This window comes from Bombyx mori, chromosome 3 (assembly GCF_030269925.1).
Source record: "Bombyx mori chromosome 3, ASM3026992v2".
Taxonomy (NCBI): Eukaryota; Metazoa; Arthropoda; class Insecta; order Lepidoptera; family Bombycidae; genus Bombyx; species Bombyx mori.
Genome location: NC_085109.1, coordinates 9,720,762 through 9,781,709, shown reverse-complemented (window position 1 = coordinate 9,781,709; position 60,948 = coordinate 9,720,762). Strand labels below are relative to the sequence as shown.

The following is a 60,948-nucleotide window of genomic DNA, read 5'->3' as shown; positions in this document are numbered from 1 at the left end:
ATATATACCTGAAATTTCACTCTAAATATACGTAATTGTATCGTGGTGTTAACAAACAATGTGTTTCTACCTACTCCGAAACGAACAGTAGCTTTCTTCAGACCGGGAACTTATTCCGATTTGAGCAACCGACGCGCGTGGACGTGCTCATTGTTTTGTCGGAAGTGACTACCGGTGATAATAGATCATTGTTCGTGGCACATCTGTGGCCCAAGTGTTTCTCGGAATTTGTACCTGCGCCTAATTGCAAGGCATTGCCGCCCGGGAACTGTGCAGTGGTTCTATTCACTCTAATTCTATTCTACTTATTCTATTCACTAAAATTTCTAAAATTCCTAGAATCGCTTCGGCCAATTTAGTGTTACCGACGCAGGGGCCTCGCCGCAAGGCGAGCGCGTGTTTAAGTCCCGGGGCCGCCCCCCCCGGGCGAAAATCACGTAAAGATGGAGGAAAAACTTTTCATCGACTTCATTCGGGAAAAATATCCGTCAATCGCGCCCGAATTCGAAGCCTATAGGGCCTCATTTGGTAATTATTCTACCCCCGCATCTCTCGCCGCCGTCGCCAAACATGCCTCGCAGGCATGCCTCGCGTGCCCCGCCGCCGGTCCGTGTTCAAGCGCACGTACGCACGCCGCCGCCGTAGCGTCTAACGCCCCCGTCCCCGCTACCCCCGCGCCCGCGTCAATCACGTCAGTTTCGTCCGTCGCGACCTCAATAGCGTCTAGTTCAGGCTCCGATACCGAATCGGAGATGGACTTCGAGTCCGCAACTAGCCCTCAACCCGGAACCTCGGATGGGTTCCAAACTGTAACGCGCGGTAAAAAGCGTACTCGCGTCGTGGAGTCCCGGAGCTCCATGACGAAGCAAACCAAGTCCGCGACCGCCTCCCGACCGCAGGTAGTCGTAACGCCGGAGTCGGATTCCGCCCGCCGCGTAATCCCACCGCCGCGCCCAAAAACCGCGCCCGCGCCTAAAACAATTGTCCCGCCCCCGCTGATACTCCAGGAGAAGTCAGCGTGGAATCGCGTATCCCAGGCCCTTCAGGCCAACAAAATTAATTATACCCATGCGCGTAACGTCGCGCATGGGATTCAGATTAAGGTCGCAACGCCGGGCGACCATAGGGCCCTCTCTTCTTACCTCCGAAAGGAGAACATAGGTTATCACACCTATGCTCTTCAGGAGGACCGCGAACTCCGCGTAGTGATACGTGGAGTCCCCAAGGAACTCGACATAGACTACGTAAAGGAGGATTTGATCGGTCAGTCCCTCCCAATAATTAGTGTGCACCGGATGCACAGCGGACGCGGCAGACAGCCGTACAATATGATTCTCGTCGCGCTAGAATCAACCCCGGAGGCAAAGAAAAGAATCTCATGTCTCAAAACGATATGCGGCCTCTCCGGGGTCACCATCGAAGCCCCCCATAAACGTGGTACTCCCGGGCAGTGCCACAGGTGCCAGCTCTATGGCCACTCAGCGCGTAATTGCCACGCGCGCCCCCGCTGCGTGAAATGCCTCGGCGATCACGCAACCACAGAATGTTCGCGTGTTAGGGAAACCGCGACGGAACCCCCAAGCTGTGTCCTATGCCTTAAGCAAGGGCACCCGGCAAACTACCGCGGATGTCCTAGGGCTCCGCGTAAACGCCTGAACCACCCAGCCCCCCGAACCGTCGACCCAAAGACTTCGGCGCCTTCAGTGCCGAAACCAGCCTTCGTACCGGCTGCGGTTCCCACCGTCTCGGCGTGGAAAAAACCGCTGCCGTATACGAAGGAGGGAACACAAAACGTACCCCAGCTCCCGCCTGCGACACGTCACGCGCCTCAGCCCCTGCTCGCACCTCGCCCCGCGCCCGCGTACCGCCCCCCGCAACCCTCAGTCGTCAACGACTTCGCGCTCGTGCGCGACTTCGTCACCGCGGTAAACTTTGACCGTCTGCGATCGTTCGCAGATGCTATCCGTAGGTCGGTAACCCCCGAACAGCGGCTCGCGGCCGCTTTCGATCACATGGACGTCTACGAGTCCGTGTCTCGCACGTTATAAAAATTCTTTACCGGTAATCAATGGCGCAAAAAGGTAGAGAAAAACCGTATTCCCTTACGTTAGCATTCTACAATGCTAACGGACTCGCGCGGCAACGCGATCAAATTTTCGAATTCCTCCGCGATAATCTTGTAGATATTTTGTTAGTGCAGGAGACCTGTCTGAAGCCCTCGCGTCGTGACCCGAAAGTCGCGAATTACGTCATGGTTAGGAATGACAGACTCACCGCCTCCAAAGGCGGGACTGCCATTTACTATAGGCGGGCTCTGCACGTTGTTCCTCTCGATACTCCCTCGCTCTTACATATCGAGGCGTCAGTGTGCCGTATCTCGCTGACGGGACACCAGCCGATCGTCATCGCATCCGTTTATCTCCCCCCGGACAAGCCCCTCCTGAGCAGTGACATCGAGTCACTGTTTGGCATGGGAGACTCCGTCATCCTGGCAGGCGATTTAAATTGCCACCACACTAGGTGGAACTGCCATCGTACGAACGTTAACGGTAGGCGTCTCGACGCGTTTATAGACGACCTCACTTTTGAAGTAGTCGGTCCCCCAACTCCAACATGTTATCCGTATAACATCGCGCTCCGTCCGAGCACTATAGACCTGGCATTGCTTAGGAACGTAACTCTGCGCTTACGTTCCATCGAAGCACTGTCAGAGCTCGACTCAGACCACCGACCTGTCCTTATGCAGCTCGGTCGCCCTCACAACCCAGCCACTGTTACGAGGACCATGGTGGATTGGAATAAGCTGGGCACGTGCCTAGCCGAAGCCGCTCCGCCAATCCTCCCTTACGGCCCGGATTCGAATCTATCCCCCGAGGACACCGTCGAATCCATAAACATCATTACCGATCACATCTCTTCCGCGATCATTAGATCTTCAAAAGAAGTCGATGTGGAGGACAGCTTCCACCGCATCAGACTGTCCTCCGAACTTAGGAATCTCTTAAGAGTTAGGAACGCGGCAATCCGGGCCTACGATCGTCTTCCCACGCATTCAAACCGGATTCGGATGCGTCGTCTACAACGCGAAGTCCACTCCCGCCTAAGTGACGCGCGTAACGATAATTGGCATAGTTATTTAGAACAACTCGCGCCCTCCCACCAAGCATACTGGCGACTAGCTAGGACTCTCAAATCCGAAACTACCGCTACTATGCCTCCCCTCGTACGCCCTTCAGGCCAACCACCGGCATTCGATGACGATGACAAGGCTGAGCTGCTGGCCGATGCACTGCAAGAGCAGTGCACCACCAGCACTCAACACGCGGACCCCGAACACACCGAGTTAGTCGACAGGGAGGTCGAGCGCAGAGCTTCCCTGCCGCCCTCGGACGCGTTACCCCCCATTACCACTGACGAAGTTAGAGACGCGATCCACAACCTCCAACCTAGGAAGGCACCCGGCTCCGACGGCATCCGCAACCGCGCGCTAAAACTCTTGCCAGTCCAACTGATAGCAATGTTGGCTACAATTTTAAATGCCGCTATGACGCACTGCATCTTTCCCGCGGTGTGGAAAGAAGCGGACGTTATCGGTATACATAAGCCGGGCAAACCGACAAACGAAACTTCTAGTTACCGTCCGATTAGTCTCCTCCCGACGATAGGAAAAATTTACGAACGGCTCCTTAGGAAACGCCTCTGGGATTTTGTTACCGCGAACAAAATTCTCATAGACGAACAGTTCGGATTCCGCTCTAAACACTCGTGCGTACAACAAGTGCACCGCCTCACGGAGCACATCCTGATAGGACTAAATAGGCGTAAACAAATCCCGACCGGCGCCCTCTTCTTCGACATCGCGAAGGCGTTCGACAAAGTCTGGCACAACGGTTTAATTTACAAACTGTACAACATGGGAGTGCCAGACAGACTCGTGCTCATCATACGAGACTTCTTGTCGAACCGTTCGTTTCGATATCGAGTAGAGGGAACTCGTTCTCGTCCCCGTCAACTGACTGCCGGAGTCCCGCAAGGCTCCGCGCTCTCCCCGTTATTATTTAGTTTGTATATCAATGATATACCCCGGTCTCCGGAGACCCATCTAGCGCTCTTCGCCGATGACACGGCTATCTACTACTCGTGTAGGAAGATGTCGCTGCTTCATCGGCGACTCCAGATCGCAGTAGCCACCATGGGACAGTGGTTCCGGAAGTGGCGCATCGACATCAACCCCACGAAAAGCACAGCGGTGCTCTTCAAAAGGGGTCGCCCTCCGAATACCACTTCGAGCATCCCACTCCCTAATAGGCGCGCAAACACCTCCGCCGTTAGCCCCGTCACTCTCTTTGGCCAGCCCATACCGTGGGCCTCGCAGGTCAAATACCTAGGCGTCACCCTCGACAGAGGGATGACATTCCGTCCCCATATTAAAACGGTACGCGACCGTGCCGCCTTCATATTAGGACGTCTCTACCCTATGCTTTGCAAGCGAAGCAAACTGTCCCTCCGTAATAAGGTAACTCTCTACAAAACTTGCATACGCCCCGTTATGACGTATGCAAGCGTAGTGTTCGCTCACGCAGCCCGCACCAACTTGAAGCCCCTTCAGGTTATTCAATCCCGATTCTGCAGGATAGCCGTCGGAGCACCATGGTTCCTGAGGAACGTGGATCTCCACGATGACCTGGAGCTTGACTCTGTCAGTAAGTATCTACAGTCGGCATCGCTGCGCCATTTTGAGAAGGCGGCACGACATGAGAACCCTCTCATCGTAGCCGCTGGAAATTACATACCCGACCCAGTAGACCGAATGGTAAACCGTCGACGTCGCCCAAAGCACGTCATTACGGATCCTCCTGATCCATTAACGGTGCTCTTAGGCACCACAAGCACCGGTCACCGTCCTCGTCGAACCCGTCGCTTGCGACGAAGGGCTCGACGAGCGAACTAACCCATAGACACAGCCCACTGAGTTTCTCGCCGGATCTTCTCAGTGGGTCGCGTTTCCGATCCGGTGGTAGATTCTGCGAAGCACTGCTCTTGCTAGGGTCAGTGTTAGCAACTCTCCGGTTGAGCCCCGCGAGCTCACCTACAAACGTTAGGGTGAAGCTGAAATAGCCTCTCAAGGCTATCAGCATAGGTAGGGAAAAAAAAAAAAAAAAAAAAAACCGGGAACAATGTTTATTACACGACCAACTCCGCCATATTTGAAACAATGTGTTTTTGGATATTTTAGAATTTTTATTGTATTCGACTTTTATGTGACCGCCTTTAGACTCGCCGACTTTCTTTCAAAAACTTTTGGTTACCTAGACGTGGTAAAGTTAACAGTTAACCTAAATAAAAAAATAAATGCAGATGTTTGGTTTAATTATGTTGCTCACCCACACTAATTGTTTAGTGAGAGAAATTTTATGTACGAATATAGTGGATTGGATTAACAAAAAAAAATATTTTTTAATTTCAATCGCTCTATGAATAGAAATTATCAGATTTGCAATACAAATTTTCCTTTCCTTTATTCGACGAATAAGTAATGTTCGTTTTTGTAATTTTTTATGCTCATAACGATGTGTGTATTTAGATATTTTTTGTTTGTTTCTCGCTAACCATCTTTCTCGCTAAACATACCAAATGTTTGTTTCTCGCTAACCATCTTTCTCGCTAAACATACCAAATGTTTGTTTCTCGCTAACCATCTTTCTCGCTGAAATTCATACCTAATGCTTATATTTTTATCGAACATTTTTACAGGCTAATCAACAGATCAAGTAATAAGCATACATGCAATCAGAATAAATCCCAGACGAGGATAACGCGAAAATATAGAAGAAAAATAAGCAAAGCGAATTTTCGAATATAATAAATTCCTTATTGGGCGGCGGCAGGAACACAAAATGAGTACAAGAAGCCACTTAAAAAGATTGGCACTCAGCGGACCGGCATAATCTATGCAAATTACATCAAATTAGGAGTCGTCAACACGCTGCCTCTCCACGTGAAATTCGGAAGGCAAACCTCCCTTTATTATTAATATTTATTCCGTTTCTTCCATACGAAACAGGGGAAAAAATTAAAGCTAAATTGATCATCGATCGTTTGATAGAATAAACAGCGACGTGTTTTAAAATTAGGCGTTTCGAAGCGTTGCGTTGGTTTCCGCACATTTCTATGTTTAATGTACGCTGTAGAGAAAACTGAAATGAATAATTGAATTGATGAATTGAATAATTTTCAATGCAGTACATTTATAAAATAGTCGTCGTGGCCTAAAGGATAAGACGTCCGGTGCCTTCGTATTGAGCGATGCATCGGTGTTCGAATCCCAGGCGGGTACCAATTTTTTTGATGAAATACGTACTCAATAAAAATCAAACCCGCAAAATTATAATTTTATGTAATTTTTGGTGGTAGGACTTCTTGTGAGTCCGCGCGTGTAGGTACCAGCCTATTTCTGCCGTGAAGCAGTAATGCGTTTCGGTTTGAAGGGTGGGGCAGCCGTTGTAACTATACTTGTGACCTTAGAACTCAATGAACTCATATCTCAACACAGCTCTCACAGCCGTATCGCAGCACAGATCATATGCTTCTTTTAATAACTAAGCATTGCCATCAAAGGAATCTGAAAATACGAGCACTCGAAAAAGGTCAAAATGACCACGAATGTACCTTCATACATTCCTACAGCAAATATAGTCTAATCCAACCCGCGCCGCCCCCTTTGTAAGCCAACATTATCTCGTGTTATTTTTCGATATTACCCCATTTTACGGGGGTCCGGTGCGCGTAAATCAAATTTATAGCCTTTTTATACAGGCATTAAAATTTTATCAGCGAAATTTCTTTCTGGTCCATTGTCCAGTTGAGTTCTGTCACCCTTTTGACTTTTGAGTCGGGTAGGATTTATTTGACGCGCTTTGTGGAATAACTTGTTATTGTGTAGTCTTTTTCATATTTCGAAATAAAACGCGTTAATGGCCGTACTATACTTGGTGCTTACTATGAGTATAGGTACTTGGTTTCTCGGCGGATCTTCTCAGCGGGTTGCGATCACGATCCGGAAGTAGATTCCGAAGCAACTACCCTTGAGTTGTTAGGTCTCCTTTGGAGGCACCCGGGTAGCTGTTAGCAAATCCCAACCCTCCTGGCTTGAGCCCTTGCTCGCCCACATGTCCAGGTAAAACTGGAAAGACCTCCGGGCCACCAATAATCTTTTAAAAAAAAAAAAAAAACTTGGTGCAATTGGTCTGCATATTATTGACTTTGAATCCCAATATTGTGGGTGGAGTTATTGACTCCACAAGGCGTCGTGACCTAAAGAATAAGACAGTTTCTGTGTAATCTTTTCGAGTGATGTGACTTAACCCACTGAGCTTCTCGTTGGATCTTCTTAGTGGGTTGCGATTCCGTTCCGGTGGTAGATTCTGCGAAGCACTGCTCTTGCTAGGGCAAGTGAAAAAACACGTGCAAGTCGGGAAATTATATGAAGAACATCTTGCGTCATATTATGGTAAAATCGTATTATGAGTACACGAAGCTTTTCTATTATGCCATAGGACTGAAATTTTAAATAGGTTCCAGGTAATATTGTTGTCTGTTAGGTAGGTCGGTGTCGGTGTTTGAGAGTGGTCTCCATTTAGATTTTACCGATCGCTTGGCGTGGACGAGCCGCGCTCGAGGCGTGCACACGGGGTGTCGAGTCTTCCGCAGCGCTGAACGGGTCCTTGTGTTCAAAATGAAGATATCGTAACTGAAAAACTATTAGGATTAATATATCGTTTTTTTTAACTTCGCCTCTTAATGTTTTCTTAACTTTATGGACCTTTATGAAATAATGTTGCGAACAATCAACACGACAAACTCAGACGGTTTATCTTCCTTGTATTCTCATATTGGATCTCCTTTTTTCTAGTTTAAAATTCAAATTTAGTTTATCTTTCGGATTGCTTACAATCTCTGGATCTGCGAAGGGGTTTCAGTTATCCCTGTGTTTTGTAAGGTATATTGCATAAGGTGGTTGTCCTGAGGAATTGTTTGAGATAGTTTCAGAGCAGAGTTTCGTCTATATTAGCTAAATATAACGTGCTCAAACTCCTTCTATTTCTAGAGATGTTTCTGGAGCGATATGACATGAACTTCTTCGAATGAGGTTTTAAAAAGAGTCCTAATGGGTAAGCATAAGTCCGGCTGTGTCTTTGGCATTGCATATATATATTTTTTGGGATTGAAAGATTGGATTGAAGGATTACAGGTGGCCCAGCGGCCTTTCTAGTTTCACCAGGACAGGTGGGCGAGCAAAAGCACAGCCATGAGGGGTGAGATTTGCTAAAAGCTGCCTGAGCGCCTCCGAAGGAGACCTAACAACTCAAGAGCAACTGCTTTGCGAATGAATCTACTACCGGATCGGAATCGCGACCCGCTGAGAAGATCCGGCGAGAAACTCAGCTAGCTGATGGATGAGTTAGATACATCTCGAACTCTTCTTCGATTTCGACGAGTACGGAAGCATATCTCCCGAAGCATCGGTGAACCATCAGTTGATCCACGTTGATTTGTCTTCTAATCAAAAACTATATTTCACCTATTTTATGTTCATAATAATCTTTACTATGTACGAGATTCCTCTGAAACACTTGCGTGTTACGCCGTTTTCATTCACGAACGTATTGCCAGCTGAATCGGCTGAAACAATAAAAGCAGACGGCCGATCTTATCGATATGTGATGTCGCGTCCGGGCCCGCGGCGAAACCGGACTTTAAGCCGCGAGCCCTGCATTGCGACACGGTTTTTTCCGTTTTAAAAAAAGCTTTTTTTTAATCGGTTTAAAAATAATGGTTTTCTAGTGTTATGTTGATACTATGGATACTAAATATGCACGTTTTGATTTAAGGATTGTTGAATTGTGAAGGGAGATCTCATAATTTTGTAATGTGGGTACTTGCGTTAAAATATCGATAATGCTTATCGAACAAAATTGAGTTTAAGTCTTCTTATCATAATTAGATACTAGGCTGATGTAAATAAGATGATTTAGTTTGAATAAAAGACAAAAAATTATAAATTATATTTAGGCTTAAAATCGATTTTTTTATATAAGTTCAGGGATATGCGCATTCATTGAAATAATATATTCGTTAGCAAACAAACATTTTAAATTCAAAATACATCCATTGAGGCGAGTCGGCTCGTCTGGCCACAGGTTTTTAATATGACCGAACAGGCTAGCCATACGTTATACGGTATTAAGCTACCGACCAAACGCATACAGCGAAAAGGCCTTTATAATGCGAACGATCTGGAAAATGAATTCATACTAAAAACGTATGGATTCAATAGAATAAATGTTGACTTGTTTTTTTTTTTTCAAACATTAATTTTAAGTATTAAGAGAGCCGTAATATTAAAGTTCGTTAGCATTCTCTTTAATTCATAATAAATTATTTGACTTTATTTAGTACTATTAACTTGTGACTTTTATTGCTTAGATGGGTGGACGAGCTCACAGCCCACCTGGTGTTGAGTGGTTACTGGAGCCCATAGACATCTACGACGTAAATGCGCCACCCACCTGGAGATATCAGTTCTAAGCCGGCTTAGAACGGCTGCCCGTCCTTCAAACCAAAACGCATTACTGCTTCGCGGCAGAAATAGGCAGGGTGGTGGTACCTACCCGTGTGGATTCACAAGACTGACAAGACTGAAGACATTGCTGAATTAACGCTGGAGCGATTGATAAGAGATAATATCCGATGGCGCACATTTTTGTAAATACAAAAGAGACCCTGAAATGAAATTCAATAACATTTTTTTTATTTGGTAGAAATAACAGCATACAGCCCACCTGATTGTCACTGGTTAGCGTTACTCATGGAGGTCAGCAAAGTCAGGGCACAGCCAGGTCGCTGCCTACTGCTGATTACTCTCCGCAGGCCTCGTTTGAAGTAGTTTTTGAGGACTTTGGTCTTCCTCTTCTCTCTTTTCTTCTCTGGAGGCGCCGGAGTCCGACATAACCCGGTCTGTTACCCCTCTCGACCGGGAATCCATAAACGGAATGCCCAGCGTTAAAAACAAAAAGAAAAGAGTCTCGTTTGAAGAAAGAAAACCGTTAATTTTTGTAGATATCTATATATTAATACGTGAAGCAAAAACTTTGTATCCCTTTTTACGAAAATTGCGCGGACGGAGGAGTATGAAATTTTCCACACTTATAGAGAATATAGAGAAGAAGTGCACAATGCTAATATTTTTTTTAAATAATGCATAAACAATACATTTAATCAATAAAGAAAACATTATACTACATGCCATGTATTTGACGCACACACGCATGCCTACTATTTATAGTCAAACTTTTGTTCTTGACGTCTGTTGTCAAATTGAGAATAGATTAAATATTGTTTGTCTTTGTTAATACGTTTTTATAGTGTAGTCTTGGCGAAATTTGTGATTATAGAAGTATAAAATACAATCTTAATAGTGCACAAACTTACAATTCCAATTAATTATAGTCGAATTTCGACTACTGCGGGACCTCTAGTTGTACTAAAATCACATAAAATGAAATCTTACTTAGTTCTTGAAAAACAAGCCAAAATCGGATAGCTCGAATGATTGTCACAATAAGCATAATGATTCGACTATTCAGTTACATATTGTGCTTGGGTCACACAAATAGCTTTAGGTATGTAACGGTACCCGTTTTTATTACCATATTAAGATTTGTAGGGTGGGATATTCGTTATGGAACTTAAGGGCAAACATTTTCGCATGGTCCTGCGCCTACAAAAAGTTTTCACTGAAACACAGTTGATAGAACTTTTTTTTTTGTTTATTATAATGACTTCGGTGAACACAGAGCTTTGATTGCAACAAATTTTTTTTCAAGCTGTATTATTACAAAAAAAGGGCAATTTTATATAATTCTACATATATATACCTAGTGTTGGGGTGTTCGGTATCACCTACTAGGGTGGGTGACGTGTTTGAGTAGGCGGCTGACCGCGGCCCGGCTGCAATCAGCTAACCGAATCAACGGTGGAGCAAACACAATTGATAGCCTTCAACGGATCCTTCACGTGGAAAGTACCAAATTTCTGCCGTGCGAACCGGCTCCGATCAGTTCTCTTCCGACCGATTTATTATTTAATAAGTACCTTCTTCAAAAATGGTCACCCTGGAACATCTAAAGTATAAAAGTCAAAATCTGAGCTCTGAGATAAAGAAATATTCTAACTAAATTCAAATAGTTTTACTAATGCTACAGGTTTTTTTAAGCTCTAGATGAGCAAGCGAGCTCGTCGTCCCCCTTCTCTTAAACTAGCTTTTGCCCGCGACTCCAGCCGCGTGAAATAGTTACTTTGGCATAACACTAAATTTCACCCCCACTTCATTTACGTAGAAAGTGAAAATATTTATGAATTATAGCATGATATGGAGCTATTTAAACCCCTATATTGAAACATTATTTAATGGTGCTCCACTTGTATTGGTCTTACCGGGATGTTATTATATAGCCTATAGCCTTACTCAATAAATGGGCTATATAACACTGAAAGAATTTTTCAAATCGGACCAGTAGTTTCTGAGATTAGCGCGTTCAAACAAACAAACTCTTCAGCTTTATAATATTAAGTTTAAATTACAAGGGCCCGATCTAAGTGATGAAGAAGTCCTCTCTAAGTAAGAAGTAAGAGAACTCTAAATGAATTCCGCCATCTATATTGAGACATAAGCAGGATCTTTCTTTCAGGTCTTATCAGGTCTTCATAGTATAGTTTGTAATGGCTTTCTTTCCACTGAAATTCATGGAAGTTTGGGAACATTATTGGCTTACAGTTGTCCTATTGCTGTTTTGCCTAATCTTATCTAGAGTACGGATGGGACTGCATGTTTTGAGTACACGTGAGCTATTACCACTGCTTCGATCATTAAGCATAACCCCTTACACAAAGGAAATTTATGTACATATACTATTAAATTTGTTTAATAAATATTTGGGGGCCCGTGACGGGCCAGTACTACCAACTTCTTGGCCCAGTGATCTCGTCACTTTTCAAGGTAAAGCTAAATCACAGGGCTTAAATGTTCCACTAAGCAGAATCAAAGCGAAAACTTGCCTCAAAAAGATATGCCCTGGAACTGCTTCCTTTTAAGGCTTAAAGGACGCGCGCTGCACTTGTGGTACCTCTCAGTAAAATGAATCTAATTATTAAAATAACCGACTTCATTGCTCAAATTGATGGGTGTTCTTGGTTTCAGCATTTCTTTACCGAATGCTTTATCAACGACTTAAATTAATAAGAAATATATTGTGGAGATTGATTTACTGTAATTCATGTGTAATGATAGACACCTACCCTAAACTGTTTTAGTGACAAATGAAGTAGCATATACCTATTTATCAGACGCTTGCTACTACTAAAAATACTAAGATCATACATTATTGAGAAATTCGGTTGTACTATCAATAAATTTAAGTATGTACAATAGTCTCGCAATTGTTAATACAAACTATCCTATTTTACGTTTTTACTGATAGCTACAGCAAAACTGGGTTTTAACTAGTCTATAAAAATGCCATTTCGAATTTAAGTCTCCATTAGAAGTTGTATAGGTACTCAACACATGACTCGATCAAACTACAACAAAAACAACTCTTCGATGTTACGACGTAACGTGAAATAAACATTAACATGTGCAATGCACGTTTACTTGTAACCTGTTCGCTGCATTTTATGAGTATCAGAGAATGATCATACCGAATCCTGTAGACCGAATGGTAAATAGTCGACGTCGCCCAAAACACGTCATTACGGATCCTCCCGGTCCATTAAAGTAACGTAACGTCTCCGAATTAATCCAAAGACACAGCCCACTGAGCTTCTCGCCGGGTTTTCTCAGTGGGTCGCGTTTCCGATCCTGTGGTAGATTCTGCGAAGCATTGTTCTTGCTAGGGCCAGTGTTCGCAACACTCCGGTTTAAGCCCCGTGAGCTCACCTACACGTTAGGCTATCAGCATAGGTAGGAAAAAAAGGGAATGACGGAGCAGTCTCATAAGACGAACTTTCCGGAACGATGACTGATTTTGATTTTTCGTCGTCACGAATAATCAGCCAGTGCAGTGCAGTGGATGTACCAGCAGCCTAATGTCAAAGTTAAAAAGTCCCTACAAAAATACATCTACCCGATAAAGTTGGGTACATACATATACATATTTGTTGGTAACATAATTGGACGATTTATTTTACGATTGGTTTGACTTAGGGCGTTTTTTGTCTATATTGTGATTAAATATTCAGTTTTTATTAGGAACGGTATGAGGTATAACAAAAATTCAAAAGTAATGTTCGGATAAATTCTTTTATATCGATAATTCGTATTTACATTATGATTACGATGACTATTTTCAATAATAATTACTGTACATTCTGGTCATAAATAATCATTATTTACATTAAGCTTAATGTCTTTACTACAACGTTTTAAATTTATCAGTCATTTTTAATGATAATGATATTAAATTCCAAATTTAATATTCTCTGTACACAATATACAAAACTACATATACACAGTTATACAATGAAAGCCTGAATACGGTAGCAATAAAACTAATAAAATTAACAAGAATTACACAATTTAAACATTTATTAGCACTCGAATCTATTTCAGCTGAAATTCTCATTTAAATTCTAACAATAAATATTTGCTATGTCTATGTTATGACTAAGTATTTACAAGCTCATGGTTGTATCACATTTCAACGTACCCGCTCTGCGAAGCCGGTAACTATACTATGTTTAGCACTAACACTGAAACTGTCAATATGGCCGCCACACAGATTTGTGACTAGGTATTGTTCCGTTAGCGATTTTGGTTGACGTTGGACTGGTGGAAAGTACTCTGGTAGTACGCTGTGAAGTTGATTTCAGTTCATTGCGTGTTCGTGGCCTATCTGAAACTGTTGAATCCGCTGCCTGAACCCTTTTCATTTCTTGAAGCTCTAAATTCGCTGGCCTAGTTGGATGGAAAGCGGACTTTACAACTTCGATAGGTTCTTCGTCCGATTCATCAGTGATCGTTGCGTCGTGTATCGAATTCGCTTCCGATTTCGAATCTGTTTTCGATCGATCAGGACTAGCGTTCGCCATACTTCTCGGACTACCGCTCTGTCTACTACTTGTCGGTGATAGTCGTGCACTAGACGTGTCCATTGAAGAAACATTGTTTTGAAATTGTCGTAACGCTTCATAAGGAGTTAAACCGCTCTTTAGAGACAGTTCAGGGGGTAAACTTTTTAGTGCTAGTTCCGCCGGGTGCGGTGGGAAAGGTAGAAGACCGTTCGGTGGTAAGAATGCACCGGGTGGAGGTATTAGGCCACCAGGTGGTAAATTCGTAACAGCCGGAGGAAAGGGGAATAAATCAGCACCAGGTATCGTCACAGGTGGCGTAGTAAGCGGCGCGGCTCCACCTGTTAACAAAGAAAGAAAATAGTTTTATTTAGACGCACAAAAAATGCTAAATTTTTGACTGAGCTACTTAACTAGCGTCACCCAACAGTAGTCTGATTTGTCGATCTGAAGTTGTACGACGTACCTCAGGGGATAGCCCAAGGCACAGGGGCACTCTGTTAGTTCCCTGAACAAGGGGGTGCATAATCGTACTAAAGATAATGTACAATCTGTAGGCGTTTAAAAACGGCATCATCGAAAGGGATGTTTTTTAGTACGTTAACGGGAGGGTGAGGGTGCTGCAGTATTTATTTATCCGAACACGACATACTAGTATTTCTCGGCTTATTCGTCGCAGCTATCCGCACACGGGTGTTTTTCTTTGAAGTTACATCGGTCTCACATAGTATTATTATGGATGCAGAGCACGCGTGGGTGTGCTGCAGCGGATACGGGTGTGTTCCACAAAGCCGGCTTGATCGCGATAAGGAAGCGCCTATCTCCCCAGTTCGGGGACAAAAGCGGCTTCAAAACGTGAAATTTTCATTAGCAACAGTGTTCCAAAAGTTCTTGGCGAGCTTTGATTCTGTACAGCGTGTAAGAGGAAGCTTGGACATAAAAAGGACACGATAGAGGCGTAGATTGTGCCACAAAGAGCACGGAGGTGGTGCCACGTACGTTTCTCTTTTGCGCTTTTTCTATATGCAGCTTCGGCAGTGCACAGACCACTTTAAAAGGCGGCAAGGGTGCAGGGGTAACTAGGGGGTAATTTCGTGAGGTGGGAGCCAATATCGACGTTGCCCGATTGAGGTGATTTCGATCGCTGTCTTAGTCTGTTTTTCAGCTATAATTATTTTTTTAAATGGTAATTAGATTTCGGTGTATAAACAATAATACAATTGAGTCGTTTTAATAAGAACTATAAAGTATGCAATTGGAATTTTAACGTATTAATTTGTGTTAGTAAACTATATGAACACTGCCGTTTCTTTTACTGAATTGTCTTTTAACTAAAACTTGAGATGACTTTCGCTATTCAAATTAGTTTCCATTTAAGTAATTATGCTTAATTTATTAACATTACAGTCCGTGGCAGTATTAAGGAAAAAAAAAACAGCAGGCATTAAAAAAATGGCAGTAAATTAGAAGCGTTGGCGCGCATGAATATGACAGCGAAAACCCTCCTGTATTCGTTTAATGAAAGTGTCTAGGTGTTTGAGTACATCGTTCCTCGCGTTTCAGCGCCGGAAACAAAAAGTGGCCGGTGGCGCGGTCGCCTACATTGGAATAAAATTGACTCCGCGCTCTTTCGAACGAGAAGGAGGTGCTTTTTTAGCTGTTTTCCGGACGGTCCTCCACCCCGGACTTCAGCGGGTGGTTACACCTCGGTTGGCCGGTGTTGTTTTGTCCAGCTCAAGAGAACCTCCTTTTATTTGAACCGCTTTGCGTTGTTCGGCCTTTAGGGGAGGTACTGCTTCCAGCAACATGTTTTGAGTGTTGTTTGCGAAACAGTGAATTTTTAAATTAGCAAATACCGTATCCGTATCGGGTATATGTTTTTTTTTTTTTGAATCCTTATTGTTTTTTATTCTGCAAATTTAGAACTTTATACGATTTTTTTAAATTTCTAATTTGGTTCAGAGAAAATGAAAACTAACCTTTGATAAGCGTGGAAGGCTCTCGCATTTGAGGGGGCCTGAAGTAGTCGGCCCAGGCGTAGTTGAGATACGCCGCATCTAACCATCCGGGATTCAGAAGGAATGGACTGAATGGTCCTGGGTGTCCGTAGCCATAATCTAGAACAAATAAAAATGTGGTCAGTGGATTACAAATATTTCGGTAAGTTGATTCGAAGAGGCAGCTCTGTGATTTCGACCTGGTGGTAGGACCTCTTGTGAGTCGCACGGGTAGGTACCACCAACCCGCCTATTTCTACCGTGAAGCAGTAATGCGTTTCGGTTTGAACGGTGAGGCAGCCGTCGTAACTATACTGAGACCTTAGAACTTATATCTCTAGGTGGGTGGCGGCATTTATGTTGTAGACGTTTATCGTCGCTGTCAAACCAAAATCTCCTATGTGCAAAAACTCTATTTTTTTACACGAAGATGAATTTTTCAATGAAATTTCAATTCAAATGAAAGCTATCGATAAATATTAAAGCTATAACATATAGACGCATTACTGATTTTTTATACCATAGATAGGGCTGTCAACTATACGAAAAGGTCAAAAAGTAAAAATCTCAAAAATTGCACATAGCAGATTTTGGTTTGACAACGACGGCTCTCCAGTAACCACTTCACGCCAGGTAAGCTGTGAGTTCGTCTAACCCTCTAAGCAATAAAAAAAATCTAAAAACTATTCTTGTAACTATTCCGTGACTCACCCCTAATTTTAGAACTTTTTGACTTTATTTTTCTAAATATGCATTTATAGTGTGCTGACTATGAGCTTCAGCAATTGTTTACAATGATCCCTGCATCCTCTTATTGTGGCGATGAAAGTTAAGTCAGCTTACTATTAGACTTCATTAGGATACTGTTCGTTCTTTCTGCCTGTCTAGTAAAATCTAGAATTTTTTTATTGCCCGTTTTTTTTTATTGCTGCCCGTGTAGGCAGACGTGCATACGGCCCACCCACGGGTGAGTGGTTACCGTCGCCCATGGACTTCAGCAATGCTAGGGGCATAGCCAAGCCGCTGCCTATCGTCGATGTCGATAGTTTTTTTTTTTAATTTTACCATATTTATCACCCTACCTAAAATTTAAGGAACAATACACCTTGGTCGCCATTGATACAGCGAACTGTAATGCATTGGAAACGTCGGAAATAATAAAGAGATGATAAACCATTAAAGTTAATTTAAATGTAATTTTTAACTGCAGGCAAAGAAAATTCGCTTTAACGGTTCCGATATATATTGATTTTTTGGTGGACTATTCCAGGATTAGAAACAGTGCTATGTTTTAATCGTAGTTAAATGAAAGCAATTTGTATCCGTGTGTGGGTATCTATCTGGGCATGTGTGAATGGTTTGAAAATAATATTTTTTTTACTATATTTAAACATTTTTTTGCGGATTCACACCTTTGTTTTATTTAAAAAAACAAATATTGATGAAATCGGCTTTTCGTAATACCGATTTTTACCCTTACTCCGCTCATGACGTTCAGTTATATAATTCTTTATTGTATTGCGTATACGTAAATAAATTTCAGATTTAAAAAAAACTTTTAAAAATGTTTTTCCTTTTCTAATGTGTGTGTTGTACGTTCCGTATGTATGGAGAGTGACTATGTATATTTTTTAAATGATTTTAAAGTTAAATGGTAAATACCTAAATATCAAGTTTGATCTGCCTTTTTAAGATTTTCTGTATGATTTTGCCTTTTGGAATTAGCTGGAACTTTATACAATTGTATTATTTTATATCTCTTTAAATAATAATTATTACAGTGTTTATAGACAAAAACAAAAAAATATTACTTGAGACGATAGAATTGATTGACATTGATTTATTGATAATTTGATTAACGTAAGATATTTCCACTTATATATGGTATTTTATTTAGATAGTAGGTACCTATATCATTTCTACTATATGTTTTAAATATTAATTCCAAAAGAAATATTTAAGATTGTTTAATAATCAGCAGAGAGACGCCCAGATGTAACAAAAGATCTCTGGTATAGCGGTATCCGTGTGTGCGAATCGTTTTGTATGTAGTGATTGACATGTCGAGGTCACCGGTCTTAAGCCACGTCCGCAAGCACTAAAGTCACAAAGGCTGGCCGTAAAGGCGGCGACACACGGGCCGCCGTCGACTATAACAAGGGTTCTGTATACAAAACGAGTCGGTTTACTACTGCAGTTACCCGGCTCCTCTGTGCCATACGTTTTTACGACCCTAAGCCGTCACGTGGCCTTTCGCCTATAGCGAAACGTTTTTTTATTTGTTTAATCGATAGCCTAGTAAAGACGCGTACTGCGTTTATTTTCGTTGTTTACTGTGTGTGTGTGTGTTTTTTTTAATCCAATCACGAGTCTTTCAATCGACTCGATCAGGTGTGCAGACAATTTTATTACATTATTAAACTGTTTACGAGCACTTTGTCTACTTCGTTTTGAACTTTGTGTACACGATACTTCTAGGTGACGTTTTATCTATAGTCTGTTGTTATTTTTTTATCGTTTTCCAGCCTAATTTTAGCGAGTCGTTAAACTTTGATTGGCCCATTTTCTTTTGACGTGACAACGTCTTATAATTCGATGGAGCCGGCTGCACGCACGAAAAAACATGACTCATGCGGCGTTACCTCGCTCTGAGGCGTTCCATTTAAGGTTTGAGGTGCAAGCGAGAGCGCGCAACGAGCGATAAAGAAGCACAATCGGCCTTCGCGTTCGGCAGCGTTCGACATCTGTCTCTATCCTACTTGAGTGAGCGATGCATCCACGTGGACAGCTGCTATACAATAATACATTTACATGTTTTCGTCAAGTATGAAGTTCAGTGAAAAGTGAATGTGGTGTCAATTGTTTATAGCAACGATAATAATTGCGATAATTGAAAAATGAAACCATTCCATCAGTATTTTCTTATGACGTTGTCACTTTCAACTATCGTCAGTAAACCGACTTTAGATACAACCGATTTTTTTTCGTTGCGAGTTAGTGTTAAGCAAAACAATTTGTATATGTGAACAGTTACCCCTTTCGGTGGAGGGATTAGCGAGTGACTCGTGAGAGCGTTACCCTAATCGCGGGTGTTTTAAATTAAGAACGTGATGGATGGGCCGTCGCGCTGTCACCCGACAATCCGACTGAAGAACGCTCCGGCTTCATGGAACAATAATAAGTTAAATGCTGAACTCGGAAACGGGACGCTCCATTTGTTAATGCCAGTATTCAATTAAATTCTGTTCTCGACCCTTAACACACACGGAGCACGGAATTATTAACGGGGCAAACATTTCTAATGCACGAGTCAATGAACTTATATTTGAATAATACAAGACCGAAAAAGCGATGTCACGTATTCAAGTTTAATTTTATTTATTTATACCGCTAAACGTGTTTGCTAACGTGAGAAATCTTAATATTTTCATTAAAATATGTCATACATATATGCCATTACAAACGGGGAGCTATTCGAGAGACCGGTGGTGGTCGTAGGACCTCTTGTGAGTCCGCGCGGGTAGGTACGACCACCCTGCCTATTTCTGCCGTGAAGCAGTAACGCGTTCCGGCTTGAAGAGTGGGGCAGCCGTTGTAACTATACTTGAGACCTTACGACTTATATCTCAAGGTGGGTGGCGCATTTATGTGTCGATGTCTATGGGCTCCAGCAACCACTTAACACCAGGTGGGCTGTCAGCTCGTCCACCCATCAAAGCAATAAAAAAATAAAACAAAGACCGTCAGGAAAACACTTGGAGTCGATAAAACTATTTGCGTAACAGTTAATCTCTGTCGACCTAAAAATTAACAATGAGTTAAGAATGTGGCGGGAATCAAAAGGCATCGCGGCCGATTTTGTACCGCTGTAACGATAAACGAACTAAGATACGACGCATAAGTGTCAGAATGAGCATTAAATAACTAGAATGAGATGTGACGCGGGCCGTATGTCACTCGTAAATTAATATAGAGGCGACGAGCGCGTTAAATAAATGGAATCAGAGTTATAGCTCATAATTTCGACGGCGTCGTCTACATCCAATGAACGTTTCATTGTTTATATTGTCGATTTGTGTCTTGGTTCACATCGGCGGTTTCATAAAGTATTATTCCACTGGGATCACCCATCAAACATATTTGATTTTGTAATAACAAACGTATTCAAGGATCTGTTTATCTAACTTTTAATATTATAAAGCTGAAGAGTTTGTTTGTTTGCACGCGCTAATCTCAGGAACTACTGGTCCGATTTGAAAAATTTTTTCATTGTTAGATAGCCCATTTATCGAGGAAGGCTATAGTCTATATAGCATCACGCTAAGACCAATAAAAGCGGAGCACCAATAAAGAATGTTTAAAAATTGGGGTTTTTTTCCCTTTGAGAGCTTCCGCTGCGTGCGCTGCAGAAACGATTAAAGTTTCCTAAAATAATGTATGACAGAATTGTTCGCCTTTAAAAGATCTAAAAAAAGTCCGCGACAGCATATGTCTAATTGTAAGGTTGGCTCACTATAACGTGTTTTATGCTAACCAAATTTGTTCTAAAATAAAGCGTTATTTGTAAACTGTTCCACGCGGACAAAACGAGCAAAAACTAGTGATAATATAATCTGATAGTAAGACTAGGTGAAAAGTTGGCGACTTGAATTTACCTTAACACGCGCCAGCCTGGTAGTTATTAGGGTCGCTGGGTGTGATGCGGTATTTTAGCAGCTAGAAGAGACATAAAATTCATAATTTAAAGGCAAAGGGGTAAATCCGGGGCGCGGGTCGGCGGGAGATCAAACGGGACTTTACGACGTGGGCCCGAGATTGTTTACATCTGTTACGCGGCCGCCGCACCATCAAACTTGGTAACCACTGGAACTGCAAGTGCCACAGTCATATTAAATACACCAATTGTTTCATAAATAACCTTTCCTTAGAATACCCTTCAAAAACACAAGACAATGAATCAGTCGATTTTCTAAATAAATATTTTTCGGCTTTCAATAAAGTTAATTTTTAAGATTTTACTTCGAAACTTATTCGAGCTTTTCAAATACACAATAAAATCGTAATGAAACGAAAATATCTTTTGTTTGACCACGTCAAAGTCCGAAGCGATTCAGTGAGTTTTATAACTGACTGAATCCAATTTTTTTACTCACTACAAGTTAATTAGTGCGCCGTAACGCCGCCATTAAGCTTGTGCGCCATTGATCGTTTTACTAACTCGAAACCTTTGATGTTTACGGCGTGAGGATGTTAGTTTTTCCGCATACTGTCTTTTTATTATTGGCCGAAGTTTGGGCGCAACCGTTTGTTTACACATACGGTCCCAGTGAACGATGTAACGTTTAAAATAGACGTGCGGTGTCAAAACGTTATGATTCTATTTTATTTGTTGATAGCTCCGAATGATTCCGAGGAATGTACAATCAAATGAGTTTACTGTTGTGGAATTGTTTATATGAGTCGTCTATTATCAAAGGCGGCAATCTGTGCATTTGGACAAAAAAAAAATATTGATATGACAATACAGATTGATTTGAATATAATCGTCTCCTTCAAAGAATACGGTTCAAAACCTGCATTAAATAAAGGTTAATAGTTAACCTGTTATTTATCTAAGATGTCGTTCCGAAGAGTTTTGTGACTGCCAATGGAATACAAAGTCAATAATTCGTTTTTCTGATTTACCAATGATTGTCCAAAAGTCAGATTGCCGGCTTTGATAATAGTCGACTCATATATCACTAGCGGACCCGGCGAACTTTGTTCCGCCACACGGTTTGTTTCACACACATCAACCAGTTAACTTCAAAATTCTACTATAATTAACCATAGAACGTTTACCTGTCAGTTGACATCAACCGGTCAACTTCAAAATTCTACTATAATTACCCATAGAAAATATTTATTACGTTTAGCTGTCAGTTGCGTTTTGTTATTCCATATCAGTTGCGTTTTGTCATACCACGTTTTATGTCACGTCCCATGGGAATGTGATAAAAAGTATCCTATGTCCTTCTCCTGGTTCTAAGCTACCTCTTCAGCAATTTTCAGCCAAATCAGTTCAGCCGTTCTTGAGTTATAAATAGTGTAACTAACACGACTTTCTTTTATATATATAGATATATAGATTTATATTCATCGCCGATTGTTTCATTTGATTGTTGCTTCAGCTGAAAATAATTCGCAACGTGATTTCTGATTGTAAATCACAGTTAGTCACTAGCTGCGTTACGAACAAAATTGGTTTGAATTGTTTTGCCGCGATTAGTGGGTCATTCTAAATAAAGCAGTTTTCCCCCTTCAATAACGTGCTCGATGCGTGTTCCTTAAAAGCAAGTTTGCGTTGTAAACACCAATAACCATTTGTAAGGCCGAAGTCAAAACAAAACGCTCACTTAAGCGTTAATTCCTTCGTCTCATAAAAGCAGACAACAATCGTGGTTATTTTAGGAAGGGAAACGTCTCGGCCGTGTTCTTGCTGTAGAAAGATTAAACTGAGTACGTAATTAATGTCTTCGTGATTGAATGTATCTCACGTACGTTCGCGTGCAATTGGCCAGCTGTTCGGGTGATTTTTAGATTTTACTGCCGTTTCGCACTGTAGCTTTTGTGCCGTTAGTATTCTGAAGATGATTGTTCCTTGCTGGATGTCATGTTGTTCTCTTCAATGAAACGATTTGGCTCGTATTTACAGGTTTATTAAAAGATAAAAACTGAAGAACAAATAATAATGAAGTGCAATATTGTAGTAGATAATGTAATCGTTAAAGATGTATATGCGTTCGCGATCGCTCGATGAAGTGAAGTTCGGTGGTGGGCGAGAATAAAAACTTGTTTGGGGATTTAGAGATCCTTAACAATGATGGTATTCTTTTTTCGGTCATGGGTATGTTGTGAGCTCGTCTAAGTAAGTGACGATTTCTATTCTATTAAGATCTTTCATACTTGAAGATGGGCGAGCGTATGCATCACGATGGGACCTTTATATTTTTGTTGATTTTATCATATTTAGCAGGAACTCGATTTTTATTGTTATAGGCAAATGGAATCAAGAGTTATATAATGTTAAATGGTTGTTTTTTTTTCGGCTGGTGTCCTAACCTCCTGCGTGGTCTCCGTGCCTAGGGGGTGTGCGAGGGATATGTGGGACTGGACGGTCCGCATATGTTTGGAGCGGACATGGGGTCCAGAACGCAGTCACAATAGGCAGTGTAACGCACTATCCAAATTAGAGCTGGCTAACAAGTTTCCACACCATCAGTGCTAATATTTCAGATTAGTTTTAATCGTATGCTCAGCAAGCGCCAGTGCGAACGTATCTGTATTTAGACTTCAGTACATCGATGTCAAGTGTTTTAGGATTGTTTTAAACGCGTGAAAACGAAAATAAAACTAGTTTGAATGTGGTCGAATGCCGCGGCGCCGCAAAACCGACCTCGGACCGTGGACTGGCGCCCGGCCAGAGTGAAACGTCACATCACTTTGACACGATTATAAGATATATATATTTTTTATGTTTTTTTTTTTTGTGTTATTTATGTAAGCAGCACCGATAAATTTCAATGTTAATTAAACAATGAAATGATTGATGTTAGAAAAATTGCAATATTGTTTTTTTTTTTTTTTTTTTCGAAACTTATTAGCTTCGGATTGTTATCGTTTATCTATGGAATGATTTTTGCTTTTAGAAAAATTTTCTGTTACAAATAAAATATTCGGATAGTTCAATAGAATGTACCTTTTGGTATTCAAATACAGATTATCCTGTGTTTTCTAGTGTTTTCACGTAGTTTTTTCCGCGTAGATCTTACTTACATTAAGCGTGTTTTTTTCTTTATTTCTAATTGTTCGAATACTCTATAGCTTACACGGGGTTCAATATCAAAATCATAGATTAACTTGGTGATTACTTTTTTTTTTAATTTATGTATTTGTAGATTTATAAATCGTGATCTATGCGTTCCCGCGTTTTTTATAACCAATGTAGTTGTAAATACATACGAGTTTAATTGCGAATATAATCTGACGGATCATCGGTTGAACCAACGGGTGTGTTTAGAAGTATAGTCAAAACTAAATTAATCTTTATTTTTTGCGACTAATGGTTAATCTCCAGTAGTGACTTTTTGAGAAACGGAGGGTTTTTTTTTAAGTTTACTGTCAAAGAATTTACATTTCACCGTTTTATGGCTACTGTTTTTGGAAGAATATTTTGTTAAAAAACTTTTGAATAACATACCATGGAATGTGTTAGGCAAGAAAAATGTGTTTCTATAATAGTATAGTAGTAAGTATATTTTTCCTGTCCATGTAACAAACTGATAATAAATTTCAAAATTGGATTTGTTAATTTTCAACTAAAATGTATTTGTCTTTTTGTCTAGTAACTATTGAGTTATTTTATTATTAATAAATGTTAAGACTGTGTTCGGTTGTTATTGAAAAAATATGGAAAATAGACTCGGACGAACTACTATATATTTTTTTTAATTGCTTAGATGTGTGGGCGAGCACATAGCCCACCTGGTGTTAAGTGGTTACTGGAGCCCATAGACATCTACAACGTAAATGCGCCATCCACCTTGAGATATAAGTTCTAAGGTCTCAGTATAGTTACAACGGCTAGCCCACCCTTCAAACCGAAACGCATTGCTGCTTCACGGCAGAAATAGGCGGGGTGGTGGTACCTACCCGTGCGAACTCACAAGAGGTCCTACCACCAGTAAAACACTTCCTCATCATATTCTACTGTGGTAGTAGAAATATACTTAAATTACTTTCCTAGAACATTAGCCGAAAGTTAGCTAGGATGTTCTTATTGTCTACTGTCTAATTCTGTTGCATATTTCGATCGAAAAGCCGTCATTGCAATCCAATTGAGACCTTGACCTAATTGCTCAAGGTGAGCAATAGTATCCACCGTATGACGCCTAAGTTACGATGGACTCGTAACATCAAATAAATCGCAAACCTACCAGTCTCAACTGCTAAATAAATAGATTGTCGCATAATCTTTTGAGTAAGGTTTAGTATTTTTAAATTTAGTACACAAACCCCAAATCATTTATTAGCAACGGCATTTTATAAGTATCTATCTAATTGCCTCTGAAACCACAGTATTGATATCTAGTATACAGTCGTATATAGTGTATAGTATATAGTGTTATAATCAATTAGTTATGGATTTAATATTTGCCCGTTGATCGTTGTACAGTACTTATAAAGTTATATATTTTATATAGTTGATTTCGTACACATTTTCAAATATATTATTAATTGTAATATTCATTTATATCTTTTTTTTGCTTAAAAGTGTGTACGAGCTTACGTTCAGTTTGATGATAAGTGGTTGTCGGAGTCATAGACATCACTACAGGATTGCTGGCACTCGCTTTGACATATCAAATCGAAGTCTTAGTTGTATTGCGGTTGTTCTGAGCTTCGCGGCAGATATAGACAAAGTTTGGTGGTACATATTATTATATACGCACAAAATATATGAAACATTACAGATATAGTAACTTACTTTGTTTTGTTCTCGGCTCCCTTGGTCCATCGACCGTTACTTTGATTGCTTTGGTGTAGGTGGCGACTTGTGAAGGAAATGAGCTGATGGTGATGGTGAGGGTGAAGGACTTGCCTCGTCCGCTCCGACCGACAAACCTCAGGTCGTTGAACTTTGCCACTTGGTTCTTCATCACCGCGGTACAGTTCCTGAGTTCGGCCATCACGTTCTCGTCGTTTCCAGCCTTTATCGTAACTAGAGTGCCGTCTTGAACGTCATCTAGTGCCACTACTTTAAAAGCCAACGGTAATGATTTATTCGACCTCCAATGGCCAGGTAACGCAGAGCACAAGACAGCCGGAGAACCAGTCTGTACTAACTCTCCGTGACTCTGCCGGTAGTACTCGTGGATATGAGCGTAAACGTCTGCCATCCTGACGGCAGGACTCGCGTGCGGGAGGTGCATCGACTTCAAACTACCCCCGAACACTTCTCTGACACGCCACTGAGGTCTGAACACTTCGATTAAAGTTTTAAAAACACGCGACCGAAGTTCGAACTCGCGGCGACCGTTGCGTGCGCGGGGAGCACTCGGAAAAGTTGTGTAAAGTGCGAGCGCGAGACGTCGTGTGAGCTGCGAGTCACCGTCTACAGTCTACACCACTTGTTGGGCGCGGACGGCAAGACGCCGGGCGGGGGACTCGGAAAAATAAACGGGCGGTCGCGCGACCGCAAGCCGAAGACTCACGACGCGCTCCGAAGTAGCGGCCAAGGGACGCGTGCCGCGGGAACTCGGTTTCGACTGATGACTGTGATACGACGCGACTTTTTCCGATGGTCAATATTTTGCGTTCGCGCGGTCGCCGCCCCCACCCGGGTGGCGGCCCCTACGTCTCGTAAAAAGCGGGAAGGAGACGAAGGGTGCGGGTGATGCGGTCCCGCGGCGGGAACGAGCGGGACGGCCGCGGTTGATCTCTGCGTTTTTATAAAAATTCTCGTTCGAGCGGGACGCCGTCGCACGTCGCCCGCCTGCGAGAGAGGGATGGGTGGATTTTTTTGAATCAACGCGGTGACGTATCGTAAAGTGACGGTAATTAGGCCGCGGGGCGGCGGGAAACCGCGACCGGTGCGAAAACCTATCAACGAGCTCATGAAAAATTATGATTTTCATGTTTTGAGTCGACAAAAGTATTGGAGAGGTGCCGCACTCATGGGGAGGCACTTCATTTTCATTGAAGCACGTGAAGAATTTCAATGGCACGGCTATCCAACGACACCCGTCGAATTTTTTGAGTTGATTAATTATGTCTGCATCGCCAAATTATACGAAAAAAAAGGAATAGAATTACTCATCATTATTTATAAAAAAATCATGCTACTCAAATATGCACTACAGATATAAATTATAATGTTTGTATATGAGATAAACAGGCTTAATTTTATTTCCTAGAAAACGAAAAAAAAAACACAACATTCTGGATATTATTACTTATAAATAATTTAGATTTATGTGATTTTTATATTATTAATATTTCATTCGACCAACTCGATTGTCTACCCGATGCTTGATTGTAAATTAGTTATTGAGATTCTAATTCAAGTTTTCAACCGAAAAGCTACGTGTTCTCAATTACGAAAATTCGTATTTCGGCTCCAATCAAAAATAAGGAGCTAAACAAAGAGTGATAGATTGAGAAAGCCACGTCCGCGTGTGGTTAGCCGCGAGTTGGCGTGCGAAGGAGTCAGTGCGCTGTGCGAACAGAACAGCCGGAGTATGGGGCGGGGCGACAGGCGGTGCGAGCTCGCCAACTTTCCAAACAGTTTCCCGCGCTTTTCACGCGCGGCATGTCTTACGTCACGCGTTCGAATTTCGAACTTGTTTAAATTTTGACAATAAAACTTTTTTGAGAACATAGGTAATTGTTTTTTTATTTTAGTTCTTCGTGTTATCTATGTAATTAAAGTATATTCACGATGTGAATGTATTATAAAGAGTTTGTAGTTCGAATCAAAATGCGAAATTTGAGAATCCACGGTCTACCTATATGTTACTAGTAAACCTTTTCAGTACTAATTATAATCATTCCAAAAGAGAATTTACGACTTCAAGGCCAAAAATGAAACTTGTATTTGAATATGCAATTTCGAAAAGGCACATGTCGCATATTTTGTCAAATACGTTTTTTCATATACATGTAGTTTTGAGGCTTACCTACACCCATTTTATAATAATTCTAGTAATCTTCAATTGCTAATTAATACTAAAACTATATCTCAAAAGTTAATATTTTAAATTTTACACTGCTTTAGAAAATAATCAGTTTTTTTCATTTCCTGAACATTTTACATTTTCAGAGATGTGCCCTTTTCGAAATTGCATATTCAAATAGGTTAGATAGATACTTGGACATGATAAAGTACGTACCTACTTGATCTGATGCATAAATAAGTGAATATGTGCTACGTTTCTTTTACACACAACAATCTTGATTCATGTACCTATATATTTACAGCATAATGAGATAAAAACGGAAACTTTTAAAAAAATGGTACCGTTACCGTAACTGGTAATAGGATAATGATAAGAATTTGTTAAACATCATTTAAGTAAAATGAATTTGACTTCACTTCCAAATTTAAAGTTTTATTTGATATAGGTACATAATTTTTGAATTGTTATATTATTTTATCGAAAATAGTAAGTATTGTTTTGCACTATTATTGTGAACATTTTTACTGCACCGAATCCTTTCCTTTGTTCTTTTTTTTATGATTTAGACGTTGCCGGGCTGTATAGCTATTAGCAAATAACCATTTGCGAATATGCCCTTTTCTGCGGCCGTATCATAAAATTTACTAGCCGAGCTAATAAAAGTAGGTAAAGTTTTTGAATTCAACTTGGAAACCGCAATATCGTTTCGGATTAATTTTTAAACGAATTTGAAGCTTATGTACATTGCACATAAAGTAAGTCCTATTGAAGTAGTCGTGGTTCAGAGGATTTCTACTACATACTTTGCACATTAACCAATTTTTAAGCCTATCTTTTATATGCAGTTAAATTTTGAAATCGTCAAAAGGGTGCGACAAAATAGTTTGGGAATTGCTGGTCTATATTTCGAGATTACAAGAGTGCGTTCGGGATATTTGACTAAAGTATTGCATGAGTCTTTGAACCAAATGTGTGAGCCCACTGAGTTTCACTCTGGATCTTCTCAGGGATTCTCCGAAACACTGCTCTTGCTAGGGCTAGTGTTAGCCAATTCTTTCCGATTGAGTCCGTGATCTGCCCGTCTGGGTGTAATTGAAATAGCCCAACAGTTTCTAAAAAATTAGAAAGTTATCGCAAGCAATAAAGCCGGCGTTCTCACAGCCATCCGTCATAGAATCTCACTCAATTACTGCAATAAAAATAATATTGTAGGCAAACACGGTATTCTTTGACAATTCTCTGGTCGCTACCGAGCGGTTTTGTGCAAGCCGTCATCACAATGCATCACTCACAATAACCGAGCATTTCTTAGGACGTACCTTTTATTTTGGCCCCAAACACACTGGCATTGGGGTATTGTGGACTCTTTTGTCAGCCATTTACCGACTCTCCGGCTTACGTGAAGGGGGATGTCGCAAAAAATTTAGGCTTCGATCCGGTGAATACAGATATTGACACCAAACTATTCATACGTTTTTAAGAATTATTTCCGTGAAGATAAGTTAATTAGGCTACGTTATAGTTGTTAATGATTGTTACCTCCGCTTTTGAAATGAGATTAGTGATGTCCGAAGAAATGATGAAAAGGATATTATGTCGCAATGAGATAATACAAAATAAACGAGAGAGATGATTCGAAATAAATCTGAAAATTTATCATTAAGTCAATAATTATCATTAAATACTTAAAAAAATTTTTATGATTGATAGCGTACTTGTGGTTTGCATGTCTTTCCATTTTCACAAGGACAGGTGGGCGAGCAAGGGCTCAGCGAAGGGCTCAGAAGGGGCGAGATTTGCTAACAGCTACCCGAACACCTTCAAGGGAGACCTAAAAACTCAAGAGTAGCTGCTTCGTTGCAGTGGATACACTGCTGGATAAGAGGATATGCTGTCCCTACTTCATATAATATGGGACTTATCCCAAGAAGAAGGACAAGAAATGACTAGCGCTGACCAGACCACCAAAAAAAGTTTAGTCAACGCCAATAAAGCTTCGAGAAAAAAGCAAGTATAAAATTACTAATAAAACTCGGTAACACTTTGCTGTGATTTTCGCGAAATATCTAAAATAACTTAAGTATGTATTTATTGTCCTTTAAACGCACCACCTCTGACCTATAGTGATATTGTGCCAGAAAAATCCATTTAGTTCCTTCAACTGTCATAATAAGAAATAATTAACCTATAGAAAGTCAAATGAAAACACAAAATTTTAATTTTAACAATTAGCAATACAGTTGGACCTAATATAGATCGTCTTACTTGGATATTAGTAACAGCACCAAGCTACTAGAAGCCACAAGTAAATAGCTTCCATCGACACTGGTGGTAGGACCACTTGTGAGTCCGCACGGGTAGGTACCACCACCCTGCCTATTTCTGCCGTGAAGTAGTAATACGTTTCGGTTTGAAGGGTGGGGCAGCCATTATAACTATACTTGAGACTTTAGAACTTATATCTGAAGGTGGGTGGCGCATTTGCGTCGTAGATGTCTATGGGCTCCAGTAACCACTTAACACCAGGTGGGCTGTGAGCTCGTCCACCCATCTAAGCAATAAAAAAAACCCAGACTAAAATTCAATATTTCTTTATTATCCTGTAGGTAGGCGAAGCATACGGTTAATCGTATCGTGGACGGTTACCGCTGCTCATGGACCAAACCGTTTTCTACTAATTAAATTACTAATCATACGTCGACCAAAAATTCTAATTGAATGGGCTTAAATCGCACACGCTTTATCGTAGCGTTTCTTTAGTAATACGTAATTATTGTATTGCGGAAGCATTTATATGTGTAGTAGGGTGAAGTGCAACAAACGAAATGTGATAGGATAATTGCGGCCAAATGTCGGCTCAGGACGGTTGACTGCTTAAACGGTCCTTGGTTTGATCGATTTTATTAGACATACGAATTTTAAGTAGCAATGGTGTTGGGGCGATTCTTAGCTCACGTGGATAGGTTTTTATTTTTTTATTGCCCTTGTAGACAGACGAGCATACGGCCCAGTGAGTGGTTACCGTCGCTCATGGACTTCAGGAATGCCAGGGGCAGAGCCAAGCCGCTGCCTACCGCTGAAGTACTGCCATTATGTGTACTACTGGTGTGAATTATGAAACAGCTATGTATTCCGGCTTGAATTGTGGAGGAGATGTCATGCAATTGAGACTTTGATTTCATGACTCGGGATGTGTGGCAAGAGGCGTGTTTATCTTCGCGATGACCAAGAGCTCCGATAAACTCAAGAGCAGCTAGTACCAAAAAAAGTGGTCTTTAAATTCTATTTTTTTAATTGGCTGCCCGTGGCCGGTGTGAAGGGGGTACCGGAGCCCATAGACTTCAACAATGTTAATACCGTCGCACTCTCCTTGAGGTATGAGTTATAAGGTATCAGTTTTTTTTTATAGTACTAAGGCTGGCCCACCCTTCAAACTGAAACGCAATACAGCGAGACAGAAATAGGTAGGTTATGGTACCTACTCGTGCAGGCTCACAAAACTTCCAACCGCCATTAAAGATGTCCGCAATATTTACTAAAAGTCTTTTCTTCAGACTGCGCGGTCGTCGTAGACACAAACTACTTTCACGGAGGTCATGGTCGATGTGTCTGTGACCACGAAAACCGTAAATTGTTTCGCAATATCGCAAATAATATGTATAACTACAATTAAAGATGCGAACTAAAACCGTAAAAGTAGTTTTAATTATGTTTATAAAGATTGCTACTACATTTTTTTTAAAACAAATAAAATGCGTATTTTTTTTTCTTATAGTGCGTACGGTTGTAGAATTAATTGTTAATGATGACATTTTATAAAGGGCATCGATTATTATCACGAGATTAAATATTGTTTGTCTTTATTAATATTATGTCTAAAGCGTAGTCTTAGCGAAATTTGTGATTATGTATAGGGTAAAACCTGGATAGATGCCGCAGCGGGATAGATGCCTCATGTTCTAAAAACCTAACTTCCCGCACTCATGACAAAAAATTAATTTAATAAGTAGGAACCACAGTCACCCTATACCTTATCTACCATTTGACAATCGCGTGGTGACGAAGTGTTTTCCTCGTGCACGTAATTTTCTCCGCGCGGAATTTCACGAACACGTCAAAGATTGAAAGGTTAGTATTTAGCGTGGTATAACTTTATAATTAGTGTAAAATTCCATTATATTTTTTGCTACGTGAATATATTGGTTCATTGAGTCTGCATCTAGGTGTAAATAAATGCTATTAAGTTTATAATTTATTTACAAAAAATTTGGGCATCTATCCTTATCACAAAGGATAGTTGCCCTGATTTTTTGGGGTATAGTTGCCTTTAGAGGCATCTATCCCTCCATACTCTGCCATTTCAGAATACAGCAGAAATATGCCACGAAAACATAAAACACAAACACCTGATTTACAGTTCAAGCAGCGAAGATGAAGACAATCCACTTAACTATAAAATGAAAGGAAATAAAACAATAGATTTGCCCCTAAAGAAATCTAAGGGATAAACTTAAAACGCATGTAATAATATCGGCATTGAATGTTTTGAAAACTATAAAAATACGAAGTCGCAATCCGACTGAATTCAATGTTTAATGTTTCAGAACTAGCTACATGAAACGTGTTTTTTCAGAAATGATGTAGAAGATGTGGAAAATTTAAAGCACTATCCAGTTAAACTTCAATTGGACAAAATAATAAAGATATATTTATTGTGTTAATTTAATATAAAGAAATATGATTTTGCAATGTACACATTGATACTTAATGTGAATATTTTATAAACAATTAAGAGTTTATATTTTTGTTGAATAAATATTTGTAAAATTTAATTTAATAAAAAAATAGGATAATGCATGTTGAAACTAAAAAAATTGTAGTTTAGCTTACGCTTACTTAACGCTTTAAAAACTTAATTATGATCCGTTGTGTGATATGAGAATTATCTTTTAATTATAAACATTCAAAGACTTAAAAAATACAAAATATTTTTTATTATTATGACCCATATTTCTTGGAGACAATTGCTCTGTTAGGAATAGAACTTCTTAATATTTGGTTTGGTTTTTTCTTTTACACGATATAAAGGGCATCTATCCTGCACTGCAGGCATCTATCCTGCTCAGTATTTTCTTGGTGGGGCAACTATCCATACAGGTAGGCATCTATCCTCCAAAAAAAGGTTCTACGAAAAACGAATTTCTAGAAAATCTGTATTTGATAGGTTAAAAAAAATTTATACTAATTAAACATAAGGGATTGAGCTAACTACATTAATAGAAATTATTCGTATAAAATTAATATTTTCAAAATTACATGACTATTTCAAAAAGTGGGGCATCTATCTCGGCTTTACCCTATAAGTACACTAGCCGTACTCGCCCGCGCTGCTGGGCATTTAAAATGAACATTATATTATTCATTGTAATTATTATTAGGGAGGCCAACACTCATTTATATATTGGCCTATCCATTAAGTACATGTATTTTCTACATGGATACCAAGTTTCAAGTCAATCGGATACACGGTTCAGTAGTTATAACGGAACATCCGTAAAAACCACTGTAGATTTATATATTAGTATAGATTAGTCTTTGACAATAATAGAATCATAATAGTGTATAAACTTATAATTTCAATTAATTCTAATCGTGTCTCGACTACCGGGGGACCACTAGTAATTGCCGGTCAAAAGTCACACATGTTCATTTAACTACAAACTAGGGTTCGCTCTACTACGGGAGCTAGATTCTAATGTACGTATTAAATACATTTAATAACATACGTCAACTACTGCACCACCGGGTCATGACGTCATCGTTTCAAAGTGGGCTACGAACGTCTTTTATATGCATTCAAGAAAAAAAATTACTTAAATTTCACATCTATATCGTGATATGTAAGGATTCTGAAGAGGAGTCCCGCTGTTATTGTAGTGTGCTCATTCCGCAGTGTTGCAAAACGTTGAGCCAACACAAAAAGTGTAAAAGCACCCTTCGCGATTGTGCCCGGATGAGGTAAAGACTAACGTCACGGTAATTGGCCTCTTGAATTTTAAGGGTAACCTTTCCGGTTGCATTGTAGACTCATAAAGAATTCGATATATACATTCAGCTCGTAATAGAAATAATTAAACTGTTTTTTGATATGTGATTTTTAAAATTATCTCGTTTAAATTCTAATCTAAAAAATCTAAAAAAAATCAAAGTCAGCCGAAATATAAGCAACATCAAACTATTAACCACAATCGCAATATATCGATCAATTGATGCGATGATTTTGAATAGGTAGTCGCCTGGAACTATACCAGGAGAGTCTAAAACCAATGGCTAAAATTTTAAGAGGCAAATATACCGTAATTGACAAATATGCGCTGACGAACTTTCACTGATGTCGAGAAAAGGATCAATCACAAAATCATTATACCAATTAAGATTTTGTACTACATCTAGATCATATTTAAGAATGGAACGTCCAAATTTATTTCCCTCGGGCCATGTGTAAAACTTTTATAGCTTTAGAGCACTCGTCGTCGGAGCAGTAAGTATTGTGCAAATACAGTAAATCCGGTAAGCGCCTGCGGCGTTTGTTCAAATTATAGGTAAGCACGGTCGTTATCCGTGTACAGAAGTGTTGGGCCGAAGCATATAAAGGGAACAGGAAGTATAGTTTTAAATTTAGAATCGATTGTCGATCGATGACATTTAATATCTATATATTAATACGTGAAGGAAAAACTTTATATCCCTTTTTACGAAAATTGCGCGGATGGAGGAGTATGAAATTTCCCACACTTATAGAGAATATAGAGAAGGAGTGCCGAATGCTAATTTTTTTTTTAATTATGCCTAAAAAAACATTAAATCAATAAAAAAAACATTACGCACACTGCCATGTATTTGACGCACACACGCATGCATACTATTTATTTATTGTCAAACTTTTGTTTTTGACGTCTTTGGTCAAATTGAGAATAGATTAAATATTGTTTGTCTTTATTAATATTTTTCTATATTGTAGTCTTAGTGAAATTTGTGTTTATAAAAGTATAATAGTCTTTGTAAATAGAATCATAATAGTGTACGAACTTATAATTTCAATTAATTATAGTCGAATTTCGACTACCGGGCGACCACTAGTAATTAATTATTACGTTAAGGATTTTTTTTTTATTGCCCTTGTAGGCAGACGAGCATACGGCCCACCTGATGGTGAGTGGTTACCGTCGCCCATGGACTTCAGCAATGCCAGGGGCAGAGCCAAGCCGCTGCCTACCACACCTATTTGGGTAACTGGATGTAAGTTGAAAAACTTAGTATCGTAAACTAGTTATATTTCTTCGGTTTTAAGTTTGTCACAAATAAAGCGTGTATGAAATAATTTATAGTTATTTAATTAGTAATTCATTATCACAGTCTTGTTTAATTTTATAACATAATTAAAAATTAAAAAGTTCTTATACATCTCTTTAGTCGTATATACCAAAACTTGTTATTTTTAAAACTATACCGTATGACAACGGATCAAAGGGTAGATTTATTATGTGCATTTATTCAAAACCTTCTTTGTTGTATCACATTAAAAAGATCAATCGGTTTCCAAGTAGGTACGTTACTCGTGTCCGCTTTGAGAACACTGTACGTAAATTGAAGCAATTGCTGGTAGTCAACAGATTGTATGTTATATTTAGTATAATGAAATTTAAATTTGAAGATGAAAATTTAAGTGTAGTGAAGACAACAAGTATTTGTGCTACATACTTTTTTTTATACCTAAGCTGATAGCCTTGAGAGGCTATTTCAGCGTAACGTTAACTAGTAGGTGAGCTCACGGGGCTCAAACCGGAGTGATGCTAACACTGATCCTAGCAAGAGCAGTACTTCGCAGAGTCTACCACCGGATCGGAAATGCGACCCACTGAGAAGATCCGGCGAGAAACTCAGTGGGCTGTGTCTATGGGTTAATTCGCTCGTCGAGCCCTTCGTCGCAAGCGACGGGTTCGACGAGGACGGTGACCGATGCTTGTAGTATCTAAGAGCACCGTTAATGGATCGGGAGGATCCGTAATGACGTGTTTTGGGCGACGTAGAGAGCTACATACAAACGAAGCTATTAATATTGTGAAATTGAAGCTCACATACAAAAATCTGTGTGAGATCCCGATCGGTGCAATGAAGCTTACGTATCAATCTATACTAATATTATAAAGAGGAAAGATTTGTTTGTTTGTTTGTATTGAATAGGCTCCAAAACTATTGAACCGATTTGAAAAATTCTTTCACTGTTTGGAAGCTACAATATTCCCGAGTAACATAGGCTATAATCATTTTTAAAAAAAATTAGGGATCCTTACTAAAACTACAAAATATTACCCAATGTGTAAAAAAATTACCTAAAATATTCTTTACATCGCGTGCCCTGCGAAAACTATTGATGGTATAATAAAATAATGTACTACTTTATAGAACACATTATTATTTACAAAAAGTGTCGCGACAGCATATGTCTAACTACTATAGTTATACCGCAATAAGTGTTCTTTTATTTAAAAAAATAATACAACGTCAAATATCGTTGAAATTTTTGTTAGACCCGAGCGGAGCCGGAGCGGGCCGCTTGTATAATTATGCAATGGTGGGCGGAACACCAATCTGGTCAGATCTAGTAAGAGACGCACTTGATGGTAGTATGTACCATGCGGTCCATACCACCCATGATCGAACACAGTGGAGGAACGTCACATGTGGTCGCGATCCTCAGCAGTGAGGGAACTATATAGAAGAAGAATCCATATAACATAAAACAATGACATTGATATTATATTGAGGTGTGAAAAGCCATTTGGTTTAAACGACATTTTTTGCAATAACAAAAAATATATCTTCGGCTATTTGAATGGAGAGTAAACTTAATTAATAATTAATACCAAACAAAACGTACCTTTAATTACAAAGATAAATGTCGCATATTAAGACAAATTGTTGCTTAACCTAAATAGACCTTGAGCCTTTCACCTCTCGACATATTTTTCGTGTCATCGGCTGAGAAGTTTACCGTAGTTAATTGACTCATTAGGAGAAAGACATGAACAGGCTTTACGAATTAGTCTTAAATAATTCAACTCCTGCTATTTGAAAAATTAAAGAAACGTTTTATTTAATTTTTAGTATTTAATTTTTTTAATTTTGTTGTATATTTCTAATACAAAAATCACATAAATTATGCATAAATTAGATAGGTGTTTGAAGCGAAGCCAACGTGTTTACTAAATAAATTATCGTAATATTATTTTATATATGTAATTCCTTTGGATAAAACATTATGTTTGTTGTATTAATTACACATTAATTTATGACATATGTTTTGTATCCTATATTTGACCTGCAATAATAAATCTAAATAGTCAGTGGCTGAATGCACAAATGTGTTAAATTTCGTAATAAAAACGCGAAAAGCTTAACGAACCAAAATGGCACTCATTACTTGGGTTGCAAGCTCATTATTAAATTTCATGGAAATTTAAAAAAATATTGTACTTGTTCTATAATATTATTATAATGATAAAAATCAAATGATATTTTTTATTACTTTCTACATCTTTTCTTGACAATAACATTTCATACATTACGTAGTACGGATGTTTTTTCTAAAGGCAATATTTTATCGTTTACATTATTATATAGAATAATGCATACCTATGATCCTATGAGGCTATTGTACGGTTTCATGACACAGGTTTACTTGTGATAGGACCACTTGTAAGTCCGCAAGGGTCGGTACCAGCACCCTGCCTACTTCTGCCGTGAAGCAGTAATTCGTTTCGGTTTGAAGGGTGGGGTAGCTGTCGTAACTATACTGAGACCTTAGAACTTATATTTCAAGGTGGGTGGCGCATTTACGTTGCAGATGTCTATGCGTTCCAGTAATCACTTAACACCAGATGGGCTGTGAGCTCGTCCACCCATCTAAGCAATAAATAAAACATACAGTTTGCCCTGGACGTTGAATTTCTATGATGTAAATTTATTTAAAATTTAACGAATATCATTTTTCATGTCCCACATTCTGCAGTTGGGCTTTGAAAATTTTCGGACAAATATAGTCTTGATTTTTTAAACTGACAACCCGGTGTATTAGTGGCACGTGATACAGCTTCACACCGCGTCCACTGCCGCCCTCCGCTCCGATTGTTGCGAGTGAGTTATTGAGTGAGTTCAGCTCATGTGCGCAAATGAGGGTTTTAGTTTGGTTTAGAAATTTTCGTTGCAAAATCTATCAGCGAACTGTAGAAGGTTGAGAGAAAATTGAATTGCGCTAGCAATAATCTATTGATAATGATGATAATAATGACTGTACCCAACTACCGCTTAACAATATAAAAATCATCTGGCTTCGGGGCAAAGAAACACGGAGGATGATATTCACATCGCAGTCATTACTTATAGTTTTAGTTCGTGACCACCAAATTCACAATTAAAAAAAATAGGGCTTTTATTAGAAAGAATAATACAAATGATATATCAATTTAAAGTCAAAGTAATGTGATTGTAAATTTATTAGTTTAAGTCACATTTACTAACATTGCAATTTTATAAAAAAAACGATTAGTTTTTTTTTTGTTTTTGTGTGAGTTAATTGTTATGGGAGAGCATATGCATCACGACACGAATGACCCCACCTACCTTGAGACATGAGGTCGATATCTGAGTTGTATTATCTTAGGGCTGTATGCACCTTTCAAACTAGTAAGCACGTTAGCTTCACGACAGAGATAGGTGGGATGTTGTTATTAATCCTTGCCGCCTTACAATGCCTGTCTATTTATACATTGATAAGTTCCTTTGCTTATAATTGATGAGAGATTGTCATTCTGATGTTCTATGTATTTATATTTTTTGCATTGCTGCGCTCGACTTTTTTATTTAGTAATCTGTTTCATGTTGTTTTCAAATATACTTTTTTTGTCGTACTGTTAACATTTAAATTTAGCCTATTTTTCCGCTGTTTGTAAAATTGCTGTAACATGTCATAGTGCGTTATAAGAGATTGCTGTACATGCCTGTAACTGGCTTACATACCAGTACTTAATTTTATACATGTTAATTTTAAGCTTGAATGTTTTGTGTGTATTGCTGTTGGTGTGTCTAAATAAATAAATAAATAAATACACGATATTCAACTTGAATATACTGCGTTTCTAATAACTCTCAAAAACTTAAGAACTGGTTTGGGTTATTTTAACAACATGGAACAATTATGTATTCGAAACAATGACCTCAAGAGTGTTAACCGTTCGTAATAGTGAAACTGACTGATGACGCAATTGAAAACGTCACATTAGCCGCGCCGCGTACGGGAAGCGACAAAATCCCAGCGAATTTCGTCCGCCCGTTTTATTTTTCTAATTGAACACGTGATTTATTATTGGTATGATGATGCATCATTCTTTCAACGGCAGCCGTGACCCACCCTTCGGGCTTGCGGCCCAAATTATTGCTACAAATGTTCACATCCGCGCGCTTTTTAACTGCTGTACCTACAATTTCGTCCCGGACTACCCCTCGTACGTTTTTATTAAAAGAGTAATTGTTTTTTTTTTATTCTTTCGCATTTAGTAAATTTATTTGAAGTATGGGAAACGTTGAATTGCGTAATAATATTAAACAGACACGCGGTGCTAGATTTATTTTCATGGCGATGCTTTTGTTCTAGCAAACAGTGAATATATGTTTTTTTTTTATTGCTTGGGTGGTTGGCCGAGCTCACAGCCCACCTGGTGTTAAGTGCTTACTGGAGCCCAAATATTTACACCTCACAAGAGGTCCTACCACCAGTAATTACGCAAAGTATAATTTTGCGGGTTTCATTTTTATTAGACGATTATATTCCTTCACCGTCGAAGTCAATCGTGAACGTTATTACGTACTTATTTACGAATTAAGTACGTTATTTCATTAGAAAAATTGGTACCCGCCTGCGGGATTCGAACACCGGTCGCTAGATACGAATGCACCGGACGTCTTATCCTTTAGACCACGACGACTTCATATAACCGAATGTAACCGAACTTTAGCGCTAAAGTTTGGCAAATTTAACTTTTAATGTAGATAAATAATGATTACTTTAATGTACATAGTTATCATACGATTCTCATAGAATAATGGTAAAATAACTTGCTCTTGAAGAGTGTGGACGAACAGAGTTTACGAACCATATAATGCTGAACTTTTACGATCACGCGACTTCATACAGCGGCTTCTAATACAAAAGAACAGTAGAGAAGTCCGCCTAAATCAAGCCTGCTTCGTGACGCTCAATACTTGAATGTAATATAATGACGTAGAAGAGGATGGACAAATTCTCTAAGGTTATAGGACGATATTAGATCCTAAGGCTGGGGAACAGCGAATTACGTGAATTTTGTTTGGGTGCTCTAATAATCTACGTTATGCAGCAACCGAGAAATGTATCGACTCAATTTTAACAAAGAGACAGCAATTTTTCCAATTCATGGTAAGGTTTATTGTAAGCGCGCACATAGAAGAATCCTGCTTATTCCTGCCGAGAAGCACTCACGCGTTCGAGTTTGAAGGCTGGGACAGAGGCAATAGAATAAAAATTGCGACGTCGTGTCTCAGCTCTGGTAACACGCCAAATAGGCTCCATAGCACATTTGTCTATTAATGATTAAAAAAAAAAGAAAAAAAAGATGTGTGGTGTCGTGGGACACCGGATAGGAACGAAGTTCCTTATTATAAAAATATTAATTTTAGGTTCTATTCGAGGTATAAAGAAAATAAAACCGCAGGTTTCGCAACAACCCACGGTCATTCGGTAACGTGCGAACTTATTGTGGTACACTTCATTCACGGTTGCTTGCATTAGAGTTAATGTATTGCGCAAACGAACGCTCTGAGATCGTAGTCAAAGAATGATAAAAAAAAATGTTATATTTTGTACTTATTACAAAGTTAAGCGTACACTGTATGCATTATTAATAAAAATCTGACGTTACGGACGTTTTTTCCCGGTTCCCGGTACCCTCCCTCCTCAGCGTCCCATAAGGTACTTCGTTCCAAAAATTATCCATTGACCGCGGTCGATACAGCGAATCGCACAAGGATCTGTTGAATATAATACCTATAACGTCCTACTGCAATCAAAAAGCCACCCTTTGTTTATTTTTAGTTTGAGAGCCCTCTAGTCTTTCAGAAACAATAGATACGACCTCGTTTTCTGACTGCTCAGCGTGTCGCTACCCTCAGATAAAGGCGGTGTCACTCTCATCTCGGCTCCATCAGCTAAGAGATTCCTTCCATCCGATGAGCACGTTGTAAGCAAATCCGTTGTTCTGAACCGGAAAACTATGCTAAAGTAAGTGCGTATTCCTATATGGAATTCGAAGGAGAGGCGTGGATATATCACGCTTATGTGCTAGCTGGGAAATATAAAGTATATTACGAGTAAAAAGTTACAGACGTGGTCCATTCTACGGGAATACGCTAATATTTTCTCCTTCGACATCGTTTCTGATAATACACACGATACAAGAATATACTCAGAATATTAAATACCTTTTACGTCTCAGTATCTTTCACAAAGACAGTCAGCTCTCGAGCAACGAGGTGTTTTTTTTTATTTATTGCCTTTGTAGGCAGACGAGCATACGGCCCACCTGATGGTGAGTGGTTACCATCGCCCATGGACTTCAGCAATGCCAGGGGCAGAGCCAAGCCGCTGCCTACCGTTTAATACTCTCCACAAGCCTCGTTTGAAGAAGGACATGCCATAGCGCTCGGGAAACACCGTGGAGGAGAGCTCATTCCATAGCCGGATGGTACGTGGCAAAAATGACCTCTGGAAACGCACTGTGGATGACCGCAGTGGCTCCAGGTAGTATTAAATATACCAATATTGAAAATTCAACAAAACGTCAGTTGTTGATTTTTGTAAAGCTTTTTAATGAGCTCCCACCTTGGGCGACTGTCTTTCACATAATTTCTTACTAAACCCTATAAGCTAGTCCAAGCACTTTTTTCTTTTGTTATTACCGAAACGGGTGAGCGGGCTCTCAAACGACCTGGTGTTAGGTGGTTACAGGAACCCATAGGTATAACAGCTTAAAGGGCGCCACCCATTATCAGACATGGTTTGTATCTCAATTGTACAGTATACAACGGTCCTACCCTTCAAACCAGAAAGCATTACGGCTTCGCGTCAGAATACGCGCATACTGTATGCTTATTGCCACCTATAAATATTACGTTACAATAACTTCACGAATAAAGCGATTACAGATTCAGTCGAATATTAATTCTGATTATGAAATGCAGTGTAAATAAATCGGCGGGTCGCCGGCGGCTCCCCGCGATGGTTGTCACAATACGCAGTTTCCGCTTCGTTGACCGGCGACAAAACCCGGCGCGCGGGCGCGCTGACACCCCTAATGTCACCGGTTACGTATGTGTTCATAATATGCTTGTATGAACATGTTTTAGGGCTCGCAGCTGTTGATAAATTAGATCTTGTAAATATTAGAGAATTGGATATCAAATATATTATTATAAATAAACAGATCTTTCTATTTATCTAATATGGCTCCTACGATATAACTGTACAAGTTGCTACTTCTTTTATATTTACTTGCATATTTTTAGTATTTAATCGTATGTAAGTCTATCTTATATTATATTTATTTTTAAAAAATATCTTTTAATTGTGTCGTTTTTGCTGTGCCAACGAATGATTTTATTGAAAAATAAATCATTGCTTTAACTTAGGACATATTGCTTAGATGAGTGGACGAGCTCACAGTCCACCTGGTGTTAAGTGGTTACCGGAGTCCATAGACATCTACGACGTAAATGCGCCACCCACCTTGAGATATAATTTCTAAAGTCTCAGTATAGTTATAACGGCTGCCCCACCCTTCAAACCGAAACGCATTACTGCTTCACGGCAGAAATAGGCAGGGTGGTGGTACCTACCCGCGCGGACTCACAAGAGGTCCTACCACCGGTAAAAAATGTAATGTACATAGAAGCTGTGATTTTGCACTAAATTTGATTTCGGCTCGATTACATTTTCTCGGCTTATAGACCTAGAATATTTAATTTTATTAACAGCAAAAAAAATTAAGCCGAAAGGGTTTATATTCTTTTGTTCTGGACTCCCGCCGTGTTACTGAAAACGCCGCCGCGTTCACATGAAAAGACTTTTGTTTTTGGTCGATTCTTAATTATCTTGATTGGGACTTTTGAAATTACACCTTTTTATAAATGTATACAAAAGGTCAAAGATGCCAATGCGAAAAGAAATTCAATAAGTTTGGATTTGTTATATTTTCTGCCACTAGTGAAGCTTACATTGACAACTATTAACATTACCAAGGATTATATTTTACTAGTGGGAGACCACTAGTAAGTAGTAGTCGAAATTCGACTATAATTAATTGAAATTATAAGTTTGAATATTCTTATTAGTTCTATTGTCAAAGACTATTATTATACTTCTATAATCACAGATTTCGCCAAGACTATACTATAGACAAATAATGTTAAAGACAAACAATATTAATCTATACGCAATTTGACCACAGACTTTAAAGAATAACAAAAGTTTCACAATTGACAATTTACAAAATATATTTATACGTTTGTGTTGTATCAAATACACGGTAGGGTGTGTAATGTTTTCTTTATTGATTTAATGTATCTTTTATGCATTATCTTAAAAAAATATTAGCATTGTGCACTTCTTCTCTATATTCTTTATAAGTGTGGAAAATTTAATACTCCTCCATCCGCGCAATTTTCGTTAAAAGGGATACAACATTTTTGCTTCACGTATTAATATATAGATTATTGCTTAGACGAGTGAATCGCTCTAAAAATGGCAATAAATTCATCACGTTTTGTACTAAAATATTCGCACACTAGAAAGTATTACAATTTGTAATATTTAATTTGGGAAGCCTTGAAAACGGATTTCGGATCTTATCTAGCAGAGGTAACGTGAGGTAAGGAAACATAATTAAGGCACCGTACGATGCAGTCGCGTTTAATGGTGGACGCGAAACATTATGAACAAGTACACCTATTGGTTCGTTCCCTTCGTATATACAGGGCGATGGTGTACGACAAATGATATGTGACCGGTGGCCGTCACGCGGGTCACAGGTGGTGAGCACGCTTCCCAAGAAACAAAAGGGGCTCATAGTAAATACAAGATAAATGTTGTGGGGTTGCATTGGTATTTATATATATGTTTTTTTAAGTCAAATGTGCGGTGGGTTAGTTATGTTTACCGTTAAGAATTATAAACGAAATCGCCTTAAGAGATAATATGTTGTGAAGATTCACAGGAAAACAATACCTTGTTTTATTGCTTACGTAAGTGGACGAGCTCACCTGGCGTTAAGAGGTTACCGGAGCCCATAGACATCTACAACGTAAATGCCGCCACCCACATTGAGATATGAGTTCTAAGGCCTCAGTTTTTAAACTACAATGACTGCCCCACCCTTCAAACCGAAACGCATTACTGCTTCACGGCAGAAATAGGCAGGGCGGCGGTACGCACGGGTGTGCGTACACACAAGAGGTCCTACCATCAGTAAAATTATTCCACTGTTGACCACACTTTTACTCTTCTTTTCTAAAATCTTCTTTATTATAATATTTAAAAATCATTTGACACAATTTACGCCTTGCTTATTCAACCATCTTCGCCATCTTGCTTTTTCTGTCATTCTCTTTCCCCTTATCGTTTTCTCTAATTCAAATCTTAACGCTCCGTTCCACACTCTTTCATACGTTCGGTTTTTACCAATCCTATTAAACATGTATGTACATAATGGATACCCGGACAAAGAGCAAACAAACCTGTTCATGAGAAGAATGTTTGCCCGATGCGGGATTTGCCCATGATCCTCGGCGCCATAGTCAGAGACACTAACAACTGCACCACTGAGTTGGTCAAAATGGCCAAATATCGAATTATTTTTAGAATAATTCAGGATTAGATTACATACTCTTTATTTCTAGCTATATACTACTGGTATATGAAGCTTTATAGCAATTGGAGGGGCATACGGTGTCAGCTGTGCACCATAAAGACTGAATCACACGTCACATTTCATTGTCGCCAATAAAAAGTTCAATAAAGACATAAACTGCGCATCTCCTGTGGCTAACCTAATGATGCCATTTACCTACGGACTTAAACATGGACGTAACATATTAAATAATAAAGGGTTGTTGTAAAGAAACAGTTTTGGCTTCATTTTTATTTTACTTGAACGCTTTCTAAGAAATTTTGGAGAATCGATTTTTGAAAGTTTCTTAGTGTATTTATTTTCATTTGTATTATAATCATAAATTTTTTATTCGGTCCATGGTGTCTTAATATATATCTGTAGTAAACAGAAAACTATGTTCTCATGACTCTTGTTTGTTTTCACTGCATATTACGTCCATGATTTTAAACAAATAAATAAATATAAAGGCGTTCGTCTCGATTCTCTATTCTGATGCAGTAACAGGTGGATTATCTGTTTTTTTTTTTAAATCGTCATCTGTTGTTTTAGTAATTAACGATATTTAAAATTCAACCTGCTGTTTGATTAAGTTATATGTTTTTTGTTCTCTTCGGAAACCCCTGTTTTTGCTCTGAATAACAATTAAAAAACCCTCATAATTGCAGTAGACTACAGGTACGATATCTACCCTGACGTCGGTTTTCAAGACTTCGTCCATATGTGTCAAGGGGCGTTGCGACATTTAAGTTATGATCTCCGGTGACCCATAATAAGGTGGGTCAGTGGTACATCAATTTTATCAGACTATTTTTTTAGTCCACCGATGGGACTTAGTGTTAAGTGATTATCTTAAACATCACAATGCCGCCACCCACCTTGAGATCTATTTTGTTTATAATGTTCGCGGTACTGAATTAAATTTATTTTCTTTATTTTTTTCTTTCAATAAAGTTATGCTACAAACTATTAATATTTATAGTAAACTAGCTGACCCGGCACACTTCGTTGTGCCTTAATCGATATTGTATAAAATAAACTTAAAACAAACAAAAGGAATCCGTCCGACGGGGGACACATCAAAGGAAAAACAAAATTATTATTTTTATTTAATTCCGAACATTTTCATATTTGTCTAACCTTTCAAACCTTCTCTGGACCTCCACAAATAATTCAAGACCAAAATTAGCCAAATCGGTCCAGCCGTTCTCGAGTTTTAGCGAGACTAACGAACAGCAATTCATTTTTATATTATATAGATTTTATATTTAATTATATTTTTTATTATTTTTATCTCAAACTAAAACAGCATTGTCAAGACATGTTAAGGAAACAATGAACTCGTATATTATACGATCTATGACTCTCCGACATCGTTCGCGCAGATCGGAAGCGGTGTCGCGGGTAGCCGACACCAAACTCTCTGACTTATAGACAAGGAGGTAGTGCCCAAATGCTATTCATGTTCGAATCATAAAAGTCACTATACTGTTTTAAAGGTACTGTGTCGGTACTGAAAACGCAATTTCTTCAATGAGAACGTTTTAAAAATGTTCCGACTTGTCGTTGGTTTCTGCATTTTTGTAGCCAATCGATAAATATTAGCCAGTTCCTTCATCCCTATTATTTTTTTTATGTCTCGATGAACTACAGTATCTTTGTAGAATTATGCGCCATTACCATTATGAATACCAGATTAAAAATTGAAACTTTCTTTGTATAAAATTTAAAAGAAAAAACTATTCTGTAGTTGACTTTTTGCGCAACAACAATAAGGTGAATTGATTCAAACAATTCCGAGGTACCTTTGTCCTACATTTGAATTTGGAACAAGATTTTTACAGCGCGACAAATTAATATAGTGACAGTTACATCCTTCATTATATTATATAACCTTACATAAAACAATAATATAGATTGCCCGCAGAATTTCTCGCTGGATATCCTCAGCTGGTCACGGCTCCGATCCGGTAGTGGATGCATTCGCGACTCAGCCTTCCTTGAGCTGCTAGGTCTCGTTCGGAGGCACTCAGGTAGCCGTTAGCAAATCCCACCCCTGCTGGCTGAGCCCGTACTCGACCACCTATTCTGGTGAAACCGAAGAGGCCTCTGGGTCGCTAATAAAATCTCCCTCAAAAGATAAATAAAGTAGTATGTATCTAATATGAAGTCAGCTAACGATGAGTTCGACGAGTGAACAAATCCATAGACACAAACCACTGAGTTTCTTGCCGGATCTTCTCAATGGGTCGCGATTCCGATTCGGTGGTAGACTCTGTGAATCATTGCCCTTGTTAGGGCTGGTGTTAGAATATTCTCTCAGATTGAGCCTGTGAGCTACTCGTCTATGCGAAGCTTGACTAGCCTCTTTTGGCTACCAGCGAATAGTAAAGGAAAAAATCATGAAGAATGTTCTCGAGTGTTCTCAAATGTTCGCGATGTTCTCGACTACCTGGAAATACTGAGGTTACAATATCGTTATAGTAGCATGGCCCTAGATTATATAAGTTCTTTAAGCCACTTGCATGTTCGCCAACGTAGGCCAGAAAAAAAAGGATAATATAAACATCGTTACTCCTAGACTATCTGCAAACTCAGCTCTCGATTCTATCAGTGGCGTCAATTGCCCGTGCCAAATGCCACTTCCCGATGTACCCCGCGCCCCTGTATCATCTAAGGAAGCCTTATCTCTCTCGCTCCGTGATTGAATGCTTCCGCTGATTCTGTTAAAGATAATCTTCGCATGGCGAATACAATGGTTGGTGGCAATGCGGAATAAGAAAAGGTAGATTAAGTTTTCGCGTATTATACCTATAATTTAAGATGACTCTTGATATAATATAAAAATAATAATTTAATTGCTTGTTGTTTTGGACGTCTTTATTAATCGTAGTGATAGTGATTATCAGTAATATTGTCTTTCAATTCCTTTATCAACTTTTGCTCCGGTGAAAGGTAGGTTATTTGACTCGTCGATTTATTTACTATATATAACTGGATGTGTGTGTATATATCCATATATATTCTTTATAGATTTCGAAATAGCTGGGCCCATTTCAATAAGATCTTCAGAACCAGTGACGATTGCTAGCGATCGAATCAAAATAAAATCAAAAACCTGCCAGGCTTGACTATATCGTAAAGTTATAAGCATTGTAGACTAAGACCACAGATCATAGAGACACACACTGTGTTTCTATGATCTGTGACTAAGACTAACCGCTTATTGATCAAAATTATGAAGTTTCCTAAAATGTAAACTAAAAGAGGTACCACTTAGAATATGTATCCCTTTAAATTCTAACAATTAATCGCCCATTAAACTGTCTTCCAACATACTGAATTGACGTCTACAAGAATCGATTATCATTTCACGGGTTAATTGTGATGCGCTTAAACAAAAACTCCCGCTGGCCTTCTGCCGCCTAATGATCCTATAAACTCAAAATTACACGCTCCGTTACTCCGGCAAACCGTTGTACCAATATGTGTGGGTTCAATGCCTTTCCTGAAGTTTTTGTGTGTATGCGAAAATACCGATGTAATTATGTAAGAGAAATAACTAAATCTAAGATCTGTTAAAAGTACAGGAGTCTTTTTTTTATTGCTTAGATTGGTGCTAAGGTCTCAGTATAGTTACAACGGCTACCCTACCCTTCAAACCGAAACGCGTTACTGCTTCACGGCAGAAATAGGCGGGGTGGTGGTACCTACCCGTACGGACTCACAAGAGGTCCTACCACCAGTGATTACGCAAATTATAATTTTGCGGGTTTGATTTTTATTACACGATGTTATTCCTTCACCGTGAAAGTCAACCGTGAACATTTGTTAAGTACGTATTTCATCAGAAAAATTGGTACCCACATGCGGGATTCGAACACCGGTGCATCGCTATATACGAATGCACCGGACGTCTCATCTTTTAGGCCACGACGACTTCTAGTCGAGTATATACGAGTCTATAAAAATATTGTTACAATCGTATACTAATTAAAACGCTTTACAAAAATGATTAACTGGATTGAGGCAATCCAACAATAAGCGGAGCAGTCGTGAATCCCAATTCTCGTGTCTAACAATTTCGACGCGATTAAGATATATTTTTTATCGCCCTTGTAGGCAGACGAGCTTACGGCCCACGTCATGGTGAGCGGTTATCGTCGCCCATGGACTTCAGCAATGCCAGGGGCAGTGCCAAGTCGCTGCTTACCGTTAAAAGCCGCTGTTTACCTATCGAAAAGCATAGATTCACGAAATGAAGTCTTAGATAGAGTATATATTTTTGTAATAATAATTGTGGGGCAAAGCCGTGTTCCTAACGGTATGTATCTGGAATACCAAAGCAATACAAAGTCGAAGCGAGGGAATAAATGAACGAAGTAGACCCCCATCCGAGTTAATAGAAATCATTTTAGGCGAGCCCACATCTTCGATGAAAAAAAAAATCTAATATAAAATCCCGCACGTTAACATAATGTCGAAGCAAATGGAGCTCGGCAGTGCCATCGCATATTGAAAGAGGCATCTACCCTGACAAAGTTGTTTTATCTGCGGCGATAAGGCCCAGATTCCATTTATACGGCAGCCAATGTTTCAACATAGAATACTGTACATCGAAAGAGGAGTCCACAAAATTTTAAAACTTACCCTGAAGTTTACATCAATGAGATATTTGTCTTTCTCAGTTTATTTAACTTTTTGTTCATTGTTTAATAGGGCGAGGCAAAACATACCTATCTATTAAAAACCGATTTGGCATTTGTATAGTTCTTACAAGACAATAACAGCCATTATTTGGAATGCCAATACAAAATTTCATGTAGAACTACTTTTTTTTTATTGCTTAGATGAGTGGACGAGCTCACAGCACAACCAATGTTAAGTGGTTACTGGAGCCCATAGACATCTACAACGTAAATGCGCCACCCACCTTGAGATATAAGTTCTAAAGTCTCAGTCTTCAGTAAAGTATAGTTACAACGGCTGACCCTTCAAACCAAAACGCATTAGTGCTTCATGGCAGAAATAGGCAGGGCGGTGATAATGGGAACTTGCCGGCAATTTCAACCTAATCTTTCTAGTAGGTAGGTAGGTAGGTATATTCTTCAATTTTCGCGATCGGTAGACAAAACAGAAACGAAATTTACACGGTCTAATCTTAGTTAACTTACAGTTAATAATTGAGAGATTAAAACGTAAAATTAGTTTTAAATTATAGTATTTGTAACTAATATACTGCGATTGACGTACCTTGAGATATAAGTTCTAAGGTCTCAAGTATAGTGATTCATATACTATTATATAATATATTCACATATTATTCATATTACATTTATATATTAGTACCTAAATATTTACACAGTTACATAAATATTTAGATACTATTGGTCAACATATAGTAAGCCTTACTTTGAAATTAAGTGAAAGCAACGATTGGCGGTTTTGATTCTTAGAAAAATCTCGACAACCATATTAATGTACAGGAGTGAACTATTACGAATGAGAGGGTGTTTTTGTTTTTGTATTTTTTTTTTTTGTAAATGTCGACGAACAAAACCGTCGTCGTTCGTGATGATAAAACTGTAAAATTTTCGAATAATCGGTACTTAACCACGAAAAAAAAACACTACTTTAAGCCCTAAAGTAGGTTATATTTTTGCCTATTATATTTTCTATATTCTATTACTATTATATTATATTTCAGAAGTTTGTCCCTACCTAAGCTGAGGGCCTTGAGAGCCTATTTCAGCGTAACCTTAACTAGTAGGTGAGCTCACGGGGCTCAAAGCTGACGACGTTGCTAACACGAACCCTAGCAAGAGCCGTGCTTCGCAGAATCTACAACCGGATCGGAAACGCGACCCACTGAGAAGATCCGGCAAGAAACTCAGTGGGCTGTGTCTATGGGTTAATTTACTCGTATTAGGTACGTATGTAAGTAAGTAATTAGTAATAATTGGATATCAGTTAGTCTGTATTTGTTTAGTCTATGGCTAACGGAAACCGATCCGCGAGTCCTTGCCCGCGACGCAACCGCGCTTCTACCGTATCACTTTATAACTCTCCCCCGAGACGAAACACATTCACTTCTTAAACTGGCTTTTATTTTGAACGATCATTACACTACAATATAACTGTGTGTGACTTAAAACATTTGAGAGAAAAACAATAATTATAGCACTTTACCGAAAGGGATTTTTTTATTGCCCTTATAGGCAGACGAGCATAAGGCCCACCCAATGGTGAGTGGTTACCGTCGCCCATGGACTTCAGCAATGCCAGGGGCAAATTCAAGCCACGGCCTACCGCAAAACGGGATACTTACCTTATAGTTGTTTATGAATTTAAGCTATTTCCACAGACAAGGATTGAAAATGAAACAGAAATCTCGAAATACGATAACGTTAAGCATGAACCTAATTCGTTTTATAGCTACAAAGAATTACAAAATCTGTCTTGTTTTTTTTTTTTTTGTAAAAACCAAAGAGTTATCATTCTGAGAGCAACAAAAAAGGTCATAAATTTTACTGTTTTTATATAAAGTACTCAATATTAACATCCTTTGTTTAAGTATGGCAATTAGCTTCTTGCGCCCCCACTGTTGCCAGTATCAAGGTTATAAAATCTTTAATTATAATTAAAAACATATATTCTGCTATACCTCTAAAATATGATTCTAAGCGAAATGACGTGAAGTTGATTAATTAGAAAGAACATGATATGGGATGAAGTAAAGACTCTAAAATGGTGGTTATTTACTTTCCAAATGGATTTTCTGGAAGAACTCAAAAATACATCGAGCGGCTTTGTTTTATTTCCCCAAATTTGTACACTTTCACAGATGCTAAACAGTAAAAAAATCACCGTTATTACACGTTTACATCTGAAGAAACACTCAATTAACAAAATAAATAAAAAAATCACAAAACTTCACTCCTAGCGTCGCCGCCAAAAAGGCAAACTATCATTCGTGAATCGAGAGGCGAACTCCGACTTTATAGCTGCGATAACGAAGCCAACGTATAAACGAAAAAAAAAAAAACACTGGCCGGAAACCATTACTGCATCTGTGCCTCTTGTGGAGAATTCGGTATACTTTTTGATAACATTGAAATAGAAACTAGACTGTGCCGTATTTGTTTTTAAGGATTTCCTTAACCAACAGAATAATTTCTAATTGAATCAAGTAGACAATACAGGTGACTTCCGTTCCGATGGTTTTTTTTTTTTTGACCATTTTCTCATAGAATACTCTAAATAAAAATAACATTTGTATAAAAACAGCGGCTGCTTAAAAATACAATCGCGAAAAGATCAAAATGGAGAAATCGAGTGTTCCTTAAAAACCTTTCGGAATGTCTATTTTATTTTAATATTATTTAGAACAATTGCTCATATTACATATTATACATCATTACTTAATATATAACATGTATATAATATTTGATACAATTTCAATGCTCCTGGCCGCTCAAATATTTAATTTTGAATTGTATTTTTTTTTAATATCCCAGACTACATTTCTCTCTCTGTTTCAACACCATAAAACTGTACAGATTATAATGCATTGAAAATACAAAAGTCATTAAATATTTTACCATTTATAACTCAATTAATTATCGACATATTTATACACATTCCTAATTTATTTGTGTTTTATCTTCCGGAAACTTCCATTTTAGTAAAAAAAACAATGAAGTATTTATTCGAAACTGATTTCACTAGAATTTAGTTCTCGAATTTCGGCAACATGTTTCGCTGCACCGGAAACGTCACGCGTCACGCAGCTCATGCGAATATGACGTTTGCGCAATAAATTTATTATATTTTTTTTCTCAATAAAATCTGTTTGTGTGTAGGTACGTATTAAGTATTCGGCAATAAATTTTCGGTCGAGCGCTTACCGAAGTGTCGCATGCTGATACGCGTTTATCTGTCACCTTGACGACGGTCAAGTCAGAAGACATCCCGGCAGACGCGTGCCCAAACAAAACGATATCAATATTTTTTGTATGAAATCGTTACATTAAAATTGAATGGACGTCAAAATTAAAACTGGAATTTTAAGACTAATTTTAAACAAATTGTAATAGTTTACGGAGAGAACTAAAGAGAATAATTAAATAAATAAACAGGATTATGGACCACTCTGTTCGATTATTAATCTAAAAGTCTGCGGCATTAGAAGGAGGAACTGCTGTATTGAAGTTGACCATGCCTACTTCTGTCGAGAAGCAATCACACATTCAAATTGAGAGCGCCTAAAAGCCAGCATTCAAAGAGAGTAATTACATAGTTCAATGTTAATCAAAACACATAGCCAATAAAAAAATCGTTTTTTACATGAGAGTACTTACAGCAAAAATATCTACAGCTATAATAATCCACAAATCGTTTATGTGCGACTTAAGAAATAAAAACCTTGGACGAAATTCCTAAAAAGTGTAATATAACGTGAACTGACCATTTTTTGGACGCCATTGTTAAACATACAGGATCGGTTTACTACTTGACATTTCAATGCGTATTTTTCGCTTGTCGAATTTCAAATCTCGAACAGATGTTTATTCAGAGCATTCACAGAAATTATCGCAACAAAATCTAAATCCATACACCATAACTAATTATATCCACCGAGTAATAGCGTGTAGGATACGTACGTATTGTTCAAAACGTTCCTTTGTCGAAACCCGAATTACGAACCTATTTTTGAGGGAAAAAAAGTCTGCTTGAGATATCACGGATTTTTGGTTTTGAATGCGAGTTATATTTCTATTGTAATGTCAGGGTATTAGCGAGGTAGATAGGTATGTTTAGTTTGTGAATTTTGAGAGCGTTCGTTGGACGGTGTGCGGTGCTGGACTGGTTGATCGTATTACAAAAGTTTGAAGGGTAAAGCGAACGATAGGGTATCGATTTAGCGTCGGCTGCACAATGTTCGTATTTGTTTATTTTTGCCGAATCGCATGTAGGTTTTCGGGTTTGCGGTGTGTGCTCGGTCGTAGGTGGTCTGTCCGAATAAAAATTTCATCGTTCACGTTTTTTTTTTCTTTTTTCGTCGCTAGATTTTTGTATTTCACGTATCAACGAGTCGAGCATTGGTTTTTTGTTTTTTGGAACGAAGTTCCTTATCGCGCGTTGTGAAGGGGGGCTAGACGGAAAAAATTCTTACGAAAAGTTGTCACGACACTTTTTAGATCCGTCATTCTGACCAATCAACGTGTAGGCGCTTATCGCGTGACATTGCTCGTATCCGATTGGTCCGCGTAATGAGTACAGTTTCTCGAGATAGCGTTTCAACAATAGTAATTTAGTTCATAGTATTGTTTTTTTCTTCTTCATAATGCCGTAATTTATTATTATAACTTAAAAAAAAAATTACAATTCCTTCACTAATTAATCGAAAGGAACTTCGTTCCATCCGGGTGTCCCTTGACACCTCTGAAGTTTTTTGTTTTTGTTTTCTTAGCTCATGCAAATGTTCTCTGAAAGTTTCTAGGACATATTCTATGGAATACAAAATCGAAGTGTTAATGACAGTTGTCACTTAATTCGATTTCGGAAAGCCGAATGTCATTTCTGTTGGATTCAAATTAGAGCATAAATTATTATAACATAGTTGCCCGATTCTATCTGGATTTGGAACTGCACCCCACTCCAGGGAAGTTCCATCAACTCTCAATTCAGTAATGATAATGATCTCCGAAAAGTAGGACATATTGATACAATATTTAAATGTGGCCTACAAGACTACCTCTGTCGCATGTTGATTCCACTGTCACAGTTCCGATAGTTGTGGCATGGTTTGAAAGTTTCGACTAACACCTTCAAAAGCTTTACACTTTTTTTTAGGAAATAAAAAATACTGGTGGCCCGGAGGCCTTCCAGTTTCATCAGGACAGGTAGGAGCACGGGTTCCCAGGAGGGGTGGGATTTGCTAATAGCTACCAGAGCGCCTCCGAGGGACACGTAATATCACAACCTCAGATCTCAGCTCAGATCACTGGTACCTCGTGTTGTAAACACCGCCTCCAGCGAGAATTTACTTTTTGTACATTAGTTTTTTTATTTTTTTATTATAACAGTAATTTTACTATTTTAAATAACATTTCAACATAAGGTTTTTTAATTGTAAGTAAATTTCTCCAGGTGCCATGAGCTTAATAGATATTCCTACATTCCAAGATTGACACCTTAAATGTGCGCAGATACTTTTTTTTTAATATTCTTGCCTTTTGATTTGATTTGATTTGATTTGCTACGAAACAATCAGATAACCAATATCTCGTGCGTTGCAAAATGCGTTCCATAATTTAGTTGAGATTTTGATTTTATACCTCAAGTCTAAATTAATATTGTTAAGTCTATGGGTACTTATCACTATAATACTTACAAAATGTATTGTATCGATGAACTTTTTAGTACCTACCCACCTCAAATGAACATTCTCTGGAAACAATTATACTGTAAACCTGTTTTTGTATTTATTTATTGCTAAATTGCTTTAACGCCACCGCCTATCTTAAGACATGAGTTCTAAGTCCCAAGTTTTATAGTACATCTATATTATTATATTAATACGTGAAGCAAAAACTTTGTATCCCTTTTTACGAAAATTGCGCGGATGGAGGAGTATGAAATTTTCTACACTTATAGAGAATATAGAGAAGAAGTGCACAATGCTAATATTTTTTTTTAAAATAATGCATAAAAGATACATTAAATCAATAAAGAAAACATTACACACACTACATACCATGTATTTGACGCACACACGCATGCATACTATTTATTGTCAAACTTTTGTTCTTGACGTCTGTGGTCAAATTGAGAATAGATTATAAATATTGTTTGTCTTTATTAATATTTTTTTATAGTGTAGCCTTGGCGAAATTTGTGATTATCTTAATATATATAAATCTCGTGTCACAATGTTTGTCCTCAATGGACTCCTAAACCACTTAACCGATTATAATAAAATTCGCACACCATGTGCAGTTCGATCCAACTTGAGAGATAGGATAGTTTAAATCTCAAATTATAGTCGCAATTTTAATTTATTGCTAATTATTTGTCTGTTATTATTTGACAGTCACAATTATCTGTTAACTCCAAATGATTCTAACAGATGTCGATACCTTTCGACTGGGTTGAGTAAGTAATCAATAGATGGCGCATATATGGCAAAACAACGTTTGCCGGGTCAGCTAGTAGAAGTATAAAATACAATCATAATAGTGTACAAACTTACAATTCTAATTAATTATAGTCGAATCTCGACTACTGCGGGACCTCTAGTATAATATAATCGTTTTATTGTTACGTATTAAAAGTATGCGACACACGAAACTGACCCGATACGGACATAGAACAATCAGAAACGTGCAAACACAGACGACGGACGTGTTTGCCATCGCCCGGTTGATTTAATAGCCGCCGTGTAAATCTATTCATTTGCGAGCGAAAGCCTTGTTTGAACGAAGCTAATGAACGCATACGCGAGGGCCCTCTGTGCCTTACACAGCGGCTAATTCGCTTATGTTCGCGGCCGGCGCACTCAAAAATTTTGTCATAAAGTTATTCGATGTAGCCACATCGTCACAACACTTTTTAACAAAAAGAAGTGTTACAATTGTCGTAATAACAGTAAATTATGTGCAAAATATGAAAACTGACAATGGGAAATCAGTTTGTTGAAGGTTTAACAAGGACTTATTCATGTCTTTCGAGAGAAATGCAATTGCCTTCATTAATTAGGTATTAGATCGTGAACTTACAAAAGTAAGACGTCAATCGCAATATATTAGTTACAAAGATTATAATTTAAAACCAATTTTACGTTTTAATCTCACATTTATTAACTGTAAGATTAGACCGTAAATTTTTCTTTTATCTACGGATCGTGAAAACCTAAGAATATACCTACTAGAAAGATTATATTGAAAAATTCCCAAAAACGAAAATTCTTGGTGAACTACCGTACAATATAATTTTCTTTACCAATAAAAATCTACACGACGGTCAACACTTATCATGAGATGAGTCAAATTTAAATTCCAACAAAAATAACATCACTCTTTTTATTTAGTTTCATAATCGACAATTTTAAATAATAAGACGAAAAAAAAACATAGTTCCATACAACAAACATGGCAGAACAAAATTGCTTCGCTCGGTCCTTTTTTTTAAACGATTAAAGTTTTATATCGAACGGAAAACAGATGAGTTTAAACAGTTTTTCACTGAAAACACGCTTGTCGTTGTAACTCACTGACAAACGCATTTAAAAAAGAGTAGAGCTCGAACAACGACGCCCGTGGAGTATCCTTTTACGAGTGAATTAATATATTTTAATTTCTGATTTTAACAGGAGATTTTACGACTAAGGTCTTGTTTTTCGTGCCTAAAGCAAATATGTGTTTTAGCTTAAAGGAATAAATGGTCTTCATAGTGGGGCACGACATCGAACTTAACAAAAGAATGGGCGATAGGATCTTGACTACACACACTGAAAAGAGCTAAGGACACTTTTCAATACCTACTATTTTTAAAGAGCACATCATACTAATTCTTAACGGACGTCTTATCAATAACATCAATAATACATCATTTAATAAATTATTCTTTCATACTATTTTTAACATCTATTTACACGTGCTCATTTTTAATACGATATACGTGTATAGGTATGTACTTAGCGTGCTATTGTGACATTCAGACAGACCGACATGATTAAAATATAAATATTCGGTTCTTTGCTTTTCCGCTAAGTAATCTTTCAGAACGCCCCTGTCTTCTGATGTCCCCTCTTGGATACCATAAAGTTACTTGTTTTTTTTTTAATGTTTCGATGGGTTGACGAGCTCACAGCCCACCTGATGTTAAGTGGTTACTGGAGCCCATAGACATCTACAATGTAAATACGCCACCCACCTTGAGATATAAGTTCTAAGGTCTCAGTATAGTTACAACGGCTACCCCACCCTTCAAACCGAAACGCATTACTGCTTCACGGCAGAAATACGCGGGGCGGTGGTACCTACCCGTGCGGACTCACAAGAGGTCCTACCACCAGTGATTACGCAAATTATAATTTTTCGGGTTTGATTTTTATTGCACGATGTTATTCCTTCACCGTGGAAGTCAATCGTGAACGTTTGTTAAGTACGTATTTCATTAGAAAAATTGGTACCTGCCATCGGGATTCGAACACCGGTGCATCGCTACATACGAATGCACCGGAAGTCTTATCCTGTAGGCCACGACGACTCCAACTTGTTTGCTCCGTTTATTTTTTTTGCAACGTACGACATCAGATGTCAGGACAAACGATATCTGTCTAACCCTAGGACCGTACTGGATCAGAATTGCAGAAGAACGAGCTCAATAGAGAGAGCTGCAGGAGGCATATGCCAAGAGGCACTGCAAGCTGCGGGATATATTATAAGAAATAAAATGTATAAATCCAAAAATGTTAAATTGCATCATGCATGTAGTTCGGAATAAAGGGCTTTATTATTACTATTATAAGTAATATTTCAAATATACTGCTTCAACTTCACAAAAAAAAAAAATTTAACTTATGTACTTTAGTTTATTTGATTGGGTAAATAAATAAACTACCAAGAGTAATTCTAGTTCATGTGCAAAAGAAAAATGTTTCAAACCTCAGTCGAGGTTGTCTATACGACTATTATGTTCGTTTTGCAATTAGCGTAATTACTGGTGGTAGGACCTCTTGTGAGTCCGCACGGGTAGGTACCACCGCCCCGCCTATTTCTGCCGTGAAGCAGTAATGCGTTTCGGTTTGAAGGGTGGGGCAGCCGTTGTGACTATACTGAGACCTTAGAACTATATCTCAAAGTGTGTGGCGCATTTACGTTGTAGATGTCTATGGGCTCCAGTAACCACTTAACATCAGGTGGGCTGTGAGCTCGTCCACACATCTAAGCAATAAAAATAAAAAAATAAAAAAAAGCGTGAGAGTTTTTTGAAATAGTATTTATTTTATAAATAATTATAGCGCTTAGTCTACTCTATTCCCTCCGCTGTTCGAACATGGCGTACCGATCCTCTCTGAAGGTAATTATGCATGGTCGCTTTTTAGCGCGCCCACTGTCGAATAAAATATATAACGAGCCGCAACTAATGACCTCACCATCATTCACGTTATTTAAATGCAATGACAATATTACGTACGGAATAATTGATAAATTAAAAATATTCAGTGGACATAATAAAGTAAAATTAAATTTTGAAAAGTGATTATTATTATTTTTAAAGTACATATTATTTAGAGTGCTTGGAATTACTTGAAATCAAGAGTTATCTTCTTTTGTTTGTAACGGATGAAAAAGTCGAATTAGAACTATTAACTTTTGAGCTACATATGGACTTACAGTAAACTTTTAATAATTTATATAGTAGTTAATTTTTTGTGGATTTTGTGGATATTTTCAAATCATAACAAAAAAAAATGTAAAAATTCTTTGTAGGTATGAGATTTTTTTTATCAGCGCCATCTACACAAATACTGTGTAACTACAATGCCCTAAAGAAATCTAGTTTGGTTTCAAATTTTTCCGTTAAGCCTTGGGGGCGTTACTATCTAATTTTTTTTAGATAATTCATTTTTTCTGAAAACTTTATCCCCACGAATTTTATGATTCACCATTATTTCGTGCATTCAAAATTAAATCTATGATTAAAATGTATAATGATTTTTTTTTCCACTCGTTTCACGGTCAATCTGAGATTACGCGGGTATCAAAATTACAGACATCTTATCAAACTTAACTGAATGCCGTATCTTATATAGCTTTTTAATTTGAATTGCCTTGGTGCAATAACGGTCTTACTTTTCAAAAAGATGTATTTATTGTTTCGCGGGGCAAATTGTATTTATTTACGTAATTGTATACTCAATGTATCCATACTTATAAAGAGAGAAATAGAGTAAGAAGTTTACAGTAATCATGAACTAAAGAATAAAATCTCAACACAAAGAAACAAATCAACAAAATATGATATTATATACTTCAATTAGTACATATTATTTATTAATAAAAATACTCGTGTCCGTTACAGTGGAAGAAAAGCTTTTAAATATTGTTTTTAAATGTCATCGACTTATTAACTTAAGCTTTCAACCCACACCTACGAAGACTACACTTTATGTCGCGTGAGTGGAGACCCGGATTCGGCAGTAGGTTGAAAGGCGGCCTAATCCTGCCCCGCCCATTCTTGCCCAAAGATTCACCTTATATACCAAAGGTTGCCACCATACCTGTTGGCCATCGCAGTAAGCTCTTAAAGTACACGAAGAACGTTGCAGTCTGCTCTCTAATGAATCCCTAAGTCACCTTTCACTATACCCACGGAATAGACGGGGTGATACTATTCTAAACACTATACAGCCAGTAAAGTAATTGATAATATTTATTTATATATATTTTTATATGTATACTAGCTGACCCGGCAAACATTGTTTTGCCATATATAAGATTTCTAGGGAATTTCTAGTGTAGAAAAAAAAACTAACTTATTGTAAGTGTGTAAGGATGTGGTAAATGAGTGAAAGAGGCATGTAGTGCTGTGAACGATGAGGGAATATATAATAAAAATAACAAAACCTCATTCAACCACATAATACCTCATTATAACAAAAAAAATGTCCAAATAAAAAAAAATATGTTAGGGGTAGACAACCCTAATCACTTAGGGGTATGAAAAATAGACAATAGCCGATTCTTAGGCTTACTGAATATGCATAAAAAAATTTATGAAAATCGGTCAAGCGGTTTCGGAGGAGTATGGGAACGAACATTGTGACACGAGAATTTTATATATTAGATGTATTTATTTAAGTACAAGTATTTGTATCTATAAATATTATGTATGTATTTTATATATACACATGTGTAAGTAATATCACTATCACACTACACCTACCAAGGTTCATCTCTACACTCTCCTAAGGTAGACTGTCAGAGAATGCCTACGGTATTAAGTCCGCCTTTATACTATATAGTATATAAAGTTATAAATAAATAAATAAAGTAATGAAAA

General features: G+C 38.5%; 1 protein-coding gene across 1 annotated transcript; it reads right to left on the bottom strand.

Annotated features, from left to right (window-relative positions):
- Nucleotides 1-13,344: 13,344 nt before the first annotated feature.
- Run (runt) lies at nucleotides 13,345-26,436 on the bottom strand. The gene is made up of 3 exons (NM_001111351.1): nucleotides 25,651-26,436; nucleotides 16,107-16,244; nucleotides 13,345-14,468 (listed from the first exon to the last, which is right to left on the bottom strand). The coding sequence occupies exons 1-3, from the start codon at nucleotides 26,093-26,095 to the stop codon at nucleotides 13,819-13,821; spliced, it is 1,233 nt and encodes a 410-aa protein (NP_001104821.1). The 5' UTR covers nucleotides 26,096-26,436; the 3' UTR covers nucleotides 13,345-13,818.
- Between the last annotated feature and the right edge of the window lie 34,512 nt (nucleotides 26,437-60,948).

Excerpts from the sequence above, each read along its gene's own strand:
- Run (NM_001111351.1), bottom strand. The coding sequence starts at position 26,095 with ATGCACCTCCCGCACGCGAGTCCTGCCGTCAGGATGGCAGACGTTTAC. Across the intron at positions 16,245-25,650 it reads GGAGCCGAGAACAAAACAAA|ATTATGGCTACGGACACCCA; the intron begins GTAAGTTACTAT and ends TATTTGTTCTAG. Across the intron at positions 14,469-16,106 it reads GCCTTCCACGCTTATCAAAG|GTGGAGCCGCGCCGCTTACT; the intron begins GTTAGTTTTCAT and ends CTTTGTTAACAG.